Below are 70,913 nucleotides of genomic sequence, written 5' to 3'. Positions count from 1 at the left end.
CAGTGGGGAAGGGCTATTCTTAGAGACGTCTATTTTGGGTTGGAATGCTGGAATTAAGATCCTTCCTTCCTTTAAAGAAAATATGCCTGATGATATTTAGAAAGCTTCACCCCAGTTTGAAGGCTCAGTTCTGGCTGCTGAGCAAAGCAGATTTATTTGTTGGTTTAACATTTACCAGAGGCTGTGATGATCCCAGCTCCACTGCCCAGCACCAGGACCACCCAAACACCCTCTGGAGCCTCTGGAAAGTTGGGTGATATTCCCTTTAATGTGCCGAGCAGTAGCTTCACAGGGTTTACTCATTCCCTCTTTCTTGGCAAGGCTCTGTATCAGCTTCGAATAGATTTAGTAAAATATTTTCCATCAAAACCTTTTTGACAGAAAATGGCTTTTGGACACAATGGAAACTTTTGTGGAGAAGAAAAAATGAAAATAAAACCTGCTCAGCTTATGTTGGAGGCCTTTATTAGAAACAGAAAGTTGTTTTCCTCCTTGAAAGGTTTGGGGGAAGGTAGTGTTGGGGCTGTTTTTTCAAGGTGAATACAAGTTTGTTGTGGAATTATCAGACAAGTTCTCATGCCATTATCACCCTTGGAGCAGGAGTCACTCGTGGTGGGTTAATCTGACAGCAGTAGCTGCAGGAAGAGTTGGGAGCAAACCCTGGGGACATCTCTTGGCTTTATGTTTGTGTTTGCTGTACCAACACGGGTCCCCTGCCCCTGCAGAGACCAGGCAGGAGGCTGGAGGGAAGAGTCCCTCTGACTGCTGTTCCCTCCAGGCTGGGCCACGCTGTCCCAGGCTCAGGCACTGCAGCCTCTGTGTTTTCCTACCCCATCCCGGGGCAATAAAGCACCTCTGTTCCTCTGTATGACAACACTCACAGCTTAAACTGAGGATGGAACACACATTTGCTTTGCCAGGGCCACAGGTAGCCACAGGGCTGCACAGTGGAGGTTTAAAGGTGTCTCCAATGCCAAAATAAATGTGGCTTTTCTGGAAACTGTATAAAATAATACACCTTTCAAGCCTCTTATCCTGAGGACCTGGAAAGGTCGCTGGTTTTATGCAGCAACTGAGATGCTGACGTAGCCACAGGACTCCAAGATCCGGCGGCTTGAAAGGAACAAACCCAAACACCTCAGTGCTCGCCATAAAAATCAAATTAGCTGGTAGTGAAGCCTTCCTCAGAAATGCTGGATCCAATTACATGGCAGAAACTTAGAGGCAACACGTTTTGTCTGATGGAAGCAGCTCTGTGTGCATCCCACTGCTGTATTCCCTTGTCCTGGCAAAGCTGGCTCAGCACCGGCCCCAAACGTGGCAGTCAGGGCTTGCCTGGCCCTGGGCTCTCCTCACTCCTACCCTCTTCCATGTTTTCCCTTTGCAACAGCACTGCCAATGCAGCAATTCTTCTGGAAAGCTTGGAAATTCTTCACAGAGAGTTCTTTACGGAGAGTTCTTTACAAAGAGAGGGATCAGACAGTGGAATGGGCTGCCCAGGGAGGGGGTGGAGTCACCGTCCCTGCAGGTGGCATCAGTGCCATGGTCTGGGTGACAAGGTGGTGTTGGGTCAAAGGTTGGACTTGTTGACCTCAGAGGTCTTTTCCAACCTGGTGGATTCTGTGATTCTGTGCAATAAATTCTTGCCACTGCCTCTTTCTCACGGGGTGCTGGGGAGACCCCGAGCCAAGGCTGGGGGTGCCTCCTGTGACTCCCCATCCCCAGAACACATCCAACCATGGTGGGCAACCACCATGCAGGTGTTCCCTGGGCCTCCCCTGCCCAAATCAGCATGGATTGCTGCCTGCTCACTTGTATGGACACAAGGATTTTGCAATCTGGGGCCAATGAAGCCGGGTCTGGGCTCTGGCAGCCGCGGCCCCGTTGTTGCTTTAGGAGCTGCAGCTCAACCTGTGCAAGGCACAGCCCCGAGCTGGGGGGCTGCACATAGGCTGGGGAGGCTCTGGAGCCCACAGCAGGAGTTGTAACATCCCAGCTGGGTCTCTGTGGGCACACAAGGAGCAACAGCCCAGGTTGGATGGGGCTCTGAGTAACCTGGTCTAGTGGAAGGTGTCCCTGCCCATGGCAGGGGAGCTGGAACTGGAGGATCTTTAAGGTCCCTTCTGCCCCTCCACCATCAGACCACAACCATCCATCCCCGGGCACTGCAAGCTGAGCATCCCCTCTGCTCCATGTCCCCAGCCAGCCAGGGATGTGACAGGGCTTCAGAGCTGTAATCCCAGGTTTCCTCTGAGTTATCTCCGATTCTATCTGGCTCCGATGAATAATTAACAGAGATTACATCCTGAGCAGAGCTGGCTGGGAGCTGCAATTTCCATTACTTGGGAAATCCTGACATGAAGGGAGAGATTGATTCTGATTCTGCACAAAAAAGCTGGAATTCTTGTGTTTGCCAAGAAACATTTCCTCCCAGCGAGCAGTTTAGGGCCATTACAGTGTTTCACTCCAGCAACTCTTCTCATTATTCCTGTCGGTCCTGTGCATTTCTTAAATCATGCACTACATGATACAATCTGTAAAGACAATATAGTATTAAAATTTACACTCCACATTACATGAAATTAATTTAAGTGATGGAACAGAAACATTCTGCTTCTGCTGGAGTTTCAACACAGTCCAAACAAAATATTTCCGTTTTTTTTTTGTTTTGGTTTTTATTTTTTTTTTTTTTACTGCTGGAAAATCTTGTTGGAATCAGCACATTTCTACTGCATGGCTCAAGTTCAATTAACCTGCTGTTGGATATGGAAAGTTGTCCTGAGAATAATTTTTCAGTGGCTTTAATATCTGAGATACTCCCATCCAACTCGTCCCCAGAACACTCTCACCCATCTTTTATTTGCTGGGGTTAAAGTGCTGTGCCAACAGATAAGCAACGAAGACAAAAATTGAGGCCATGTTTTTCCAACCTTATAATCCAGAAAGTTGGCACAGAAGAGGCTACTGAGGGGCTCAGAGGAATCCCATCCCCATTCACTTCTGCATGGGCTACTCAGGATTAAATAACCAACTTTTGCTGGGCTTGAGGGGCAAAATCTCTACTTCTCTAAAGCAACAAAATATGCATTTGGCCTTTTGTGGGACTTGACTGAGCTGGATACAACATGATGAGAAACGTGTATATGGAGATCTGTAGATTTAGACACTTCAGGGTCTTTCAAATACCTTGATTTTGCCAGGAGATGTGGAAAAAACAGGGAGTGCAGAAAGTACAGGCAGTGAGGGGGATTTGCTGCACGTTGGGATCCTGAGGATGCCAAAAAAGATGAAAAGCCACCCTAGATCAGAGCAGGACTGCAGAGTGTGAGGGGCAGTGACAGAAAATGCCACTTCTGTTTGCTCTGCAGCCCTGGGGCTCGGTGCTCTCACTGCCCTCACAGGGTTTCCAGTAGAAAATGTTGCTTTGTTGGAAACACCCCATGGACAAGAGGGAAGGACAAATCTTTTGAGTGCACCAGGAGGAATCTTGGTGTCTCCTTTGGGGCCCTTGGGCTCGTTTCTGTAGGGCAGCACAGGCCATCCTGCCCCTGCCCTGTTCCATGAGGGCTCTGACCCCCTGCCTGACCTGTGGGTCACAGGCCATTTTCCAACAACAAAAATGCTCTTTTTCTTCCAGCAGCTTTTATTATTTGGCACTCAGAGCACGTTTTTCACTCCAAAACCAGTTGTCTTCAAGTGCCTTTCACCCCTGGCAGCCCATTGCCCGTGACCACAACATGGGGCTCGTGTGCAACCAGACCAGCTTCCCCTAAAACCCACAGAAAACATTTCCAAAAGCAGCTGTACAGGGTGGGCAGAGCAGCTCCACACTCTCCCCTGGGCTCTGCCAGGACAAACCAGAGGATGCTGGAGGATGCCAGATCCTGGAGCTGAGCAAGGAACCATCCAGGGCACCAAGGGTGCAGAGCTCAGCAGGATGTGCCATCAGCACCCTCTCACCAGCTCTGTGGTCTCCCTGAGCTTTGTAGGCTCTGGAGGGATGTGTGTGTCTGTCTGTCAGCTTGCAAAGCTCTCCAACAGTGAGATCCAGACACTGCACTTAAAAGAAAATCCCATCAGGCTGCATTTGTCAGGCGCAGGGTGAGGGAAGCCAGGCCAGGCTGGTGCCTTCCAGGAACAGCCCTGCTGCACAACCCATCCATCCACCCCAGTGATGTGTCAGCCCTGCACCAGCCATGGGAGATCTTCCTTCTCAGGCAGCAGCTAAATCTTTATCTTGTGAAGGAACTAAGTATGGGTTTGGTTTTCTGCAGCTGCTGACAGACATCCCTGCATTAATCCCAGAGAAAGGAGAACTGAGGTTGGGTTGATATGTGGGCAGCCCAAATTTAGCAAGGCTATCATAAAAACATAGAGTGGTTTGGGTTGGAAAGGACCTTAAAGACCATCTCATTCCAAACCCCTGCCATGGGCAGGGACACCTTCCACTAGCCCAGGTTGCTCTAACCTGGCCTTGGACACTTCCAGGGATGGGGCAGCCACAGTTTCTCTGGGCAACCTGTGCCAGGGCCTCACCACCTTCACAGGGAACAATTCCTTCCCAATATCCCATCTAACCCTGCCCTCTGGCAGTGGGAAGCCATTCCCCCTTATCCCATCACTCCAGACCATTGTCCAAAGTCCCTCTCCAGCTCTCCTGGAGCCCCTTTAGGCCCTGGAAGGGGCTCTCAGCTCTCCCTGGAGCCTTCTCTTCTCCAGGTGAACCCCCCCATCTCTCCCAGCCTGGCTCCAGAGCAGAGGGGCTCCAACCCCCTCATTATCTTGGTGCCTCCTCTGGACTTGCTCCAACAGCTCCATGTTTTTCTTATGCTGAGGACCCCAGGGCTGGAGCAGCTCTGCAGGTGGGGTCTAACATGAGTGGGGCAGAGGGGCAGAATCCCCCCCTCACCTGCTGCCCACACTGTGGGGTCAGCCTAGGGCACGGAAAGTTCCTGGGCTGCTGGCTCTGCCAGCTCACAGGGACACCTCACCCACAGACATGAGCTTGGTGAACAGCCAGCCTGAAATCCAGGAGAGGGATGGAGCATGAGGAAGGGCCCAATCCTGCACTGCCTCTGGGAAAAACACATTTTGCAGCAAAGGCAGGATAAAAGCAGCCTCTGCATTCCTTAAACAACCAACAGCACAGCTCCAGGAGGCTGCACTGCCAACTCAGGGGGGGAGCACCACGTCCGAGGGATTTTATAAGCAGCTGATGAAAATACAAATACTGGCCCAAAAGCTCCCTGGGACCCAGTGCCAGGGAGCTTTGCTGTGAGGCGACGTGGTCAGATGTACGAGGGGCAGTGCCCCAGCCCTGCCCTTCCCAACAGCTAAACCCTGCCCTGGAAACCTTCCAAGGAGAGAAAAGGGAGCTGACACACAGCATGAAAAATGTCGAGGCTGATGGCCACGCTCTGGCAAGATTAGAATCAAATAAAAGCACGATGGGCACTGTTAGGCAAACACAGAGGAGAGGTTGCTACGAGCCCCACCTGCAATAAAGCCGGATCTTGGAATGGAGACAGCGGGTTTTGAGGGCTCATAAAGTACCAGCACATGTACAGAAATCACTGTGAGGGTTTGGGAGCAGTGCCAGAGCCAGTGCCACTTGTGCCTCTCAAGCCCAGCCGGGCTCCACTCGCTCTCCAGGAATCCCAGGGAGGTGTTTCCAGTGGAGCACTCCCCACACCACAGCTGCCTGGCCCCCACCTTGGCTCCATGGATTCTTGAACATAGAAATAAAAGAGTGGATCACCATGTCCCTCCCTCCTCCCTGCCGTGAGGATGCACGTCTTGGCAAAGGGACAGCAGTGATGGAGTCCTGCAGGACACTCACATTCCTTGGAAGTGTCCAAGGCCAGGTTGAACAGGACTTGGAGCAACCTGGTCTAGTGGAAGGTGTCCCTGCCCATGGCAGGGGGTGGAATCAGATGATCTTTAAGGTCCCTTCCAATCCAAAGCATTCCATGATTCCATGATTCCACGATCCCATGATCCAAACCTCAGCAGCCCATTCCTGTGTAGGGGTGGATTTTAATAACTGAAACAGCATCTGGGGGACTCTGAGAGCCCTGGCACGGTGGGTCTGGCACAGAGAGGGCTCATCCATATTGAGCAGTTTCCTCCTGTTGCCTAAGCCCAGATACCACCCCCCAGACCTCTCTGCCTCCCCTTTCCCATCCCCTCACAGCAGCCCTGCCAGGGTGGCTGCTCCAGCCCAGCCACCAACCCACCTACCCAAGGGCCAGGTCTCTGCTTCCTGACACACTTTATTTACGTCTGTGTGGCTTTCTGCAACCAGCACCTGCTACTTTTGAACCACAGCAAATAAAATCTGAGTGTTGGGATCTGAGTGTTTGCTCAACATGGGATGAGAAAGTTGGGCTGTTCAGCCTGGAGAAGAGAGGGTTGTGTGGAGACCTCACAGCACCTTCCAGTACCTCAAGAGGCCAGCCAGGAAACTGGAGAGGGACTGTTCATCAGGAACTGTAGTGACAGGACAAGGACAAATGGGTCCAAACTGAAAGGGGGAAATTTAGGTTGGAAATACAGAAGAAACTCTCCACTGTGAGGGTGGTGAGGCCCTGGCACAGGTTGCCCAGAGGAGCTGTGGCTGCCCCATCCCTGGAAGTGTCCAAGGCCAGGTTGGACAGAGGGCTTGGAGCAACCTGGGCTAGTGGAAGGTGTCCCTGCCCGTGGCAGGAGGTTGGAAGCAGGTGATCTGTAAGATCCATTCCAACCCAAACCATTCTGTGATTCTCTTACAAACTTCCCAGGTTCACTTAAACTGCCCTTGCCAGAACCTGCACACGATTTTGCTCCTTTTTTTTTCCTGGGAAAAGCCCCTGCAATGGGCAACATTTCTTTGCATCCTCTAATTTCCAGAAAGCTGCCACTAAATTGCTCCCTGCTGCCCCGGGCAGGGGTGCTGGGGGATTCTAGCAGGCTGCTGAAGTGCCCTGTGGGGAAAGCACAACACCTGGCTGTCGGGAGCCTGTGCTATCCCTCAGGGCACCCACAGCCATTCCCTCCGTGTCTGACCCCCACGGCGCCACGAGACACGGAGGAGAGACGCAGGGACCTGCCCAAATGTGCTGGCACGGAGATAAGGGGAAAAACGCTGCCTCAGCAAAAATCCCGGATTGAAATAAAAAAAAAAATAAATCAAAGAGCAGGAATGCTGCTGACTCACCAGCCAGGGAGCCTGGCAAACACCACAGCAGCAAATAGCTGGGGAGCGTGGGGTGCTTTTGCTTGGGAAAACCTCCCGGAATTTCAGGTGCCATCATTCAAGGTAGATGTGAGCCAGCAGCTCCGTGCTCGGACAGAGGGGGAGGAGGAAATGCTTTTTCCAGGCGAGCTCTTGGCAGGCCTCGAATACGCCTTTTAAGTAGAACAGCACGAGGGGAGATAAATCTGAGCCCTTTGTACATCTGCGGGAGCGTGTGCGGAGCGCACGGCGGGACCTCCCGGAGCATCCCCGGGGGCTGGGGAGGATCGGCCCTGCGTGCTCAGCACCGCCGGGGAGCAGCTTTTGTTCCAGCAGCAATTAGCGCATTCCTGGCGAGCCCCAGGCACAGGGAAGAGTCCCAGGCTCCAGCCAAGACACCCAGGCCAGTGGGGGGATGATGGATGGCATCCCAAAACCAGGCTGGGGGTGCTGCCTCTGCCAGCCAAGCAGCCGTGGAATGCGAGCAGGACACGGCAGAAAAACACAGGGGGGGCGTCCAGAGCCGTGCCAGGGAGGGAGGGGTGGCACAGGGCTCCCCAGAGCTCTGCCCCTGGGGTGGGGATGGGATCCTGCCTAGCCCACCCTTGGTGGGAGAGTGGGGCTCCTGTCTTAGTCGAGCTGCAGTGAAGCCTCGTGTCTGGTAGTGGCCCAGTCCCCAACCTGTCCCCCCCAGTAACATCCACCAGGAGACTGCTGGAAGGTGTCTAAGAAATGGAGAGAGGTCCCAGTCTCCTTGGAGTCACTAAAAGTCACCGTGGATGAGACATCCAGCTCTGAGGTGGCTAAAGCAGAAATAATTCTTCCCTCTGGGCATTTAATGTCACCCTATAAGGCAGCCTCTTCCCAGAAGCACGGTGTGTGGCTTTATCCCATGGGTGTGGGAGGTCCTGATCCTGCCCCCAGCACTTCTGTCTGATGACAAACACAGCAGGATTCCCACTGTGCCCAGCAGAACCAGCCTGGGGTGAGCACAGAGAAGACCAGGGGAAGGGTCAGGGGGCTCTGAGCTGCTAATGCTTTGTGCAGCCTTAAGGATGGACAGAGAGTCTGCAGGGAATTTGGGAATCCCCAGTGGAAAGCTGGGAGAAATGCCCTTCAGAGTGGAAAATATTATAAAGCCCAAACTCCTGACATAAAGAGCATTTGGCTTCTGCTTATCTGCAGCATTAGAGAAAAAGGGGGGATTTCATGCCCTGTGAGGTGCAAACCCGGTGCCTCTCTCCCCTCTGATGCGGGAGAGTGTCAGAGGGGAGAGGGGCACAGACACAAACCAACCCAAAACCCACCCAAAAACACAGACACTGGTGAACTCTGTGTCACTCTTTGCCTGTGCCCCCCAGCAGCAGAGCTGCAGCAGATCAGGGGCACAAGTCCCACTTCGAATGGGAAGGGATCTCTGTCCCCAGGGCAAAACCAGACCCAGTTTGCATTGGAACAGCTCCTGTGAGGTGCTGGGGGTGTGATGGAGCAGGGGCAGGGCACAGGGCTCACAGCTCCACCCCAGCAGTCCCACAGGGCGCCAGAGGGTGTCAGCAAGGGCAGGGCCCTCAGCGAGGCTCGTGGAGACACACCCGGGCTGTCCCGCCGTGATTCACCTGCCCTCGGTGCCACAGGTCTCTGCCAACCCAGGGTGGCACAGGGGCATGCAAGGGCATCACCTGGGCTGTGCCAAGTTGTCCCCAACACTGTGTTTCGTAGGAACAATGAAAGCAACCCCTGCACATCTGGCACAGGGACACCCGAAACATCACCCGTCAGTCCTCGACCAGCTCCACGGGAGCATCACTTGAACACCCCCGGCTCTGACCTGCCTTTAAAGCCTTTGCTGCCCCAAGGTTAACCACCACCATCACCAGCAGGAGGCTGAAGGTTATTTCAAAGGGGGTTGGACCTTTCCAGGATCTTGACAGGTCCTGGGCAGCCACTGCTGTCTGGGGTCGTGGGCACCCCTCGTGGCTGAATCCCATGTGTGGTGTGAGCAACACATTGACCTTAAAGTGGTTGGCAAGGAGAGAAGTTTGACTATTGTTTGGGATGTTTGGGAAGCAGAATCACAGAACCATAGCATCTCCTGAGCTGGAAGGGACCCACAAGGATCATCCAGTCCAACTCCTGGCCCTGCACAGACACCCCAACAATCTCCCCTGTCTCTGAGAACATTGTCCAAACATTCCTGGAGCTCTGGCAGCCTTGGGGCTGTGCCCACTGCCCTGGGGAGCCTGTTCAGTGCCCAACCACCCTCTGGGGGAAAAACAACAACACTGTCCCTCATGGGCATGTCTCAAGTGTTGGCACAGTGGGTGACACCTAAAGATAAAGTTGGGCATCCACACATGGAGAGATTCAATCATGGAACAACAGGATTTCCCAATTTAGGGGAAAAAATCAAACTGCCCTCCTAGAGCAGTGGTCTGTGCTGGTCACACACAGCCCTTTTTGCACCCTCTTTTTTAGGTAGGTTCACAAAAAGGGGCTCAGCACCCAAAGCACAGCCATGGGATGCAGACTGGCACCCAGAGCTAATCAGATCTAATTGTACCATCAATTCTATTTAATCATGCTCTTGCATTCCCTAATTCACTTACACTCCACTGTGCCAGCCATCCCAGGGCTGGGATTGCAGGAGGCTGCCTGTGATTAGGATCTGAATGATGCCATTCAGAGCTGCCTGAGGGTGTGGGTTTGTGTGCAAGCCCTTTCCCGCTGACTGAAATGCAAACGGGGTAGAGATGAGTCCAGAAGCAACAGGAACCCCAAAACCAATGGGGTTTATCACCACTGTGTTTAGCTCCAAGGCTGGATCAGTCTGGGTCTCGTGGAGAGGAAAAGATTTTAACAGGAACTGGCAGAGCAGCCTTGCACCACCAGAGTCTGTACTCGGGTTTTTCAGCTACACTGTGAAAATACCTTCAAAAAACCTCCACACATAAATAAATAAATAAACAGGAAAAAGAAAAAAAAGCCACCAAAAACCTACAGAGAAAGAATAAAAAAATTGTGAGCTTTCTTCTGACCTGACTTTACATCTCTCCACTCCCCTCCAAATAATTTTTCATTAAAACATTTTCTAATGGAATAATATTCCCGTTTAACTGGCTCTGCATTTTCTGCCGTTAATAATGTTATTTTGAATGGCTGGATCACACTATAACAATCTCACACTGACAGCACACGTGCCCCAAAGCCAACAGGAACCTCCCAGATAGAATGGGGGCAATAACTGCAGTCTTATCAGCCCTGCACAGTGATTTATTGGGATAATCCCAGACAGAGCCTCGGCATTCCTGGTGTGTCACCAGGACAGGGACGCTCCCAGCACACGCCAAGGGCAGGGCAGGGGTGGCACTGAAGGCACTGGCACTGCCCAGCAGAGCTGGCAAGGAAGAAAGGTCATTGCCTGATGTCTGCTAAGAGCACTTACACATCTGGAGAGGTCCAAACATGTCCTTTTGATTTACACTGATTCTACACAAGGTGCTGCAAAACAGTCAGCGTTCCCAGGGGTCAGGAATTAAAGGCACAGCAACAAATGGTCATCTTGCCCTGTGACAGTGGGTTTGTAGGACTTGGATCTGGAGTCTCAGAGTAGAACTTAATGATACCCAATATCCATTGATGAAGAGAAAGCAGTGAAATTAATGGATAGGTTTTTCTCAGTATTTTCCTAGATTCGAAAGCTTGAGTTAATCTGTCATCAGGTTATTCACTCTTGATTTTAGTATGGATAAAAAGTATCTTGGTTGGAATTATTTATTCATTACAGCTCATTGCAAGGGAATTTTGCAGATACAGAGGGGACAGATTCAGGAGACAGATGGTGAGTGACTCGATCCCAGCCACTCCCACTGGGGACCAGGCCCTGCAGTCACCCTTCACCAGGGCAGGGCACGGCCTTGGCTGGTCCCTCCGGGCATCCTGACTGGGAGGGAAGAGTCTAAATATTTTATCTTCAGTTCATCAGCCCAAAAACACTGTCTTGAGGTGTTGGCAGCATTACATGAGTCATCTTGGGGAGACTCCCAGCTCATCCTGACAGACCTCTGCTTCTTGAAACCAGTGTGAGTTGTCCCTGTTATCCCCATCCCTGGTGCTGCAAGGGCAGGAACATGGGAGATCATGGAATCACAGATTCACATAGAATCATAGATCATAGAACCCCAGAGAATCAAGGATTCTGTGATCTGGGTTGAAAATTCTCAGTTAGAAAGGACCTTAAAGATCATCTGGGTTAGAAAAGACCTTAAAGCTCATCTCGTTCCACCCCCTGCCATGGGCAGGGACACCTTCCACCAGCCCAGGTTGCTCCAAGCCCCATCCAACCTGGCCTTGGACACTTCCAGGGATGGGGCAGCCACAGTTTCTCTGGGCAACCTGTGCCAGGGCCTCCCCACCCTCACAGGGAAGGATTTCTCCCTAATATCCCATCTAACCTTGACCTCTGTCAGATGCCTCATCTACCCCACAAAGGGCTGCCAGAAGATCGGGGATGGGAACTCTGTCTTTATTAAGGTATAATTGCCTTATTTCTGCACTGTGCAGGGCAGGGGAAGCTGAGACAGCTGGGATTCCTCCAGAGCAGATTTCTGTCCTCACAGGGCTGGGTAGATGAAAAACTTTCCTCTTGCAGCTCATTGTGCTCGGGGATCCCAAACTCACCGGGCAGCCTCACACAGGGACCAGGGTTGAGGAGAGGATCCTGTGTGGGCTCATGCTGTGTGATAGCAGAGCAGGGTGAGCTGCTCCCTTTGCTTGTTGTTATTTTGACCAGCTTTTTATTAAGGTTACAGATCAAGGCCCTGCTGCCCCTTTGGGCTGAGCAGCTCACATGTGAGAGCACATTCAGGAAGGCTGGAGGGCCGGCACCCGCAGGCAGCTGCCAAAACAAATGGCTGTATTATCCAACAGCTTCCTCCCCAGAGACCTGATTCATGAAAGAGAAAACCCAAGCCAAGCAGCCTTAGGTGTGGAGCAGCAGCCCTACACAAACACAGGGCCCGTGAACGGGGCTGGGACAGGCAGCACCTCTGGTTTCCTTCAGCACGTGCGTGTGATTAAAACCACATGGACGGGGAAAGGCAGGTTCTGGGGGAAAATGAGTTTTACCAGGGAAAAGAGGAAACTACAGCAAAAATATACTGAGGTGGGGGAATCATAGAATCTCCTGAGCTGGAAGGGACCCACAAGGATCATCCAGTCCAACTCCTGGCCCTGCCCAGGACACCCCAACAATCCCACCCTGTCCCTGAGAGTGTTGTCCAAACCCTCCTGGAGCTCTGGCAGCCTTGGGGCTGTGCCCACTGCCCTGGGGAGCCTGGGCAGTGCCCAACCAGCCTCTGGGGGAAGAACCTTTGGCTGAGATCCAACCTGAGCCTGCCCTGACACAGCTCCAGCCATTCCCTGGGTGCTGCCCCTGGTCACACAGAGCAGAGATTGGTGCTGCCCCTCCACAGGAAGCTGTAGCTGCTGTGAGGTCTCTCCTCTCTCCTTGGAGAGTCCCAAGGTGACTGGAGATGGAGCCCTGGTCTTCAGGGCTTCCCTCCCCACTCAGCCAAGTGGGCTGTGGTCACTTCCCTGCTCAGAGCCCAACTCCTGCCACTGCATCCCACCCCCACACAGCCCCCACAGGAGCTCAGGGGCCAATTCCCACCACCTGCACACTTGAGTGACCTCCTCACATCTCTGTGCTTGCAAAGAAACCCCCACACATCAAAACCAGATGTCTGTAAGGTGGTGACAGTGGCTGGGGTTCAAATGTTGTGACAGCAATACAGCACCAGTTGGGAGACACCAACACCTGTTGGGAGACACCAACACCAGTTGGGAGATGGTAACACCATCTTGGAAATGGTAACACCAGTTGGGAGACACTCACACCAGTTGGGAAATGCTAACACCAGCTGGGAGATGCTTTCATTTAAACAGAGGGACTATGGGACTAATATATCAAGTGTTGGTTCCTCTGTAGTTCACAGTGACGCCTTCTCAATCCTGATGGTTTTAATCTCTTGTTCTCCTGCAGAGGCAAAAATGAAACTGCACCGAGGCAAAAGCAAAAGATTTTGCATTTCTAGAGGGAATCCCACACCTGAAGCATATTTTGGGCCAAGAAAATTTTCTCACTTCTGCATTTGCTTGCCCTTACCTGCTCAGAGGGCCACGACAGGATCAGGAGGAGTTGCCAACAGGTAGCACTGGCCACCACAGTGTGCCTTCCCTGCCTTCCAGTCAGGCCAGGCATGGACCACAATGCCAGGCATGGTGTCTCCATCCTGCACCAGTGTGGGAGTTCCCACCCAAAATGGATTTTTTCCAAATTTCTTTGCTCTCACACCAACTTTTCACTTGACCTAAGGAAGCCAGAGCAGGAACTGGAGCATCACATGTGGCCAATGCAAAGGGATGAATCACTTGCTCCTGTCCATGAAAATTCCCCACCACTGTCACTTACATAATTAATGCCTCTCATCCCACAAGTTCCTGAATTGATTGAAAGACAAGGAATATTGGGTGTCTCCTGCAACAGCCACACAATCCTAAAGAAAGCACAGATGTCCCTGGGAAGAAGCAGCAGATGTTCTAATGCTACAGAACCAAAATGACAAGGAAGGTGTACAAGCATCTGGCCCTAAAAATGGCCTTAATATCTCCAGTCTTGCAAAAAGCATCTTAGAACTTTTAAGGGTCACAAGGACTTTGATTTTATCTCATCTGAAAGACGGTACCTCCCCCTAGCTCCATGCTGAGGAACTGGTTCAGCAATGGCTCTCAAAACATCTGTCCCTTGGAGCATCTGGGGATTTCTCCAGATCCCCCAGACCAAGTTGGGATATTCCCAGAGGACCCTCTCAAAATGTTTTATAGGAAAAAGGAAAGAGAAACCAGATGAAAAGCACAGCAGGATGACAAGCCCTTGGATGTCACAAGTGAAAAGGCACAAATAAGAAGGTGGGTCTCAACTCCCGAGGCTCTGTCCCTGTCCTGCAGCTCCTCTCTGCCCAGCTGCACACTCCTTCCCCAGATCATCTGGGGATTAAGCAAAAATAAAGCCCAAAAGTGATGGGATGGAAAGAGAGAGCAGAGTTCAGGGAAGGTGGATTTCTCCAGCACTGAGAATGGTCCCTGCCCGCTGGAAACCCCACAACACTGGAGACAGCAATGTCCTCACCTTCAGGGTACTGAAAAGAGACCCTTTCCAAAATTAAGCTTGAAATTAAAAAGCATTGATCTCTTCTCTCTGGTGACCAAGGACAGGACCCGAGGCTGGAGCTGTGTCAGGGCAGGGTCAGGTTGGATCTCAGCCAAAGGTTCTTCCCCCAGAGGCTGGTTGGGCACTGCCCAGGCTCCCCAGGGCAGTGGGCACAGCCCCAAGGCTGCCAGAGCTCCAGGAGGGTTTGGACAATGCTCCCAGGGACAGGGTGGGATTGTTGGGGTGTCCTGGGCAGGGCCAGGAGTTGGACTGGATGATCCTTGAAGGTCCCTTCCAGCTCAGAGTATTCCATGACTCCATCTGCAGTCTGATGAGGCACAGCCTGCACCGAGTCAGCTCTCAAGGAGGAAAGGAGTAAAAGAGTGGAGCACATCCACCTTGTTCCCGGGGTACATCTGGAATAACCAGTATTTGTTGTCTCAATTATTGTATCCTGTGTATTACCAAGTTTTAGAATCACAGAAACACAGAATGGTTTGGGTTGGAAGGGACCTTAAAGACCATCCAGTCCCACCCCCTGCCATGGGCAGGGACACCTTCCACCAGCCCAGGTTGCTCCAAGCCCCGTCCAACCTGGCCTTGGACACTTCCAGGGATGGAGCAGCCACAGCTTCTCTGGGTAACCTGTGCCAGGGCCTCCCCACCCTCACAGGGAACAATTTCTTCTGTATATCTAACCTAAATTTCCCCTGGAAAAGTACGTCCAGGGGACTTTTTCAGTTTGAACCCATTACTCCCTGTCCTGTCACTGCAGTTCCTGGTGAGCACATCCAGGTTCCTGAGATGGTCCATTTTCCAGCTGGAAGCCCAGTCAGCCCTGCACAGCACCTTGCTGTGCGACCCACCTGTGCCAAGTGACACCCATATTTCTTGAACATTTACTTGCCCTCTTTTCCTTTTGATTACCACCTGCATTTCCCACTCTGGTTTGGGGACAGATTTTAAGCCTCCAGCCCATGGTGTCATTCACTCACAGAGGAGACAGGTGTGAAGGCAGGTTCACATGGGAAGAAGTGATGGCACAACATGGTGTGGCAGGATGGCCCACCCCAAGAAGGCCTGGAATCCCATCAGAGAATGCAAACAATGCAGGCCAGTGTGCAAGTTCTGCTGCTTGGCACCAGGGTGCTGCTTTGGTGTTGAACTGTGAACCAGCCTGGTTCCCCAGACTTCAAACACACCCCCTGCTTTTTGAAGCAGGAGTTGACAGATAAGCTGCTCACCGGCCTGGAAATCTGTGCCTGCCAGTCCATCACTTTATAACTATAAAAGCCCAGTCCAACTTTCATATGGCAGATGCTTCCACAGACTTCCTTAAGTGTGGAGCTTCTCCCACGAAGCAGGGACACCTCTTCATGGTCACTCCCTAGGGGTTAAGAGAAAGAGAGAGATCTGCCCACTATCTCATGTGGTGAGTTGTATCAGTCTCTACTTAATGACTGGGTTTTTTTGGCTTTGATACAATTGCTTTAATATAATTGCTTTGATACAGTGCACTTTACTAATTTATGCTATATTATACTCTATTAGTAGATTTTTAGCTTTTACACTCGGTAGTAAATAATTCTAAGATCATTAGTCTCTTCACTTGTCTGTTCTTTTGTCATAATAAATAATTCATTTCAAAGGAATATATCTGATTTGCCATCACTAAAACCTGCGGGACAAAGTGATTTCATCACACCTCTATAATTCCTTAAATTTTAACTGTTGACACAATCTAAGGCTAAGAGAGGACTCAGCTGTGCTTAAACCCTTCTCTGAGAAGGAGTTTAGAAAGCAAGGGAGTCCTTTCTGCACCTCTTGACTCCAGAGCAGGGCTTTTTTTAATAACTTTGCCTAAGCTTTCCACTCTCCTGTGATGGTTTGATGACGCTGGTGGGGCTGGAGGCAAATCACCATCTCAAGATCTCTGTTGCAGACTCCTGGCTTCCTCTGGGAAACAGCCCTGTGGCTTGGCAAGGCTGGGAATTATTTTTGGGTAAAAAAACCTGTGCAGAAATGCACAGAACACACAGGGTTTTGCATCTCTCAGCGACAACTCGCAGCGTGATCTCTCACCCCCCTGGCCCTGGCCCCATGCAGGATGCACAGATAAATCACTGCCAGCCATGGGGTTTCCCTCTGCTGCTGTTGCAGGAATGGGAATGGAGAGGCCAGGAGCAGCAAGGGCTCCTGGAGGTGTCCAGGGGCTTGAAGCCAGAAGGTCCAGCCTGGCAGCAGGGCACCACATTCCCTGCAGGGCACCAGAGACCCATCCCAAAGGTCACCTCTCCCTGCGATGGTTAAATTCATTCCAAGCAAAGTGGTGAGTCAGGAAGCTGTGCCTTGGGCTGTGCTGGCAGGACACAGCTGGAACAGCATCTGGAAGCAAAGTACAGCGTGCTCTGGGAGCAGAGGAGCACAGGGATACACCACCCCCAAGAGGTTCCAGCTGGGCCAAGGAAGCGGCAAAGGAGAAGGGAGGAAAATCTGCCACCAGAGCACCTCCCTGTCCTTCAGGCTGGGAAGAAACAAAAGCTGAGAGGAGGAGATGATGCTGGAGCATCCCTTCTGTCAGGGAATCACCCATGAAGCAGCCAGGCTGCTCCAGGAGACTCCCCTCCTTGGGCAATCCCTGCCTTTTCCCAGCAGGGCGATTGGAGCCTGGTCATGTCGTGGTGCTGCAGCTCGAGAAACAGCAACGAGAAACAGCAATTTGTGGGAACAAAATGAGGTTTCCAGGCTTGGTTTTGTTCCAGGGCTTTTTTGGTGCAATCTGGGACATCGTTCACCCTTTCCAGACCTTCTCACCATCCCTCCCACGAGCAGCTCAGGGCGCTGTGGACACCTCAGGAGGGTGGGCATGGCAGAGCTCAGCTCAAAGGACACAGAGCTGGGGGCACCTGGGTGCAGCCCCATCCCAAGGCCAGTCTGACCAGTGGGTGTCCATCCCTCCCCCTCTGACAGTCCACTCTAAAACTCAGAAACCTTCTGGACAAATACTTTTCCAGGTGGGAGAGATTTCCAGAAACGGACATTTTCCAAAGGGGTAAAAAAAAAAATCCCAGTAAACTTTTTCAGTTATTCGACTTCAGTTTTTTGGCTTATTGCCCAGAGACACCACTAATTTAAATCCATGGGAATTTATAGTACCCAGCAAGGCATCCCACCACTCTTTGGAAGACATGACACATATTCCTATATTCTCCATTGCTATTTCCACCAACAGACCTCACTCCACATCCTCCCTCTTCCTTACATGCTATTTCTTATTGTCAGTGTGCCCACTGTCCCCACCCTGGCTCACCAAGGTCACCTTGAGATGGCAGGGGGGTAGTCCTGAGGGCTCTCCATCACATTCCTGGAGCTGACCCTCAACACATGGACAGAGAAGCATCAGCAGAAAGGAAGGGAAAGGAGGAGGCACCAGAAGCTGCTTACAAATTGTGACAAATGCTCCCACATAGGCAGGGGGCACCTTCTGCCCCCAAACATCCTGCAGATCCAGTCAGATCTGGACCACCTTCATGCCCAGGGAAGCACAGATGGAGAATATCACAGAATCCCAGAATGGTTTGGGTTGAAGGGACCATAAAGATCATGTAGATCCAACCCCCTGCCATGGGCAGGGACACCTTCCACTAGACCAGGTTGCTCCTCCCAGGAGCACCTCTGAGGTTCTTTGATGATGTCATAATTGAAGTTTGGTCTTAAATGACTCATTGGACCTCGTCTGTCTTGCCTAACTTTAGGTACTTTGCTAAATAAGGAGATGTGGCTCCCTGGGGAGTTGGTGGGAGTGGAACGTGGACAGACACAGCCCTGCCACTGTTCCCCCGATGCAAACACACACTCCTTGCACTGCCACACACATCCCTCCTCCTCATCCTCTGCTCCATTTAGAGAGGAAAAGAAACATCCTGCCAGCAGAGGCAGGAGCTCCGTTGTGGTTTTAATTTCACTACAGGCTTTTTATAGCTCCCAGGGACAAAAAGCTCTGTAACCTGAGAAGGTCGAGGTAATGCAACCAGCCCGTGTTCAGCGCTGCCAGGGCCACAGGCAAGGGCTGCCGAGAGCAGCCAAGCACAGAAACACAACCCTGCCACCAGCAAACCAGGGGGACACGGTCCCAAACAGCCCCTGAGGCGACGCAGAGCCCACCACCCCGGGAAGGGTGCTTGTCCCTGCTTATTCCTCGTGCTCTACTCCCTGAGCTGAGTTACACAAGGAGCCCCGCTCTGACGCTGGGCTGGTGTTCAGGAGCAGCAGGATCAGGCACTTGAGTAGCTGCTCACGAGTGCTGGGGCAGGACACGGGGTCTGGTCCTTCATTTCAGCACCACAAAGCACTTGGAAGGAGTTGTTGGCTCCACAGCTCTTTACATTGGACTGCAGAGAGCATATTTGTGCTTGAGTCAATATGATACTAATTGTTTGGGGGAGTGAAGAATTCAGACCCCAGATTCTGTTTCCCTTTAGCCCGAGGAAACTTCGGGGGGGGGGGGGAAGCTTGGAAAAAAAAGATGTTATCCAAGCTGGGTTGGAATCTGCAAGAAAGATGTGGAGGCACAAGGGCAAAGCCCAAAGCGAGGAACAAACTGGTTGGACTTCCCTGTGCATCAGAAGAATTGTTTGGGAGCATTGAGGGGTCCGGAGTCTCCTGCCCACACCAGCTCTCCCGCCCTCCAACCCTTTCCAAAGTGCTCATTCACAAACTCCAGCCCGAAGTGCACCGGGCACTCCAGGAAGCCTTAAAGGGAAACAGGAAAAGCAGGGAAGGCAGAGCGGAGCCGCGCTCCGACAGCACCTCCCACCAGCTTCCCCTCTGGGATGTTTCCAGAGCCCCACGAAATCCTGAATAACCCAGCGGGGCTTCGCTTGCTCTCTGAAGCGTCCGTGTCGTAACAGAGCCTCATTCATCACACACACGCTGCTAATGAGTTTTCCACTGAGCAAAGCCGGGGATGCTCCCAGGGATTGGGATAAAATTTTATGCAGCCACTGGATAAAACTGGGTCCCTTGTTTCACGTCGGATTTTTTTTAAAACCCCCCAAAATAATAAAAGACAATATCCAAGTGGGGCATTCAGCCCCTGCTTCAACTCCTTCCAAAGATGAGGCATTTTTCCCTGTCTCACAGTGAAGGCACCCACTCTCCCTCTCTGCAAAGTCACCTGAGACTTGCAGACAACCCAGGGAAAGGAAGAGAAGTCGCCCCAGCAGTGACAGAACAATGCCAGGCCTGCCTTCAGAAGGGGTTTAGGCACCAAGAGCCGGGTTTTGAGATTTTTGACACCCATTTTTCTTTTAAGTCAATACAAAGCGAGAGTCCAGAGTGTTTGGTGCAGGAATCTCTTCAGCAGAGCAGGACCTCAGCCTGGGCAAGGACAGGGGAGGCATTTGGTGACTCCGTGCCGTTTGTCCCTTTTCCTCCTCTGCCCAGAGCTCACTCCCAGATCAAACCCTGCCATTTGGCAGCTCCCAGCAGGAAAACCAATCCCCCACGTTTCACGGGGAGATTGCATTTCACAGAGAGAAAACCTCGGGCATTTGGCCCCGTGACCCTACAGTGGAGGAAGGGTTGGGCTCTCCCAGAGCCCCATCCAGCCCGTGGAGAGGGATGTATCCACACACACAGCCCAGTGTCCTCACCACTGCTCCCCAGGGGAAGGCAGCTCAGCAGGACTTGCAAATATTTTGTGTTCTAGGAGAGTGAGCCCTTGCCAGGAGCTCTCATGAAGGCTCTGGCACGCTGGGATCTGTTCCCAGCTCTCAGTCCAAAATATCCCTTCACATTAATGCTCAAGGCATGCCACAAAAAAACAATTATCTGCTGGGACTTGTGGCAGGGACTGACTCCCTGGGAGTGTTTTCCAGCCCATTTTTAGCCTCCATATGATTAGAGCTATATTGCTTTACACATATTCTGCCTTATCCTGCAATGTCCATCACGTCTTTAAGGGGAAGCTGCACGTAGATGTGTCATGACTGCTTTTCCTAAAGGCCTGGATTACATCCTTGCAAGCTTTCCCCAGCTGGGAGTCACCCTTTTGGAGCTCAGATACAAAAGCTATGTTAAAAAAAAAAAAAAAAGAGGCATAATGAAAAAGAAGGCAGAAAGGGCAGAGCTGGAGCCCCAAAGGCCCAGGAAACACCAACAACCTGACAAACCAAGCAGCCCCAGCAAAGTTTCTGGACAACAGAAGGGTGGGATGCTGCAAAAGAGAGGCAAAGGAAATGCACCTTAATGGCCAGAGGTTGCACATGGAGGAGATATTCCATTATCCTGGAGGGTCAGGGAAAGCACTGGGCAGGAGATGCTGGTCCTGATGCTGTTGGGATACCCACAGTCTCACCAACACCCATGGAAGCCCCGGGTTTGCTCCAAAGGAGCAGGAGACACAACCCCATGTAAGGTGACCTCAGACAAATTACAAAAGAAGCTGCACTCGGTGACCCCAGTTTGTCACCAGCCACAGGACCAGAGGGGCAACCCCACCAAGAGACAGGTTGGGAAACATGCAGTGGCTTTGCTTTGGAGCTGGCAAAGTGTCCCATAGCCCCTGGGAGACCCACATCCCCCCAGAAAGCAGTGCCAGCCCTCAGAGGGGTGAGGAGGGGAGGGGAGGTGGCTCTCCTGGAATTCAGGCAATGTGGCCATTAGTCTTGGAGGACTGTGCTGCTACAGGGAGGGGGAGGAAAGAGTTTTTCCAGGGCAAAAGTGCTTATTCATCACCAGAACTCATCTGGAAATTGTCCAAAAGACGGCTGCTTGAAGAAGTGAAACTTCTCAGCACGTCCCTCCTGTGACATAATTCTGAAGGAAGGTTTGTCCTCCCTGCAGGATGTGGGATCAGGGCAGAGGTTCACCCTGGGACTGTCCCTCCCAGGCACAGCTCTTGGCTCTGCTTTTGGATCAGAAAACTTGTATCAGTCTCAGCCTGTCCTGCTGCAAGAAAAGAAACTGAGTTGTTGGGAAATACATTAGTTGGGAAAAATCTCTTCCTGTGTAACCCACGTCCCTGTCCCAGGGTGCAGAGAACATGGGGCAGCTCAGCACTCAAAACTGCCACCAAGCTGCTCCCCAGCACTGCAGGAGCACGAGCACAGACTTGGGCAAGGCTCAGGATGGTGGGATGGAGGGATCTGCATGAAAACAAGCAGCAGGATGCCTTTTATCCCAGGGGGAGTCCGTGCGTGGAGAACATCAGCTGGAATGTTTTCCAGCAAACCAAGAGGCGGGAACAAAGCCAGGGGAGCTGTAATTTCCACTTTCTGTTTCAGAATAATTGATCTGCCTCATTTGCAGTGCTGGAAGCGAAGGGTCTGGCCAAAATTTGGAGTGAAGTTCACTTCTGTGTGAAATCTCACTCTCTACCTACCTCGAAATCCTGCCTCTCAATCCCTGGCTGGAGAAACAGCTGGAACCTCTGCTCTGCCCACTCAGTCCTGGGCCAGTTGCCTGCAGGCAGCAAAGTAGGGGCTGGATTGGACCCTGTTGGGTCCTCAGCAGCTTGGAAAATGCAGCAGTTTCAGGTTAAAGTCAGCACAAGGCAAGTGAGACCTTAGTGCTGTTCTGCATGGCCAAGCTGAGTGTGACCACAGCGGGAATGTGCCCACGGGAGCCATGGCTATGTGTGGGGAAGTGTGTCCTACTGAGCTCTGGTTTTAATTAAACTGATTTATTTCTTCCCCCAAAAAACAGTTATTTAGGTAAACAGAGGCATCCTGTTGGATGTTATGCTCTTGTACCAATTCTACTCCAAATCTCTCAGAAATGAGGAGTTGGAAGCCGCACCCAGGCTGGGACTGAGGCTTTGGGATACCTTGTGGTTTCACAGGGAGCCCCAGACTGAGTCCCCTTCCCTCAGTTTGGGCCTGACCAGCTTCCCAGGAGCACCAAACCACTGTGTCTGTCTGTTCCAGCCCCAGCAAAGACTCTGCACCAGGGACAGGCCCAATGCCACCAACCTCCCCAAAGCTGGAGCTCATCCCAGCCCAGCTGCACTGACACCACAGAAGGAACCGGCTCTGCTGCAGGGCAGGAACAGACTCAGGTTCCTAAACCATCTGACTTCACCCCAAAGCATCTTTCACAGGTGAAAGGCATTTTTAAGAGTCAGGTGAAGGCATGAATCTCCCCCTGCCCTATTGCACTGCTATAGGGGCAGTGGGGTTTGCATGGCAAAGCACCAAACTCACCCCAAAATCCCACTGTCCCACTGACAGGGAGCTCTCAGGGATCCACTCGGACCAGCTTGTCCAAGCAGGATGCGTTTTTCCATGCTAAGCTACAGACAAATCCCTATGCAAAACAGCATCCTATAGTGGATTCTCCAAGCCTTTTCCAGCAGGAACTTCCCTTCCTGGGAGCGAGGTGACCCCTGCTCGCTCCCGCCTGCCTTTCCATTCCTGCCATGGTGCAAACAGGCAGAACACCCTGGGTGTTACAGAGTCACAGAATCACAGAATCAACCAGGTTGGAAAAGACCTCTGAGATCATCCAGTCCAACCCATGACCCAACCCCACCTTGTCACCCAGACCATGGCACTGATGCCACATCCAGGCTCTGCTTAAACACCTCCAGGGACGGGGACTCCACCCCCTCCCTGGGCAGCCCATTCCAAGGGCTGATCCCTCTCTCTGGGAAGAACTTCTTCCCAAGGTCCAACCTAAACCTGCCCTGGGGCAGCTCAAGGCTGTGCCCTCTTGTCCTACTGCTGGTTCCTGGGAGCAGAGCCCGACCCCCCCCGGCTCCCCCCTCCTGTCAGGGAGTTGCAGAGAGTGAGAAGGTCTCCCCTGAGCCTCCTCCTGTCCAGGCTGAGCCCCCCCAGCTCCCTCAGCTGCTCCTCACAGCACTTGTGCTCCAGACCCTTCCCCAGCCTCGTTGCCCTTCTCTGAACACGCTCCAGCACCTCAGTATCCTGACCTGCCTTCAAGGTCACTGTTACAACCAGTCTCCTCTAACTCCTGCCTCGCCCAGTTTTACAGCCTCACCCTGTCATTCCCACACCGTTTCCCTATCGGATCCTCCAGGGAGGAGAGTTTCTGGTGGAAGTGCTGACACGAGTCTACGGAGCCCCAAACGACCTGGCTGTTCACAGAGCACCTTTCCCTGCCCACCCTGCTCCGTCTAGACATGGAGCACGGGCAGAGCATCCCTGTTTATCCATTAGGGAGTGAATCAGCAAGTCTGGAGCCCTGGATTAGCTCTGCTCTGAAAGGGATCTCTCTCGTTATCAGCGCTGTACTTTGCCGTTAATGCTCCCGAAGGAGCCTGGCCAGCGGCCCAGAGCGGCTGGGGCGGCCACAGAGAGGTTCTGTTCCCCAACAGGTTTTCATCTCCGCCCCTCAGAGCTCTCCAAGGCCCTGCTAACAGCTTGGGCTCCCAGCTTCCAGCTCGGGGGGATCGATGCTAATTTAATTGCTGGAGCATCTTCCAGGAAATGTGCTGCAGGATCCCTGTGTGGTTAGAAAGAAAACAGAGGAGTGACATGGTGAGGATCAGAGCAGAGCTTGCCTTGGCTGGCAGGCTGCTGTAAAGCACCCCAAACTCAGGTACAACTTCTTTGAGAAGAAAGAAGTGTGGCCAGCAGGGGATTCTGCCCCTCTGCCCCTCAGGTGAGACCCTCCTGCAGAGCTGCTCCAGCCCTGGGGAACAGCACAGGGAGCACATGGAGCTGCTGGAGAGAGTCCAGAGGAGGCCCCAAGATGATCAGAGGGATGGAGCAGCTCTGCTGGGAGGAAAGGGGAGAGAATTGAGATTGTTCAGCCTGGAGAGTAGAAACTTTGGGATGACCTAATTGTGGCCTTCCAGGACCTAAAGAAGTGACAGGAAAGATGAAGAGAGACTGTTTACAAGGACCTGGAGTGAGAGGACAAGGGGGGGAATGGCTTCCCACTGCCAAAGAGTAGGTTTAGATGGGATATTGGGAAGAAATTGTTCCCTGTGAGGGTGGTGAGGCCCTGGCACAGGTTGCCCAGAGAAGCTGTGGCTGCCCCATCCCTGGAAGTGTCCAAGGCCAGGTTGGACGGGGCTTGGAGCAACCTGGGCTAGTGGAAGATGTCCCTGCCCATGTCAGGGGGTGGGACTGGATGATCTTTAAGGTCCCTTCCCACCCAAAGCAGTCTGTGGTTCTGTGACCTTGCACAGACAGAACACGACGAGTCCTTTCCAGCAGCTCCAAGTGCAGGGTGTGGTGGCAGACGGGCACATGACTGACTGGAACTGCCCAGTCTTCTGGCTCCTTTAGCTGACATGACCTCTGTGGGTGGCTGGAATGCCATCCACCTCCCGAGGCTGCTGAAAGGGAGCCCAGGATGCCAGCACCAGCAGGGAAATCCTTTAATCACAGAGGAGCTGCCACAGAGTGGCTTCCAGGCACCCCACCAGGAGGCTGACAGGTCCTCGTGTGAGGTCTGGGCACAGCCACCAACACAGGAGTGCAGCAAAGATTGCTGACTGCAAATCCAAAGACTTTTCCCAGCTGCTGCCTTTTGTGCCATCCTCCACCACGGCCTTGGCGTCTCTCTGGCATTTAGGGAGTGAAGTTTGGAGAGCAGCAGGTCTGACCTGCTGGTTCCTGATGACTGTAAAAAATAATCTGTCCTATAAGAGAGGGCCATGGGCTAAAATGGAACTGCCACCACTCTGCTTCCTTGGCATACAGTCAAGCCAAGAGCCTGGAGGTGGATGGGAAGAGGTGGAACACCAGCCCCCACGAGGGCAGCTGATCCCACCTCTGTAGACAAGGACTGAGTGCTCCACTGCCTCCTCCCTCTGGCTGCTCATGTTTTAAGCTCCAAATCCCAGTTTTAAGCTCCAGCAGCTCCCCAGTTCTGTGTGGACAGCGACTGGTACCTCCTGAGCCCACAGCAGACCCACCAGCACACCCATCCCAGAGGATGCCTCTTCACCTTTGCCACCACAGTAGAACCCACCTTCCTTGATCCCAGCAGAGTAAATATTCCAGTTGCTGGTAAAGGAAAGGACAGGAGATAAGGGAGGCAGATCCTTCTGCAGCTCTGCCCTGGACAGACACACGTGCACTCCTCCAAACAAGGCTTTGCCAGGGACCTTCAGCTGCCCCTGCTCACACATCACCCTGATGTGAGAGGCTGGGAGAGCTGGGGCTGTTCAGTCTGGAGAAGAGAAGGCTCTGGGGAGACCTGAGAGCCCCTTCCAGGGCCTAAAGGGACTCCAGGAGAGCTGGAGAGGGAGTTGGGACACGGGCCTGGAGGGACAGGACAGGGGGGAATGGCTTCCCACTGCCAGAGGGCAGGGACAGATGGGATATTGGGAAGAAATTCCTCCCTGTGAGGGTGGGGAGGCCCTGGCACAGGTTGCCCAGAGAAGCTGTGGCTGCCCCTGGATCCCTGGAAGTGTCCAAGGCCAGGTTGGACAGGGCTTGGAGCAACCTGGGCAAGTGGAAGGTGTCCCTGCCCATGGCAGGGGGTGGAACTGGATGATCTTTAAGGTCCCTTCCCACCCAAACCATTCTGGGATTCTGTGACTCTATGATCTGCATTTTTTAGAGGAGACACTACATATTTTCAGTGCTGTTCTTCCTGAACAGGTGACACAGAGTCTCACACCATCACAGCCAAAGGTGTAGGAGAAAGTCCCTCTCCTTGCCCAGGCTCAACGAGATCTTTTATCTGTTTAGAAACTGAAAATCTGTGGTCAAAACCCAACCAAAATCAGTTTGTGGTTTTCAGATTTTTAACAAGAAACTGTAACACCTTTAAAAAAGCATCTACTGTGCATTAAGAAAAATTTTAGAAAGCATCTAAGTTTCATTTAACTACTGAGAAGTTTCCATTACAAGAAAAGTGTAAAAATCCCATATCCAACACAAACTGCAAACTCAGAATTCCCACTGCAGGATTAAGGTTGGACTCAAAGCAGATGCCACCCACCAAAGACTGATAAAGGTGACTACACTTGAAGTTTTGTGAGAGTGAGGTGTGGGGATTCACCCTGACATTTGAGCCAGGGAAATCTCATCCAGCCTTTCAGCTTTGTTCCTGTCCTGCTGTGCTAACAACCAGCTCAGCTGAGAGATGGAGACAGGGAGGAGAGGGAGAGAGAAGAAAGAAAAGGAACAGAATGATCAGTAGGGAAAGACTGAAATTACAGGGATTAGTTTCTCCTTCCCACGATCCACACCCATGGTGGGATATCCGAACAAGCCTTGAACCCAAACAAAACCAAGAACACAGCAAAATTCCTCTGGAAGTGTTGGTTTCATTGGAGCAGATGGGTTTTGGGGGTGGAACTGCATTTCCAAGCTACCTCTTGGTACCCAGGGACTCAAACAATGCCCATGACCCCATCAGAGGATTTTCCTGCACCCAGAGCTCCGGAAATCCCATCAGGGCTGGGATACTCAAACTTGCTGGACTTTGCCTCTGCAGGGGAGGAATCAAAAGGCCATTGCTGATGCAGCAGAGGCTCTGGCTGTTGGAGCAGGGCAGGGATGCAGGAGCCAGGAAGGCAGTGCCAACCTCAGAGCCTGCAGCGAGCGTGGGGAGCCTGATGAGCTGGCACATAGCTGGGCACTGTGAGGCAAGCCAGAGGAATGGAGCTGATTGTCCTGCTCCAGCAGCTGGGAGAACACACCAGAGATTAGACAGAAAGCAGTTGGAGGTGAGATGGAGATCTCTGGCAAGGTTTTGAAGGGTCCCCCTCGGAGCTGCACAGTGAGCACAGCACAGCAGGCCAGGCTTTAAACCCACTGCTATCAGGATTATTTGTCCTGCATTTAAAGCTTTAAGTGCAAAAGTTAAGTCCCCCTGGATCCTAGAAGAGTGATCCTGCAAGACACTGAATCCCCTCCACCTTCAGAGACTCTCAGGCATCACCAGCCCCACCTTCCTGCCCACTAAGCTCTTCCTTATCACAAAGATCTGGGAGTTTTACTCCCACACAAGCCAGTGTTAACCCTCCACCAAGCTGCTCTTCAAAGGGTCACAACTGATCCAAAAACACAAACATATAAACCAGCCACTCTGGTGAGCAGCATCACACAACAAAGCCCTTCAGGCACCATCCCTGTGCAGTTCAGTTGCAGAGTATTGCCAAAACCAACCAGCACTCCTGGCTGAGAGGCAGCAGCAAAACTTCTTGGGAAATACAGTTCACACAGGTTTTGAAGAGCCAGTGCTGGCCTTTGAAAACCTCTTCACCTGCCACCCACATCCAACCTCCCATTCCTGCTGAAACATTGGAGACAACAGTAGCTAAAGAACATTAACACACAAGAACAGACCCAAAACTCCTTGCAAGCAAGGTCAGAACTTGAGAGGTGGTTCAGCTGTGAAACAACACCCTGAAAAAGTCTCAAAGCACTTCAAAACTCTGTGGTAAAGGCCATTATCCAAATCCCACGGATGGAAAAGCACATGTAAATGGAAATGTAGTGATTTAGACCTTCTGCACCCAGCAAAGAGTGACCTGATAACAACCCCCCTGATCACCATCCTCATTATGCTTCAGAGTTAATCCCAAAATGGAGGCTCAGACCCCAGTGTGCTGCAGCCCCACAGGACAGCTTTGTTGCCAGGGATGCAGCCCCTGGGCACCCTGAGATCTTGGTGGGTGCTTCATGCCTGGGCTGGAAACACTTCCAGCACTGTGCTGGGATACAGGGAGACAGAGGCTCCCACTGCCAGGAAGTCAAAGCTGCCTGGACCCATCCTGAGGCTGAGGGGCTGAGGGGGTGATGTGCTGTGTGTTGCATTTGGTAGCACAAAGAGAGCTTGTGTTTATGCACCGAGCTATAAATATTCCTTTTTGAAAAGGCAAAACTGGAAAAATGTCTAAATGTCTATTTTTGCCTCCTCTGCTTCACCCACTCGAAACATTGACATCATACCAAGCTCCTACTGAGGCAGAGCCACTCTGAGAGCTGGAGTGGCACAACTGCACCCAGAGCAAAGGCTAGGACAGAAAAAAAAAGCATCTTTGTGGCCTGGGAGGACAGAGCAGTGCTTGGGGGAGGGGAAATTCTCGCATGAAAATGGCTGGTTTTCCACTGTTCTTTAAGTCCAATAAAAATGACTCAGCAAAGCCCAGGTCCAGACTGTCCCAGCTTTGCCCTGGACTCAAAGAATCACAGAATGTGCTGAGTTGGGAGGGACCCACAAGGATCATCCAGTCCAACCCTCAGCCCTGCACAGGCCCATCCCCAAGAGTCACCCCCTGTGCCCCAGAGGATCAGCCAAACCCTCCTGGAGCTCTGGCAGCCTTGGGGCTGTGCCCACTGCCCTGGGGAGCCTGGGCAGTGCCCAGCCAGCCTCTGGGGGAAGAACCTTTGGCTGAGATCCAACCTGAGCCTGCCCTGACACAGCTCCAGCCATTCCCTGGCTGCTGTCCCTGGTCCCCCCAGAGCAGAGCTCAGTCCCTGCCCCTCCTCTGCCCCTGCCCAGGAAGGTGGAACTGCACTGAGGTCTCCCCTCACCTGTGGTCTGGTGCTATTCCAAGAGGCTCCCAGCTACCCAAGTTCAGCCTTAGCAGCCAAACAGCGAGTGGTTCTCTCCAACAGAATCACAGAATAATTTGGGTTCAAGTGACCTTTAAAGCTCATCCAGTCCAGCCCCCCTGCAATGAGGAGGGACAACCCCCCACCCTCCCCCAGTTTCACATAATCCCCCAGAACTCACTCCAGGCTACCTCTAAGGAAAGAAATCCACATCTCTGTGAGGATCAGACAGTTTGCAGCAGGCTGTGACCCCTGTGGCACTCACCACAGGCTTTGTGAAGGATCAGAGAGCAGCAGGACCGGCAGCTCCATCACCTCAGTGTCTGCAGCACCTCTCCTCCACCTCATGGGGTGGTGAGGACAAGTCTGAACACTGCTGTGGTATTTGGCATGAGCCAAACTACTAGTAGTAGTAGGAACTACTCACTGTAGCTTCTGGCAGCAGCTCAGTTCCACCAGGGCTCAAACACAAGCTCGAGGTGAGGGTAAGGCATGGAGCACTTCCCTCCTGGAGCTGCTGCTGGCACAGGTGGCCACGTGGTGACAGATGAGTCAAGTGGAGATTGCAGAAAAAACAAACCAAAAAACAAAACAGAAGTGTTGAAAAATGCTGTTTTGGAACCACCTCAGTGTTACCTGGGCAACTCTTGGCTCTGGTCACAACCAACTCTAGTCTTCACCCGCTGTGCTCAGGATGGTTGTAAAGCACTTGGAGATGAGGGTTCTCAGTGACAAACCCTCCAACAAAACTCTCTGCTTCTGAAAGCAAAACAGACCTGATCTAGGGACTGGGCCCCAGCAGCTCCTGGGATCAGCCCCACATGCTGCTGAGGGTCCTTCCAGCAGGGCAGGTGTCCCACCCAGAGACATTTTCCTAAACACACATCAGCACTCTGGTGACCTGCTCAGGGAACACAGCACTGCTCTGGAGCACAGTAACTACCCCAAAACCCTCAGCAGCTCTGCATCCACTCCATCCCTCAGCCACATCCCAAAGTGATACTAAACCCCTCATCTGGGGTCCCCAGGCCACAATGGCCACATTGTCCCCAGCCTTCTCCTCCCATCCTTGGGTGCTGGCATATATATGACCACACTCAGTCCTGCAGGAAATCAGCTCCTATTTTACTTAAACAAGGCAGTCAGCACCTGGCTTGTGTCTGTTTAATAACCTGAGCATCTGGTTTCCATACAGCAGGCAGGGAGCAGCCACAGCATAATAACCCTCATTTAGAGCTGCAATTAGCTCTGGGCCCCCACTTGGACATTATCATGACTGAGTAGGTGCTGGTACATCTGTTGACAGACAGAGGGGGGGCAATTCCACCCTACCCCCAAGAGACTCCCCACATCTCCTCCTGTCCTCAGATCCCCGGTGTTCCCTTGTGCCACATCCAACGTTCCATGGATGCTCTGCCATAGCAGGGATTCCTGCACCATCCGGCAAATGTTTGCCTGCCCAGCCCTCCAGTGCCAGGCTACAGTGCCCAGGGCACCTTTATGGGTTGCTTTAGGGGTTTCAGCCTTGCCAAGAGCTGGCATCACCCACATGATGAGCCCTCGTGGTACCCACAGTGCCCCTGCACCCCCTCCAGCACAGCCCTGGGCTCACCAACACCAGGCATTGCTGGACCTCGGGGCTCCAAAATAGCAGGGAATGGTTTCAGCTGGAGCTCAACAGAGCTCCGAGTATTTTATTACTGCTAATGGAAAGTACAGGCTGAAACAGAATCACCATTCTGTGATTTGCAGCCCTGGAAAAGTCCTTTTTGTCCTCAGTGACAACAGAAAAATCAACATTTCCCATAAAAGTTACTAAAAGCTTAATTTAAGAATTACTAAAGCCAGCAAGTACAGGTTTTGTTGGTGGTTTGTTTTTTTTTTTCTCTTTTGCTTTCTTCACTGTTTTCCCCCCTTTTTTCCTAAAGTGCTTTTCACAACACTTGGTTTTGCCTGCTTCCATTTTACTCTAATTTGTCATGGAGAAGCAACACTCCAACCTTCACTGAAGACATAATGCATTTTCGACTATTTTTTAATGACAGAATCATTCAATTCCATGAAACTTTTATACCTCTGGCCATGTTGCTGCAGGAATCTGTACTGTCAGGAATCTGTAATGCCAAAATGTTCTCAAGACAGCTCCAACACACCTGAACTCCAGTGCACAGGCACGATCCAACCACATACCCCTGACCCTGCTGCAGGGAAACTGAGACAGAAAACCACCTCGTGTGAGGAAAAGGAGAGCAAAGAAGAGCCCTCAACACCTCCACCAGTCCCCTGGCCATGAGACAGGATTCCCAACTGGAAAAACGCTGTTGTGCCCTGGGACACCTTCCCTCAGCGAGCTCTAAGGGGTTCCAGCACATGTGGAAACACTTGCATGTGCAAAAGGAAAACAAGAATGTTTTCTCAGTCACCTCAGCTACTGTTTCTGGCTCTCTAGGGATGATTTCAGCCTTTTTCTCTACCATTTCCCACCACAGAAGTGGCTGTAAATAACCTGAGGAAGGAGAAGGCCATTCCCCGAGGAGGAGGAGGTGGAACAGTGAGAATGGTTTCACACAGGGGTACAAACAAGACCCTGGCAAAGCCTCCCTGCACCAGCAGGAGGAGGGGGATGATTTCCTTCTCCCCACCCCTGAGCCCTGCAAGTGCAAACAACTCACACACGTGCTGCAGCATCCTCTGCATGGGCAGGGGTGGCTGACAGCAAACCTGAAGGGAAATCAGGGCCTTATCCACCTTCCCTGGGAATATGGGATTGCAGAGCAAACCCTGAGAGGCTTGGACAGGGGTTCACATCACATCCCACACCTCCTGCACTGGTTCAGCGCTGCCATGGGACACCATCCTCGTGCCATTAAATAGATGCCACCCCTTACAGATGTGCCCCCCACACTGGAGCTCTGTGCCAAGGGGGTGCAGGGGGACAGTGCCCACAACCCCCCCAGTCCCGAGCAGGACAGACACAGCCCCAGCTGGGTCTCTCTCCCAGCTATTTCTGCCACCACCCTGTAAGTGAGGGGGGAGCACACGGCACCTCTGCCTCCCTTCTCCAGGATCCCTCCCAGGAAACAAAGTCAGAAAATTGTTTATTTATTCCCATTTTCATGGCTCGTGACCAAAGCTGAGGGTTGGCAGGAGGGACAGGCCCCTAAACACGGGGCTCGTGACGTGCTGTGGGCACGAGGGTGCCCGGGCTCAAAACAGGGCAGAGAACAATGTTATTTTTACATCCACGGAAAGAGGTAATTTCTCTTTCTATTTTCTTTTTTTTTTGGTCGCATTTTCTAGTTCTTCACATTTTTTTCCCTGCAGAAACCCAACGCTGTTTCCCAAAGAGCTGATGAGTGGCACCGGTCCCACAGCAGCCAAAAATCCCCCCATCTGAGAGTGCAGCTTTGGGAAGACCATTAGATGCAGCAGCAAATACTGCTGATTAAAAGCTGTTTGTAACTTCAGTGAAGTTTTCCAGGGCAAACATCTTCCTCAAGCAAATTTCATTTTGACAGGAAGAAAAAAAACCTATCAATTCTTTTTTTACACCCTCACCAGGAAAGTAAAAGTACTTTGTTTCAAGTGCTTTAAATGCTGAAATGATCCAGCACCAGCTCAGTCCCTGCAGAAGTTAGAATCTGAAAAAAGAAGGGATCACTGCTGTGGGAAGGGGTGTCTTTTGGTGTCTTCATGACAAGAATTCCCATATTTGCCAGTTAGAAACTCCAGGGAAATGTGAGGTCCCATCCCCAGCAGAGCCCTATGGGGATACAGGTACATGTGGCACCTCCCTCCCACCTCTGCAGAGCCTCCTGCTCCCTCTCAGGTGCCTCCTTAGCACTGCTCTTGCAGGAGGAGATGCCACCCCTCAGGAGTGCAGGCTGGTGTAGTTGGTCACTGAGCAGCCACTCAGCATTTTTGCCCAATTTGGACCCCCCTTCACTCGATGCACGGCCTGGACCCATTGTAGCAGAGCTGGACACACTGTCAGAGGGGCCTGCAGGCTCTGCTCTGCCAGCTGGAACATCCTAAAGGAGGAAGGTGTCCACAGAGATGGTACCAGAACACTGGGTTCTACCTCTGACAGCCAAAAAATGATGAGGTGATGCCTTTGCAAATGGTTTTTAAAAGCCTGGCAATATTCCTCAACACCGAGGGCTGAGCTGGCACACACCAGCAGCTGGACACCCTAAGGATGGGCTCTGCAGTGTCACACTGGGGGAAGGACTTGCAAAAATTCATCCCCCAGGCTGCTTTAACCTCAGCTCATCTGTAAAGTGAGAAAGGAGCAGCAGCTCATCTGCCAGCTGATTAATCAGCTTTGCTGCTGCATCACTCTGCTTTTAATTGACCTGTGTCCCATGCATGGATATCATAGAATGGCCTGAGTTGGAAAGGACCTTAAAGCTCATCTCATTCCACCCCCTGCCATGGGCAGGGACACCTTCCATAGCCCAGGTTGCTCCAAGCCCCATCCAACCTGGCCTGGGACACTTCCAAGGATGGGGCAGCCACAGTTTCTCTGGGCAACCTGTGCCAGGGCCTCACCACCCTCACAGGCAGAATTTCTTCCCAATATCCCATCTAACCCTGCCCTCTGGCAGTTTGAAGCCATTGCCCCTTGTCCTGTCACTTCAGGCCCTTGGAAATAGTCCCTTTTCCATCTTTCTTGTAGCCCCTTCAGGCACTGGAAGGCCACAATCAGGTCACCCCAAAGCTTCTCTTCTCCAGGCTGAACAGCATCAGTTCTCTCAGCCTTTCCTCATAACTGAAGTGGTAAATGCAGCTTGGTCAGACCTCACACCATGAGGACAGGCAGGCAAGGAAAAAAGGGACAGAAGCACAAGGAAATGCCCGCTGTAAACTCCTCTCCCTTCCAGTCCACGCTCCTTCAGCAGGACACAGCAGCTCCAAGGAGCAGGGACACCAATTCCCAGTGCACTTCCCCAGTCATCCAACACCCCCAGCGGGTGCTGATGCACAGAGAGCCCCCAGAGGCTGTTCCCCTCAGCCAACCCCCCCATGGGTGCTGGCACTCTGTGCTGATGCCAGCAGGGTCACAGGAGCAGAGAAGGAGCCCTGTGTGTGTGGCTGTGTGGGCGTTCAGGCATCTCATCTCCATCCCTGGCCCTCGGGGGCAGTTCTGAGCAGCAGAGCTGCAAACAGCTCCTGCCATGTGAGGCCAGAGCAGCAGCAGAGGTTCTGGTCTCCTCCAGACCTGAGAGCAGAGAGCACAGAACGCATCACCACCACCTCCTGTGCTCGTCTGCTTTCATTCACACGAGGCTTTTAGGAAAAGACTCAAAAAGTGAAATGCTGCTTGCATGGGTAGTTTAATGGACTCTGGAAAACACTCAAGAGCATCTTCTTTCTTTGCTTTGCTTCCAGCTGCAGGCAGATCAATCCTTCCTGCTGGCACACACCAGGTTGCTCCATGGTAGCACACGTGAGGGAGGCCTCCTTGCAAAAATAACCCTGTGGTAAAGACACTCTGATGGCAAAGTGCTCTGAGCCAGGGGCATTCCCACGGAGTCCTTCCCACTCCCAGGGCTGCTGCCTCTGCTCAGCACCTGGGGCTCCTCCTCAGGACCATCTCCTGGAGGCTCCATGTTTGGCTCTGTCTCTGCAGGGGGGCTGGATGGAGCCTTTCTCTGCTGGTCCTGCTCAAGGAGCCTCCTGACCAGGGGCCCTGTGTGGGTGACGTAGGCAGGCCCGGGGCGCTGGATCTGGATGAGGTGTCCCGGCAGACCCACGTTGGCTGAGGGCAGCACAACCTCTGGAACCCAAGAAACAGACACCATGAGATCCCAGCCTGGCTTCTTCCCTCTCTGGGAAGGGTTACAAAGAAGGGTGACACCAAGGATGCTCTTTGGAGCCAAAGACCACGCTGGGATCAGCGATGGCCATGGAGGGCCAGGCAGCACTAAGGGACAGCAGTGCTCCACCCAGAGCTACTTTGCATCAAGATCCAAATAAGCCATGCAAGAAACAGAGATAATGTCCGTAATTTCTAGCCTTTGAGCCTTTATTTCTATCTTTGAGCACAGGGTGTGATTGCACTGACCAAGGAGGAGCTGCAGGAGGTCAGTGTTACACCAAGAAACAACGGGAAAGAAAAGGGGGTGGGGTGGAAATCAGCAGTTCTTGTTTCTGCAGCATCGACCAGTGGCCAAGGCAAGCCTGCACTGAAGACCTTCCCAGTCTCATCTTTCTGTCCTAAACCCCTTCATCACTCAAGTCTTGCACCTCCCACACAAAGCCACAAGGCTGGCAGAAATGGCTGGAGAAATGAGACTGAGCCTACTTGGGAAGATGTCTGTCCAAGGGAGACTTCAAAGCAGAAAATCCAGGAAAAAAGTCATGCAGGAAAGGAAGATGCATTCAGACAGATCTTGGAAAATGAGGTCGTTGGTATCAGTATTTTTAGAGACAGACTTTTCACCTGACACAAGGCTTGTCCTTACCTGTCATTGTGCACTATTTTGTTTTTTCAACTGGGCATAATTCTGCCCTTCTCTCCTGCAGAGGGCCAGTCCTTTGTGACCCAGCTGAGCATATCAGGGAAACACCCAAAACAGCAGCACCCTGGGGTTTGTCAGGGCTCTGACATTCAGCTGCAATACCCAGGGTCCCCTCAAAAGTGCCATAAAGCTTTGGGTGCTCGGAGGGGGGACAGCAGTGACAGAGCTGGGAGTGAGGTTTTTCCCAAGGTCCCACCACGAATTAACACCAAAAGGCTCAGAGCTCCAAGATAGGGTTTTAGAGAAATGAGAGCATTTAAAGACTTTAGTCAAAGATAATCTGAAGCCTTTAAAGTTGTAGGGACAGAAGGAAGGAGAGAAATTGTATTTTCAGCGGTGTCTGCACCGCGCCACATCCATCAGGAAGAAATTTTTTACAGAGAGAGGGATCAGCCATTGGAATGGGCTGCCCAGGGAGGGGTGGAGTCACCATCCCTGGAGGTGTTTAAGGTGAGACTGGATGTGGCATCAGTGCCATGGTCTGGGAAGCACGGCGGGGTTGGATCAAGGGTTGGACTTGATGGTCTCAGAGGTCTTTTCCAACCCGGTTGATTCTATGATTCCATGATTCAGGCTTCCAAGTCTGAGCCCGTGCACCACACTGCTCCTGCACCTCTGTCCGTGCCAGGGCTGGCTCCAGGTGGGCTCTGGATGTGCGAAACGTCAGGAATGTGCTTTTCCATCAGCCGTGCTCCCACCTGCGCTGCGGGAACGGGGCCGTGCTGCCCCGCGCTCCCCCCGCCCGGTCCCTCCGCGCTCCCGGACACAGCCCAGCGCTCCCGCCGGCAACTGCTCCCATCGCATCCCGAGGACTCGGGGTCTGCCCTCCTTCCTTGTGCTCTCTAGAAACAGCGATCCATCCTCCCCGCCGGGAAAGGTCCGCACATCCAGCCAGGACACCCCTGGAAGCATCACCCGGCAGCGGCGTTACCGGGACGGTCAGGGCAGCCCGGGCTCTTCCCCGAGCTATAAATAGAAACAGCCTGACGTGTTTGCAGGAGGGGGGAAACAAAAAAAAAAGTTTCCATACCAAAAAAGTTTCAGTGCAGGGAAACTCTGTACCTACGCTGTGCACCGAGCCGAGGGAAAAGCCCAACCAAAAATAGTCTTGGTTTAAATGATGAGATTTCAGACAGTGGCACACTCTGTGCTCGAACAAAATTTATTTTGACAGGCTGAGATAGTCCATGTCTCCTGGAATGCCTGTTCTGACTCACTGTTTGGAGTTTTTAGCCCTTGTTACAGCACTGTTTTACTGTTGAGTTCATCAGGCTGATGGGGAGTTAAACCACTACAGGAGGGTTAAAAAAAAAATCTTGTTAAAGGACAGTTTGACAACTTTCAAAGTGTTTCTGATGACTGGGGAGTTCTGGCTCAGCCCATTCTCCAGAGAGCTGGGAAGGACAGCAGGTCACCCCCAGAAGAAGGAATTGGGATACCAGGAGCTGCTCTGAACCGGGACCCATCGGCTTGATGATGAGTGTCCACATGTGTGAGGTAAAGCTCTGCAACCTGGTAATAAACCAGCAGGATCAGACACAAAACGCTTAGTGAGGCACAAAAAGCTGATCTGGAGCCTTTTCCCCACTTTTATAGGCTGTTGTTCATGTCTTTGCAAAACGAATAAACACACAGATGCCACCCAGGGCTGAGCTGTGGGGATAATAGCAGAAGCAAAGCCCATGGAAGGAGTTCCATACACCCCAGAGATGCAGCAAATCCCCCCCACCTGCTCCCAGCAGGACCCAGAGCCAGTGAGACGGGTGCCAGGAGGGACAGGGAGTGTGACAGTGAGGGCCAGAGCCAGAACAGCACCCCCAGCTCCTCACCATGCAAACACAAGCCTAACGTGGGGGAGAAGTTCCTGTTCCTCACCACCAAACAAAGCTCTCCCCATGTTTTGCAGAGCAAACAAAGATCCAGCTCTGTCCCTCACCCTAAACCACCAGCTGTGCACTGGAAAGACAAGGAATGAGCACAACGAGGTGGTGGAGCAGGGAAGGACAAGGGTTCTGGTGCTGGGCTGTGGCTCCAGCTCCTCTCACTTCATGCCTGGTGTTATCCTGGGAGCCTTCCCTGCACCGAGCCAGATGTTCCCAGCTCAAAGGGCTCCTGAGGTGAAGGCACTGGCTGAGCTCATGTGTCCAGGACAGAAGGACATGTGCATGCACCAGGCATGTCTCCTGTGCTTGTTTAATCCTGGATAAATCCTGCTACTCCAGCGATATTCATGTAGGCTGGGGTTTCAAAAGAGCCTTGGGCTCAGTTGTGGTGCTACAGCATCATCTCACAGGGCAATAAACCTGATGGACAGCACCCCCAGTTTGGATATTTGATGATGTGGAAACATTGGTGACAGGATGAAGTCTGGATACCCACCAGGTGAATTTACCTGTGCAGTTGTGGGTGCAAAGAACCTCAGACAAGTCCACAAGGTCTGCCACGTTGCCCATGTTGGAGTGATGAGACAGAGGCTCGTGCAAACCCCAGATATTTCTCCTCTGACCTTATCTCTAACCTTTCCCAAACCAGCAATAACTAAAGAAGCTGCAGGGAAAGGACACACAGAGCCTGGATTCATCAGCTTTCCTTGGATTACATCCCTGATGTGAGGCAGGCCCCAGAAGGGACTCCTTCACACCAAGAGCATGACAGGAGACAGCCAGATGCCACAGCAGCACTGGAGCTGAAGATGGGAATGCAAAGATGCCAAGGGAAAGCCCAGAGCTGACAACACCTCGGAGCAGAACAAGAGGGGATCATCAGGCACCGTTTGTTATTTACAGCCTGTGCTTGGCTACTGGCCTGGAAGAGAAATGGCTCCACAACACCCCTGGGAATCTTCTCAGCATAACTGAGCGTGAGCTCCTCTGCCTCAGAAGCACCTGCCAGGGAGTCCTGTCTCCAGGACTGTCCTGGGAGAGGCTTCCCAGAGCAGAATTGGGTTGGCTTCCATCCCACTGGAGGCACAGGATTGTTGCCTGCCGTTACCTCCCCCTGCCTGGGGTTTGTCTGAAGCTGTTCACACCGAGGGATCAGCTCATGACCTGCTCCAATGGGAAGTGCTCCAGGCTGGACATGGCTTGGAGCAACCTGGGATAGTGGAAGGTATCCCCGTCCTGGGCAGGAATGAGATGATCTTAAAGGTCCCTTCCAACCCAAACTTTTCTGGGATTCTATGATTCAGTCCAAAAATCAAATCAAAAAGCCTCCTTTGTCCACCACAAGCTGCCACCCCCACCCAGCTCTGCAGGATCAGCAGCAGCCAGACCAGAGCCATGGACCCACCTGAGACCCTTCCCACTGGTTTGGCAGCACAAGCCTCCAGCCTGCTCTGTCCAGCCAGGCTATAAATCAGACTCAGGTTGTTTGGACACCAGAGGAGCCCACTCTGGAGAGCAGAGTTTAAAAGACCCAAACAATGATCCTTTTGTGACACTGAAAATGGGCAATACCAGAACTTTACAGTTAATTACAGAATTACAACTCCTGTGAGAATGGGGACGCACGTGGACAACTTTAAATCCACATCAAAGGCTTCTGAGCTTCTAGTCATTGACAGTGAAAGGTCCAAATTTCTCTGACTACATCCAAAACAGCACCACCAAAGCCAGGCACTTCCAAAGTGACACAGAAGTATTGTCACACAGAGAACACAGCTTCTCTTTATTAACCAGAACATTAAGCACATGCTAAGTCCTGTGCAGGCTGTCCCCAAATTTCAGATGTAATTATTAATTCATGGCTGTGTTATATACCTGCCATTGCATTAGGCCTCATTTTATTCATTTCCTTTACCTCTCCATGATGAGGAGGAAACTCAAGACAAAGCCCTGTTGCTAAAAGCCTTGGTCAATAAACATCTCCCTCCTGATCTACAACTCTCCACTGATAGCACACTGGGGAGGCAGTAGCAGGGCAATAGCAAGGTAACAACCACTGCTTATTTTGTTTTTATTTTCTCCAACTGCAGGTTGAGATATTCCCTGTAATAAAAGGAAAAAAATCTCCCCAGAGGAAGAAGGGAGGGTTGCTTTTTATGAGAGACATAAAGCACCCAGCACTTTGCTTCATGCTACAACTCATGTGAGTTTGAATTCGCAGAGAGTTGCTGGCACTGGGACAGTTTTCACACTCTTATATTTAGAGAGACTCGCCTGAAAAACAGCCAAAGCTGTCGCTTATAAATCAAGTTGTTCTGACAGTGCCCAGAGCAAGCAGTAAAAGCAAATGGAGGGAAATGAAATTACATGTTGCAGAGGGGACTCTGTGAAATAATAAGCTTTTATTTTCTGGTTTTTAAAGTTCACGATAATTAGAACTCTTTCCCCCCCCTCCTCTGTTCTCTAACTTGTTTCTAAGCCAGTCCCTGCTGTCAGGCTCTGGGCCCCCAGCCTCTGCTTCCAGTCCATAGGCTTTGGACATGTGGTTCCCATATTCTTGGCTGGGGTACACAGGCCTGCAAGAACTGACATCTCCACAGGCTGGGGTGGAGAGGATCCCACACGGGGTTCACTCTGGACATGGGAACCAAGGAACACATCTCTCCCTCCCCAGCAGCTCGTGGGCACCCAGATTCCTGCAGCACAGTCAGTCCACAGGACACCCAATCCAGTGGAAAGAGTCTTGAGATGGAGACTCTGTCACCTGGGGACATGGCTTAGGTGGTGAACAAGGGGGTGCTGGTTCATGGTTGGACCTGATGATCTTTGAGGTTTTTCCCAACCCAAATGATTCTGTGATCTTCCACTGACATGGGCTTTCTCACTGGAACTGAAGCATCTGTTTCTCCTACAGCCAACCAGAAGTATGGCACAGAAAACTCCTGAACTCCCTTGGGAAGACAGCAGCAGCTTTGGTCCTTCTTCCCCATGCCCTCGGGAGCCAAGAAGCCTGACAGGCACTATTGGACACATCTTAACCCTCTGTTTTACCTTAGTTTAGCCTGCATTTCTGGGGGATCCTCAGGAGAGGAATTTCCTGCCTCCAAGGCTCCTGTCCAAGGGCTTTGCAACCTCTGAGCTTAAGCAACACGAAGAGAACCAAGTGCTACTCTGCCACAAGTAAAATTCAGACCTTCCTTGTCCTATAGAGCTCAACAGCAGTTTGCTCTCAGCTTCAGCAAGATTTTAATTTGACACTCAGCAAGAAGCCAGAGAGAACAGCAATTGCAAGTTCAACTGCTGGGAATGAAATAAAGCTGATGAAAGGATAAGAGCAACAAAAATCCCCTTTATTCATTCATCTGAATTTAATGTTTGAAGTTCTCCATGAGCTGCTTCCAACCCAAACTCCTCCCCATCCATGTGAATTGGAGGCTGTGATAAAGATGGAAAGAGATGATCACAGGCTGTGAAAAGGGCAGGAGAAGGAACGGATCAACAGAAGAGGCAGCAGGACAGATTTAGGAAGTCAGGATCCCATGACAGATTCCAGGAAAGGTGAAAAACCTTGTCTAGGTGCTGAGGCCACAGTGAAAAGCCAGTAGGAGAAACAAATGACTTGACAAGTGGTTTATTTCTGCTTATTCTAGGGTGGACTTGATCCAACATCAGGTGGAGTTGACAAGTGCCCATCCATTACCTTCCAGGGGCTTTGGATCCACTGGACATTGAACCATGGGGTGAACTACGATGGTTCATTAGCCAAGATCCTGTCCCAGGCCAAATACTTCTAAATGGGTGCTGAAGTGAGGAATGAATCCATGTGGATCCCCACCACTACCTCAACCACCCCAGGATCCACTTTCCAACCCTGAGTTTTGAAAACTGCCTGAGGAACATGAGAAAAAACCACGAGGGCTTCCCCAGCAGGAGCAGTTTGCAGGCACTGCACCCCCCAGGTTTTTGGGGGGTTGATTTTCTTTTTTTTCTCCATGGGACATGTTTGACAATGCTCCTGGTGACAGCTCAGGTTTCATGGCACAGAACAGGACAGGGAGCAGCCCAGCTCAGGGAACAATACCCACAGGAACACTGTGGCATTTTTAGTCCAGCTGTGTTCTTTGCAGACACAACATTAGTCCTTCTTTCACTTCTAGTTTTTCTTCTCATAAAGGGGAAGAGAACATGGTAAAATGAAAAAAAACCCAGAAGGTGGAGTCCAGGATAGAAACCTCTGGTGCTACACCCGAGACGCTCCAATGTGCACATGCAAACAGCAACCAAAATAGAAGGGGTGGTTTCTCAGCTGCTGCTGTTAATTTGACAGTCACTTAAAACCAGGGGAACATCTGACCCCAGGGTGGGATGGGTGATGCCCCAGCAAGAGATACTGGGCCAGGCTGGTGTAAACAGGGATGAGACACCAGATCTGTAAGCACAAGCTTGCCCCTGCTATCAGAAAAGCAGCACTGCCTTCAATTAAAAGCAGCTCAAGCTGCTGATTTCTCTCCCAGCCTGGCTTTAGTCACCTTTCCTGCTGATGGTATCCCCCAGATATCCCAGCATCTCTGCTGGGAGGGGGTTGACAGGCACAGCTTGTCCATCCCATGGGTGCTGTGGAGCAGGGGGAACACCCAGCTGGGGGAGCAGCCAGAGCACAGAAATTCAGCAAAAAGTGCTTGTTTATGTGAAAACACAAGGAGGCAAATAGTTGACATTAAGCTTTCGGGAAGGCTGTGGGACTGGGCAGTTCCTTTCAGCCCTCACACAAAGGCACCCTTTTTGTCTCACTGTAAAACAGAAACGAGATTGAAGAGTCTGTGGAATTCCTGGGCATTTTTTCCCCTGGGAGACGCAGTGGCCCCGCAGTCCAATTCCAGTAGGATGGAAAGGACGAGATGTTCACGTGTGGCTCCACATCCAACTCCTGCCCCGCTGCTGCCACAGCCCCCCAAACCCTTTACAGCCCCAGAATCCCCTCCCTGCTTGCAGCAGATGGAAGGGCAGAGCCTGGAGGTGCCTCCCCTCAGGACCAGGACTCACAGCTACACCCACACCTGGAGGTGGTGGAGGGAGTCATTGCTGAATCCGTCCCCTTTTGGAGAGGGGACAGCAGCTCCACATCCAAGCTGCTGAGCATCTCCAGTCCAGCTGACACACCAGGTTTCAGGTGTGTCCTGGGAGCCAGGACAGGTTCCCTTGGACTCATCAGTCCACACAAACCTCCAGACCCTCCCCAATGAGGGGCATCAAGCCCACACCACCTTCCAGGCCTGCCCAGCTCCCCATCCACGCCCATGCTCCTGTCCCAGCAAGGACCAGGATATGTTTGCTTCTCCATCAGTGCTGTTTCCAACAGGGCCAAGGATTCCTCTCTGTTTTCTTCATGGAAGTGTTACATGACAGTTTTGCCCCAAAAAGTTTTGTGCCCCAGAGGGCTTCAACCAACCCAAACCCAACATCTGGCTGTGGACAGGGCACCTGTGGAACACAGCAGCGCTCTTACTCCACCTCATCTTGCCAAAAGCACAAGGATTTGTCCAAGTTCATAAAGGCACATGGATTTGCCTCCTACCTGACCCTCTGTGAACATCTGCCACCTCAAAGACTAAGAATTTGGCACAGACCCCACCAACCTGCTCATCCTGAAGCTCCTCATCCCCAGGGCACTTTCTGCCCATGTTTGATGTCCCTGGCAGGCTCTGCCATGGGTGCTGAGGGAACAGGGATGAGAGCTGAGATCCATCACCAGCAGGACAGCAACACCTCCATGCAAGTGAAATACCAGATAAACCCAACCCTGACACAGCAGCCACAGTTTCATGGAATCACACACTGGTTTGGGTTGAAAGGGACGATAAAGATCATCTCATCCCACCCCCTGCCATGGGCAGGGACACCTTCCACTAGCCCAGGTTGCTCCAAGCCTCATCCAACCTGGCCTTGGACACTTCCAGGGATGGGGCAGCCACAGCTTCACACCACCCTCACAGGGAACAATTTCTTCCTAAAGAAGTTTATGGGATGAAAGTCCCATTAACACCAGGACTCAGTGCAACTCCTGCTGTTTGCAGCCATTTCCCCACCCTACCCACTGAGCAGCAAGGGGAGAAACAGAGTCTTCCAAGTTCATTTGGAAATCCAGCACATTTTCCCCTTCCTGCCCATGCACAGCTCACAGCCAAGGGCAATAAGGTCATTTCAGGACAGCCCCGGTTCAAAGGCTGGTGACACAGAAAATAAAACCCCCATTCTCCTGCAGCATGACCCCCCCAGTGCCAGCAGAAGTGTGTCATCCCACCAAGCACAGGGAGGGAACAGCAGGGCATTGTGCCCACAGAACAGCCCAGCACGTGCTGGTTGGGGGGAGCACCAGGACCTCTCGTCAGGGAGGGCAGAGGAGTTGGCAGAAGAACATTTTCCCAGTTAACTGTGAGACTCCAAGTGAGGAGAGAAAAAATACAGATGCACAGCCACATCTGATGGAGGCATTTTGGAGAATAACCAGTCCCAGCCACGCTGGGGCTGAGCATCAGCTCCCATTTCCCCAAGGAACTGGGAACAGCCTCTCCCAGCCCTCCCTTTCCCCACTCACCCACTGCACAGCACATGCTTTACTTGAAATCATAGAATATCCTGAGTTGGAAGGACCCACAGGGATCATCCAGTCCAACTCCTGGCCCTGCACAGACACCCCAACAATCCCACCCTGTCCCTGAGAGCATTGTCCAAACCCTCCTGGAGCTCTGGCAGCCTTGGGGCTGTGCCCACTGCCCTGGGGAGCCTGGGCAGTGCCCAACCAGCCTCTGGGGGAAGAACCTTTGCCTGAGATCCAACCCAAACTTCCCCTGACACAGCTCCAGCCGTTTCCTTGTGTCCTGTCCCTGCTCTCAGAGAGCAGAGATCAGTGCTGCCCCTCCTGAGGGAGTTACACACAGCTGTGAGGTCTCCTCTCAGTTCCTCTTGTCCAGGCTCCTGGAGCTTCCCCGTTCACTTTTAACTCCTGATCTCCTCTGGAAAGGATCCCAGGGGTGAAGAACAGCCACCTCCTCTGAGAAGCCAGAGGAGCCCTTTCTGCTCCCCAGCATCTGGCCAGGGGCCACGTCCCCAGCTGCTTTTACACCTCTGATCCCTCTGGAGCACTGTCCATCCCCAGGGAGAACTTAACCTCCTTGTTGTCCACCAGAAACAAGATCAGGGTTGGGGTGTGGAGGAGGAAGCAGTGCCGGGGTGGACAATGGGCTCTTTGTCTGCCTGGGAAGGGAGACACAACAGCACCAGCAGTTCCATGCTGGGCTGGTGGGACAGAGCAGATCCGCCTGTTCCTCCTTCGCTTCCCGGAGGCCCCTGCAAGAAATCCTGGCACTGCCACTGCAGAGCTGGGCTTTGCTTGAAGAAAACTTGTTTCAAAGCTTCAAGAAAGCTTTCTGCTGGTTGGAGCATTCTTAACTCCCAGTTTGAGTTTCCCTAATAAATCCCAGATTGCTCAACTTCCACAGCACTGGGCTATGAGCTCAGGCAGCAGTTAACCCTTTGCAGCCCCAAACAGGGAGGGAATAACCTCCTGTTTTATTTGCCTTCACTGACTTTTTTGGGACAAGCTGCTCACTAGGGAAGGGGACAAATAGTCACAGTATCCATCCCCAACCCAAAATCCAGCACCCCTGCAACACAGCACACACAGATTTCCTGCAACCTCTACAAAGGGCTAAAGGGGCTCCAAGGGAGCTGGAGGAGGACTTTGGACAAGGGCCTGGAGGGACAGGACAAGGGAGAATGTCTTCAAACTGACAGAGGGCAGGGTTAGATGGGATAGTGGGAAGAAATTCTTCCCTGTGAGGGTGCTGAGGCCCTGGCACAGGTTGCCCAGAGAAACTGTGGCTGCCCCATCCCTGGAAGTGTCCAAGGCCAGGTTGGACGGGGCTTGGAGCAACCTGGGCTAGTGGAAGGTGTCCCTGCCCATGGCAGGGAGTGGGATGAGATGATCTTTCATGCCCCTTCCCACCCAAACCATTCTGGGGTTCCATGATTAAGGCACAACTGTTTGTGGCAGGGAAGGGATGTATCCAGCATCGTGTCCTCACATCTCTGACCTTCTCCTACATCTTCCAGAGGTGCTGCCTGGAATGGAGAGACTTAACTGACCACAGCAAAGCAGGAAAAGCAGTGAGTGCTCCCCAGAGCTTTCAAAGCACTGATGGCCATAAAAGCCTTCAAAACCTCTACAAAAACAGTCTCCTCAGCATTTTCCTCTCCATCCAGGCTTCCCTCCAGTCTCTTCCCACTGCTCCTTAGCCCAGTGCAGCAGGCTCAGCTCAGGAGGAGACACCAGCTCAGCAGAGGTTCCTCACCCTCCTGCAGCACCCAGCTCCACCAGGGAAGAGCCACCACCATCACAGCCCAGCTCAGACAGGCATGTCCTGAGGTCAAGGGGACAAATCTGGCCCCACACAAGCCTCCTCCCCAGCTGCATTCCCAACCTGCCTCCCCTCATCTCTCCCCTGACTGACTCCAACCCCAGCAGTCCGGGGGCTCAGGCTGTGTTAAAATCACCCCACTGCTAATCCTGTTATCCACTGGGGTCTCTCATACCCCCACTTCAATTCTGATGTTTGTAAACACCCTGCTAATAAAAATTAACCCAGTGCAGCAGAGTCATGTACCTGGAATCCCAGCCAGAGCATCCCCCTTGGAAGCCCTATGGATGCTCCACTCCACAGAGTGAGGAGGAGCCAGGATACCTCATGTGTTTATGAATAAGCACGTGTAGTTTGAGCTACACTTGGTGACTCAGCAGGATTTTCCCTGGAAATGAGCTGGCCTGGGGAGTTATTTTAGTGCAGCTTCTGTTTTTAGTGACTCTTGCAAGACTCCCGCTGACTAAGCAAGGCAGCAAACCTTGCTGTGAGCTGGATCTTCCTGAAAGCTTACTCACCCATGGAATTTCACCCATGGAAGCCTTCCCAGAGGAGTCAGGGATGTTGCTCCCCATGTGCAGATCCACATGCAGAGTTGGAGCTTTCATAGTTCCCCTGCACTTGTGTCCTCTACTAACACAGGCACGGGACACCCCTGTGGTGGGTTTGCAGGAAAACACACCATAAATCCCGGTGTTTGTGCCTTTCCAGTCATGTGGGGCTCTGCTTTGTCATGTTGTCTCCAAATCAATCCCCCAGGAATGCCATGGCACTTCCCCAAGTGCTCTGGCTGGTAACCCAGTGGTGCCAGGGCAGGTGGTGACAAGGTACACACTGGAGACCAAGGCTACCCTGTGACCACTCCCAAGGGGTGCCTGATTTCTGACATCCAAAGGCCATGCCTTGGAAAGCTTTCCAGGGAAAGGTGTTCATCTCCTCGCTCCCCAGCCCCAAATTTCACCCTAATTCTCCTTAATCAGCAACAAGCTGATGGAAGTCATTACAAGCCTTCTTGGTTCAGCATCACCCTGTTCTACTTCAGCTGTCTGATGGTGGGGAAAATCAGAGCTAAATAGACTCTTGGTGCTACTGAAGAACAAGCATTGACCATTTTCCCCAGGAATCATTTTCCTAAGATATCATCCAGTATGTCTGTGAAAGAACAGCCAGTCTTCACTTCAAAGTGACCAGTTCAATGGAGCATTTTCCATCCTTATTTCTCCAGCAGACACACTGTCCCTTGCACAGGCCTTACAAGCACCTCAGTGGTGATGCTCCAAGTCTTGTGGTTGGAGCAGAGCACAGACAAGGGTCCTGTCCCACCAAGGGGTCTGCCCCAAGCACAGCTTGTGTGCAAGACCCCAGCAGCTCTAAACCAGCAGCACAGGCTCTTTTCAACCTTTCCCAAGTAGAATCATGGAATCCCAGAATGGTTTGGGTTGGTAAGGACCTTAAAGACCACCCAGTTCCACCTCCTACCATGGGCAAGGACACCTTTCAGCATCCCAGGTTGCTCCAAGCCCCATCCAACCTGGCCTGGGACACTTCCAGGGATGGGGCAGCCACAGCTCCTCTGGGCAACCTGTGCCAGGGCCTCACAGCCCTCACAGGGAGGAGTTTCTTCTATAAAGCAGAAGTAACCAGATCAATATTTAGGCAGCAAACACTGAGTTTCCTGCTGCTACAGCCACATTCCCAGGCTCCTCTTGCACAGGGATCACAAGCACACGGAGTTGGCTTCAGGGAGGCTGTAACATGCAGTCACCTGCAGTGTTCTCCCAGGCACTGACACAGCTCCAACACCTCCAGTACTCGTACAAGCAGTAAAAAACACAGTGCTGACAGTTAAAACACACCCTGCAGAGAGGAGGGACTGGATTTGGGATCAGATGAAATCGCAGGCCTGAAGGGAGCAAGAGCAGGCTGGCAGCACGGGCAGGGACAGCAGCTCTGAGGATTAGTCAGAGAGTCAAAAGTTCATATTATTCCCACAGAAGGAAAGTGCTGTGAGGGCACTGCACTCAGGTTAAGGACTTAAACACGAGGGAAAGGAGATATTCTCAGCCAGGGCTTCCCCCTCACAACACATCACTTGCTTTTTCTCCATGGGCATGAAGCCTCAAGGAAAACTTGACACAAGGTCAAACCCAAAATCCAGGGAGAGATCAGCACCTCTCAGGCTGGGATCTCAGTCACCATGGCCAGAACACTGGGCAGCAGCCCAACTGAGTCCCATCATCCAACAGCACATGGATGGGGCCATGCACCCAACCCATGTGGAACCAACCCACCCGCTGCCTCCACACCACGAGTTCCACACGGAGCAGAGCCATGGGGATGGGACAACCTCAGGGGTAATGCTCCAAATCTAGGGGCTGATCACAAAGCTGGGATGGGGTTGAAGACTGGGAGGTTCCCCTGAAGTCCATCCTCACCCAGAGAAACAGCTCAGCCCCCAGTTCAGAGGGATGTTTGCAAACCTCCAGCTTGCCCGTGGCCCTGCACAGCCTGGCCCTGAAGGGGCTGCCAGGAAGAGAACAGGCTGAACAAGGGGGGTCTGGGGCAGAACTAGAGCTGACATCAGCCTGTGGTTCTCAGGCAGCAAATGGGAGTGATGAAGTTGCTGGGGTGGAGAGCAACAAGCCTGGGACACCCAGTGCTGCTCCCAGAGGGCCTTCCTGCCTCCTTCCCTGGGAACTGCCCACCCAGAGCATCCCTGTGTAAAAATTCAGCACATTTTGGATACGAAGACAGGCACCTTCTCCCACATTTGATACAAATTCATGTACAGAGAGATGCTGAAGCACAACAAAAACCTCAAATCCAGGCACAAATCTGACTCATTTACAGTCAGGTCTATCTATAGCACAAAAAAAATTAAACCCACGGACCAACAGGAAGTAAAAGAGTGTTTTCTCCTTCCTCACATCCTCCTTACTGTTGGGTTGTCCTCAAACACCCCAGCAAATGCCTGAACAATGCAGGTTACAGCAACACAACAAGGAGACTTGGCCCAGATCCTCACCCAGCATAAATCAGCACCGTGTTAGCAGAGCCAGAGCTTTATGACAGCAGCAGATCTGGCTCAGGCTCAGCCCACAAAACCAGCTGCCACCAGGCTAATGCAACACAAATTAAGCATAAGGTTTTCCAATCAAGCCTCACATCAAAAGTAGAGCTATCTGATTTAAGTTACAGGCACGGCTTCCAGCTAATATTTGGTTTACCTTAATTACTGGGCTATTGGCCTCTGCAGCAAACTGAGCTTGATAGGCAAGATCCTGCTGGCAGCCCACATGAACTGCTGAAGAGTCATTTCCACTGATGCTCCCCCAGTCACCCAGTGCCACAACCACAGTTGGCTCCATCTGCCCCGTGGAATTCAGATCACTTTTCCTGTGAAAAAGCTCTTGGCTGGGATCACATGTACCCACACATCTGTGGAGCCCAGCCCAGAAGGACCCAGGGCTGCCAAGGGGTCCATCCAGCTGTCAGGTGGTGCCTGTTTGACTTGTAAAACAGACACAGTGTTAATTTGAGCATTGCTGGGCTTCTGGCTGCTCCTGCACCACACAGGAACAAGAAGGAAGCTCTGGGTTCCCACTTTTCCTCCCTCCCTATTTTGGTGTCTTTGATCCCCACAGAGTATCACAGGGAGGAAGTAGATGAGTCAGGGAAGCCACATATTTCTCCTTTACCAAGACATACTACAACATGACTCAATAAACACAAGAGACAGAACACGTGCAGCAATCCAGAAAGAATGGGGGAGACTCCCAGGGTGGCTCAGACCCAGACTCCAAACTCAGCCTGATAACCCCGGGGGGGTTCAGCTGGCTGGAGCACTCAGAGTGTGCTGAGGAGAGTCCAAAGCGTTCCCACTGTGTGGTTCATCAGCAACTCATACACTGCTCTGGCAAGTCCCCACTCACAGCTTGTGAGCAGCTGCTGGAGAAACCCTCTCCAACATCCATTTGAATGGACATCCCCATTTCTGTCTGGGAATGGCTTCTCACTTGCAAGCTGGACAGAGACCACATCAAAAGTCTGCACAGAAAACACGTCCCTCCTCACCCAGCAGCCTGGTCTGAGAGGCAGGGAGACACCTGCTCCTTCCTAGAGGGGCCACCTCAAGGGGACACTTCCATCCTGTCAGTCACTCACAGCCCCTCACCAGTGCTGGCTGCTGTTGTCACATCAGGACACGGCACTGAAGGGGTCTGTGGTCCCACCACAGCCTGGTACCCCCCCAGGGCTGAGCTGCAGCAAGTGACCTGCCTGCTGGGCAAGGCACTGGGATAGAAATCCACCTCAGAGAGGAAGGAATCTCATGTAGCTGGGCAGGTTCGAGCAAGTGACAACTAAGGGATGAAGCTGCTCTTCCACGGATTTCCTGGAAGACTGAGACAGCCATGAAAATCAGCTTCTCCACACCTCTGTGATGGGGAGCAGGAGGCAAAGCTTTCAGCCAGGCTGTCTCCTCACTTCCCTGCCTACCCAGCCTGGAAGGAATTTGGACAAGGACTTGCACTGAGCTAACAGACCCCAACTCTGCAGCACAACACTCCACTTTTCCCAGACTGTTTTGGAAGCTCCAGGAAGGAGCTGTGCTTGCAAACCACTATCTCCTGCAGCGGCCAGAAGGAATTTCACTGAGCAAGAGGTCAAGAAGTGTGGCTTCCAACACTTCCCTTCCACAGGGCAGCCCCTAATCATAAAGCTCACTGCTTTATGTGCAGTGGTTCACAGAACTGCTGAGGCTGGAGGTGCCTCTGGAGATCCTCTACTCCAACCTGCCTCCTCCCAGCAGGGCCAGCAGCAGGTACCTCAGGACTGTCTGGGCAGATTTTTAATAAATGAGGATGGAGACTCTTCTGCTTTATGCTTTTTCTGCTTTAACTAAAATCCCAGTCTCTGATCATGGAAAAAAGGTTTTTGTGTGAAGGCATTCAGATCAGGAGGCATCCAACCTCAACAGCAATAATGAGTTGAGCTGTCTGAAAGAGAGTTGGGAGGAAAAAAGCTTCAGCCTGAAACTATTTTGCTGGAATAAATCTGCTTTTCAGAGCTCTTGACTTTTTGACAAGATGAAAAACTCCAACTGGAAAATATCCACTTTGCATCAAAAACCTGATCAGGCAAGAGAAGAGAAGATTTTGCCTTTCAGTGAAAAGGATCTCTCCAAGTGGAAAATTTGTACTGTTTGTTTTCATTTTGTCATTAAATCCTCCTTAGCACAGGAAAACATTCCCAGACAGCTCCACTGATTAGCAACTGGGCTGCTCTGCCATCCTGAGAAGTGACACCGTGCCCCAAGCACGGCGTTCCTGCCGCCGGGCACTGCTGGCCCCACGTGCCTCTGCTCCTGGCTGAGGTACCTCTGCTCCTGGCTGGGGTTTCTCATGGCCCCAGACTGCCTCCTGCTGAGCTGGAGGCCCACAGGACATGTCATTGCCCAAATATCTCCAGGGCTTCAAGCCAAGCTCCACGCTCAAAAAAATCCCTGCTCCAGTCAGCTCCAAGCCCTGCTTTTGGCTTTGCTGGACCCTTTGAAACCACACAATCACAGAATCAACCAGGTTGGAAAAGACCTCTGAGATCATCCAGTCCAACCCAGGACCCAACCCCACCTTGTCACCCAGACCATGGCACTGATGCCACATCCAGGCTCTGCTTAAACACCTCCAGGGACGGGGACTCCACCCCCTCCCTGGGCAGCCCATTCCAAGGGCTGATCCCTCTCTCTGGGAAGAACTTCTTCCCAATGTCCAACCTAAACCTGCCCTGGTGCAGCTCAAGGCTGTGCCCTCTTGTCCTACTGCTGGTTCCTGGGAGCAGAACCCAACCCCCCCCGGCTCCCCCCTCCTGTCAGGGAGTTGCAGAGAGTGAGAAGGTCTCCCCTGAGCCTCCTCCTGTCCAGGCTGAGCCCCCCCAGCTCCCTCATGGATTCATTTAGGTTGGAGAAGCCTTCTAAGATCACAGACTCCAACCATTCCCCCAGCACTGCCAAGGCCTCCACAAAGCCATGTCCCAAAGTGACACTCTTACACAGCTTTTAAACCCCGAGGGATTGTGACTCCCCCACTGCTCTGGGCAGCCTCTTCATGGAGCAGGAGTGGATGGACAAGGTCATCTCGCCCCCCAGCTGCCGTGAACGTGCATGTTGTGAGAGCCCAGCACACATCCAGGACCCGCCCCGCATTCCCTGGAGATGCCTGGCCGGGAGGAGCGGGGTGTGTGCCTCTCTGACACGAGCTGTTCTGGACACAGCCTGCAACGTGAGCCAGGGGCTGGAACAGCAGCTGTTTTTAGCAGGAAGATGCTGCAGGGCTGTGACAGTCCTAAAAATGCGAGGTGGGAATGTTCAGTGTGCGGCCAAATCAGCCTCGGGAACTGCAACACCACTTCGGACAATTAATCTTCCATGGGAAGGGAACATCCCCCAGCCCACCCTCCTGAACCCAGGATGACCCAAATGGGGCTCCCCAATCCCTCGCTCCTGAACAACAAACAAGAGAGAACAAAGGCACAAAAGGAAACCCCACACAGACCCCCCACCAAATATAACCCAGGAAGGGACTGGAGCGTACGAGCAGCAGGACCTCTCCTGCTTAGTTCATCCACGTGGATTGGCACATTTATCTGCTCCAATGACTTTCTGAAGTGGTTTAGCTACAGCAGATCCTCACTTGTGTTTTGTTTCCCCCCTACCCCAAGGTCTCCAGTGCTCCTGCTGGAGCAGCAGTGACTGCACACGATGATAAAGGTTTTACAGGTCCAGGAACAAAATTCCCTCAAGTAGTTGTGGTTGCTGAGTTATGGTGGGGTTTGTGTGTTTTTGGGAGCCTCCTGGAATGACCTGAGTGATTGAAGCACCTCCTTGATGATTCATTTTCCTGCAAGTCCCTGATGGATGCTGCACGCCACAGAACAATTTATCTTCCAAAGGAAAATGCAGGCCTGTGTTCCATCAGGAATGTCACAGGAGCACAGCAGAAGGACCCTCCCAAGTGAACTGGGTTTTGTGCCTGAGCAGCCCTTCCCAAACCAAACCTTTCCCCTACGATCCAGAGCTGGGAAGTCAGTTTTAACAAGTGAAGCTGCGAACAGCTCTGTCAACAAGGAAATAGTCAGAGCACTCGTGTCACCGCTCGTGTGACCCTTTCTGTATCTGCCATCTGCAGCAACCTTCTGTCAACCACCAGTTTCACTCAGCACAGGAAATTCTCCCCATTTTCAGACCACAGCTCATCAGAAGGGAAAGCAGCTCTCCCAGAGCCCTGCAGCCCTCCCAGAGTCCTGCAAACAGGTCACAAAAAGCCAAAACAAATGCTTTCTCAGGACACAGGGTGCTCGTGCTTTTTGCCTGTAACTGCACACAAAGCTCCAGAAATCTGATTAATTCCCACAAACAGACATTCCTGTTACCAATGGATGCCCTGCTCTCCTACAGGGACCAGTTCTGGCTTTCACCAAGACTCGCTTGAGCACTATCTGATCCCTATGAACAAACCCAAAGCACACTTAAAACCTTTTTTAAAGCTAAAAGAGGGTCAATTTAGATTAGATATAAGGAAGAAGTGTTTTACAGTCAGGGTGGGGAGGCCCTGGCACAGATTGCCCAGAGAAGCTGTGGCTGCCCCTGGATCCCTGGAAGTGTCCAAGGCCAGGTTGGACAGGGCTTGGAGCAACCTGGGCTAGTGGAAGGTGTCCCTGCCCATGGCAGGGGGTGGAACTGGATGATCTCTAATGTCCCTTCCAACTCCAACCAGGTTGTGATTTTAAGATAGCACAGCCACATTTAGACTGCCCCCAAATCAGCACAACTCCAGGCTCCTTTCCCTAGGATTAATGCTGGAATGTGAACAGGGACACACTGACCCAAGTGCTCACCACCTCCACAGTTCTGCAGCTTCAGAGGATCCTTTCAGCGCCCTTTAGATGGCAGCAACTTTCTGAAAGCTGTGGGAACACTTGGATAAGGGAAAAGAGATTTAAGTCTGGAAGATGAATCTGGGTGAGCAGGAGGTCAGGGACAGAGCTGAGTGTGCTCACACTGCCCAGACATACACACAGGCTTGATGGATGCACTGCTGGAGCTGGCCAGCAGCGCCGAATAAATGCAAGGAACACATCCAAAATGGTCCAAAGAGCTTTGTGGTGATTTCTAGAGGAACTGTTAATCCTTTTCTACACAAGTTGCTGTGTACAAGCTGCTCCATCAGCAGGACTAAGCCCTGGACCCACCTGGGCTGAAAGGGACCACCAGGCAGCAGCTCAGTGGGGACAGAGGTGCCAGCAGGACACATGTGATCTCACATTGAAACCTTCAGATCAGCCACTCCCAGTTAAAAATGTGCACTGCTTTTCCACCAGGATCCCCAAGGGATTTGCTTGCAAGTTTCCTGCATCTCTCACACATTCCTGCAGGGAAGCTTTTGATATCATTTCCAAGAGAAGCAAACACCAACTCAATCTGGACACCAGCAACACAAGATTCCTAAGAAACACAAGTGTCCACCACTGAATTCATCACTTCCTGCATTCTCCTTCCTGAGCTGTGCTCAAGACAACATTCCTTTGAATTTCTGCTGAGCTGTCCCTGGAGAACAGCTCAGCCCTCCAGAGTTCAGCCTTCCACCACCCTCTGCTTGCTCCTGCCCTTATCTGCATTGCAGAAAACATGAAAGTGAAAATCAGAACACAATCTTCCCAGGGCTGCAGAGACAGAGGGCAAAAGCCAAAACCAGTAGAACAAGTGGCCCCCACAAACCTGCCTTTTCCCTGAGCTGGTAAGAAAGGGATGTCTCGGATTAACACTTCATAAAGCTGGTTGATTCAAAAAAAATGAGGCACCCTCAAATGAAAGAACAGGCCACTATGTCCAAAAGCATCCAGAGGTTTTTGTCGCCAGCTGTGACACACCCTTGGCTGGAGCTCCCTCAGCAAAAGGTTCAGCCCCTCTGAGGTGCTGGGCTTCCAGAGACAAGTCCCTTCCAAACCATCAGCCACATCCAGCCCATCACCTGTGGGACTCAGCCCTGCACAACAGACATTTGACACCCCAAACCACTCATTGGATCTCAGATCCTCCTTATCCAGAGGAGCCAAATCAGGGCATTTGGATCCAATTAGTTTTCCTAATCTGCCCTGAAAGTCAGCCAGGGCTGAAGCTGCTCCAGCTGCACATATGGCTTAGAGCAGGAAAGGCACAAGTCCCTCAAAACATCCTCTTCAGAATATATTTCCCAATAGTGCTACTCCTCACTCCAAAAGCAAAATCACTCCATTGAAGTTTTCCTTCTCAGCAAAACTGATCATGTAGCAACCTTTGTTTTCCATCTCCAGCCACAAATTAACAAACCCCTTGGTAGGTTTGTAAGCAGAGCCTATGGCTGAGACAGAATAAAATTCCTTAATTGTTTGTTGGGGTTTTGGTGGGGGGTTTTTTTGTTAGGAGCAAAGAAACTCCATGCTGCAGAAAGCCATCCAGCTCACACAGACACCTCCCTGTGCTGAGCAGTGTTCCTTTGGCACATCCAGGCTGCAGCCAGGAGCCAGGAGGAATGTCACACCCCAGGGGCAGACACAGGCAGCAGTGTTTGGAGCCAGCCTGGGACCATTGGTGCTCCACAGCAGCACCAACCCAGCTGGGCTGGGCACATGCCCAAAGCCCCTGAACATTTGGAATCACGAGATCTCACATTTTGGGGAGGAAATATTTCTTTGCCCAGCTTTCCCTGCTGCTCCTCCATGCCCTGAGGTCAGCAATGAAGGCAGCCCAGACCCAACAGCCCAAGGCAGACCTGCTGCTCTCCCATCTTGGCACATCACTGCTCACCTGACCTGGCACAGGGCACCAGCAAGAGCTGGCACTGCTGTCCTGTGGGCAGAGCAGCTCCTGCACACCACAGCAGCACTGCCAGCACACCCCAGGGGCTGCATGGCCCCAGGGAGATTTTAATTGGGACCCTCTTTCATGGTCCAGACACATCCCTTCCTGTCAGTCCTCATGGTACAGGGAACAAGCCTCAGGTGGCACAGCAGAGGACAAGTGAGATAATTCCTGCTCCTTGGCTTGTGGAAGTGAGGAAAGTTTGTGGAGCCCAGCTGAGGATCTCACCCATTTGGGTCTTTCTTTGGGCTGGAGTTCAAGGAGATCTGGAGGTTAAACCCTCAGCTTTTGTCCAGCTCTGGGGCAGATGGAGAAGAACCCAGATAACCAATGCTGGCCTCAAGTGGTGTCTGAGGAATGGGTGGGGATGGGTCTGGCTGGGCAGGACAGACTCTCAGAGGAGCACCCAACACACCCAACTGTCTCCAGCTGGTCCGTGGGTACCTTAGAGCAGCCTCCAGGCTTCCTTAAGAATAGGGAAAAGCAGTCAGAGCATCTCAATTTCCTGATCATGCTTCAATTCCTATTTAACCTGCCTTCTGGATCCGTTTTTCCACTATCCAAACTCCAAAATGAACAGACATTCCTTTCAGCAGAAGCAGCCAGGGCTGCACTGATCTGCCTGAGCCCCTGCAGAGTTACTGACTCCAGCTCTGGCCAACCCAGAGCACAGAGGCACGGGAGGAAGTGAGGGCCCATGGCTTATCCAGCAGGTCCCAATCCAACATCTGCTTCCTATGTTCCCCTGGGCAGGGCTCCAAGTGCACGGAACACATACATCTGCCTGTCTGTCTGTCTGCATGCAGCACATGCCATTTGTCTCCTCCAACACTCCTGACCACTGATCCCAGCAAACCTTGGTGGAGCAGAGGAAAAAGCAGCTCCCCAAGAAACACACCTCATCCCTTGGGACAAAGTCAGGCTACCAAATCAGAGCTGCAAGTGGAACAAGCAGTGATCCCTGCCCAAGAAACAGGGCTGGAGAGCAGCTCAACCTCAGCAGGATGAAACCAGAGGCACACAGGGCATCCTTGCCCACAGCAGGCAGGGCTGGCAACAGAAACCTCTGCAGCTGGTGTATGGACAGGGCTGGAGGATCCAGGGGAAGCAAGGAGCCCACAGGGAGCCAGTCCCACCCACCTTGAGGTGTCTGGAGCAGGACTGCACCTCAGCACGTTGTTTGGCTGCAGGACAGCCTGACCCGTCATCCAGCCCCAGGCTGGGGGAGCCCGTGGGGTTGGGGAGTCCCACACTAGTCCTGATGAAAAACAACTGATCCCCTTCAGGATGGCAAGTGTCTCACAGCCCAAGGCCAGCTGATCCACACACCCAGTCAGATGTGGTGGCCTCAGCTCAGAGCAGCCTCAAGGCTCCCTGCACTGTCACTGCAAGGGGCACAGGGGGATGTGAGGACCAGGGCAGTGTCCCAAGAGGGGACAGGCCTTGCCAGCTGGCAGGGGATCTCTGCACAGCACCCAGGGACACATCACCTGAAGCCCACAGGCCACCAACAGGCAATCCAAGAGCTGGTTAGAGCTCCTTGAGCTATTTTATTCCACAGCACACAGGTTGAAATACCCTGTTAGAGGTGGCAGAGGAGCTTGTCTGTGTGCCTTCAACAGAACAGCATCAAACCAGCTCCCAGTCCTATGACAAAATTACAACCATGGCCCATCCCAGCACCATTTTCCAGCTATTTCATACTCTTTGTTTGTATAATCTTCAAACTTTATTTGAGCAACTCATGGAAAAAAATATACCCTGGTGATGTGTGAGTTAATGAGTGAGCACAGCTACACAGAACAACTACATACCCACTTCTCTGGGGGCAGAGAGAGCAGCACCCAGCTTTTTAAACCAAAACAGCAACCTCTCCAGATGGAAACGTCCTTGTGCTGCAAATTCTGCTTGGAAAACAAGGAGGACAGCCCAGGATCGTGGTCCTGCTTTTGCACTTGGAGACCACATGTAGCCATGGGATTCACTGGCCAGAGATGGCAGGAAATGTTACAGGAAGGTCCTGAGAGTGGAAGAGAGACAAGGATCTGTCAGAGGTCCCACTACAAGGCTGTGGCACAACGAGAGTCACCTGCAGCATCAGGGACCCTCTTAGGTGGAAGAGCATCTCTGCCTGCACCGACAGCCCCACGTGCAGCCACAGAGGCTGAGCCAAAACATTCCCACCCCCAGGCAGAGGTCTCAAGAGCCTGCAGAGATGTAGCAGGTACAAGCCAGAACATGACTGCAAGAAGGTAGAAAACATCCAGGAAAATGCAAAACACCAAGAATTAAACTACAGATTCCATCATCACTTAATTACACCGTAGACTCCATCATCACTTCCTACCCAGAGGTGTAGGAATTACACCCTGTACACCCAGGGGCAGGCTCTGATGGCTCTGCAGAGCCTGGTGAACACACAGAGTTTGATGTTCATACTACACGTACCCCACCAAGCCACACAGAAAGTGATTTTTGTGTTACCTGCTGCAAAAACAAGTTCCCTGCCCATTTCCATTGCACGGGCAGCGAAGCCTTAAACGAGCCACTAATGGGTCCAATTAGCCACTAATGAACCTCAATTACTGGGCATCACTGAGCGGGGAAGTTACACCTCGGGAAGCACCTGCCACAAGAACTTAAATGAGCCTCACTGTTTTCTGCTGAGCTGCCCGTAACAAAATCCGAGTATTTTCAGCTATTTCAGGACACGCATCCCACATTTCCTAAGGAGGTAACTCCTGACTCCATTGGAGCTGCAGGACACGCACAGCGAGGGCTGGCCCGGCACAACCAACCAAGGTCAAACAGAACATTAAACCTTATTTAGCACAGCAGAGCCCCAAGTTCCAAGCACAAAACCATCTCCATGTGGGCAGCCACAGACACCAAAGGTGCAGCTTCATCAGTGCAGTTGAGTTTTAAGTTTCAGCTCAGTAGGTATTTAAGATTATAAGAAATCCCAGAGTTTTGCAGGAGACCAGCGTGGGTGAAGTGCCCTCGCTGGAGGGGCACACCGTGGGCATCCTCCAGCTTCCTCTGCTTTATCCCTGCCCTGGGCAACAACCGGCAGGATCCTGCCCATCACCCCGGCACGGGGCAGCCCGTACCTGTGCACAGGCTACTTACTGAAGGTGTCAGGAGGAGGTTGTTCCATCCGTGTCAAGTGGCCAAATTCATCCTGCTCTGACAGCTCCAGGATTTCCTTTAAAAAGCTGCCCTTTGGCTCACTGAATCTATAGTGGGGCACAAAGCAAGCAAATCAGCCTTTGGCGAAGTGGCCAAAGCTTTTCTTTCCCTTTTTCCCCCCTCGGGGACACGGGTGAGGAGCAGAGTGCAGGGAGGTGCCCTGCTGCCAACAGAGTTACTGCAGAGATGTTATGGTGCTCTCCCTGCCCGGCCTGGGAGTGCAGCTCCTGACTGAAAGGCTTGGAATCGGGCTTTGGGTGCTGGGCAGTGCACACAGAGCTCACGGTGTTGGAATAGCACTGGGCAGGTGGCAAAGTCATACATTTTAAAGAAAAAAAACTAGCACAATGAGAGAAATTTCAGCCTCACCCTCCAGTGCTGTGTGTTCCTTAACACACTCCACGCTCAGACTGGCAGTGCTGGGACTGAAGTCCCTCCAGAGCAGGCGGCTCCAGTGACCCCATGGGTGTCCCCCTTGACTCCCTGCTCACCCCACACTCACAAGGTTCCCTCACCAACCTGGCCCCAGGTTTCCCACAGCATAGTCACAGAATCCCAGAATGGTTTGGATTGGAAGGGACATTAAAGATCATCCCATTCCACCCCTGCCATGGGCAGGGACACCTTCCATTAGCCCAGGTGGCTCCAAGCCCTGTCCAACCTGGCCTTGGACACTTCCAGGGATGGGGCAGCCACAGCTTCTCTAGGCAACCTGAGGCCCAGACTTCTGGTTTCTTTAAGTCCCTTCATTGTGGTGCAGTGATGCAATAACAGCTCGAGCTGGTGCCTCCAGGGAGGGACCCCAACCAACAGGATCCCTTGGCTTTTGTTCCCTGACAATCAACATACCCATTCCAGGGGTTATTTTTGTGTCTGGGGTCTTATCGTTGTTCCCTGGCTCCTGCAGAGTCCCAGGGTGACTGACCAGCCCTCAGCTGGCACCACAGGGCCTTGGTCAGGCCAAGGGTTGATGCCAGTTCTCAGCTCCTTGCCGGGGTTCCAGCCATTCCCCCACCCTGGGCACAACCTGCAGCACACACTGAGCTGCCTGCACTGGGGATGCTCCTCATCTCTAGGTACCCCATTGCACAGACTTTTCCACCTCTCCTTACCCAGGGCACTTGGCTTTGCACCACAAAAAACCAAGCATGTAAAGCGTGGGGCTGCTCTGCAAATCCCACTCTCACCCACTGCGAGCTGGGAGCTGGGCAGTGGGCACAGGTTGCAGACACTCCTTTGCTTTCCTTTTCAACACCCTCCCTCTGGGCTGCTGATCCCCCAGACCCAGCTCACCACTCCCTTCTCTAAGTCACCTTTCCTTGCTTTTTCCTTCCACTCCCAACCTCACCCATCCCCATTTTCATACCCTCAGCCCCCAGTACCTGTGGGTGCAGCAGCCAAGCCTGGAGCAGGGCAAGTTCTGCTGGAATCAGGCCCCAGGACACACCCAGGAACCCAACCATTGTTGGGTGCCTATGACAGCACAGAACTACTTTAACAGCAGCACCTGATGGAGTGAGAGGGGGAACTCAGCCTAGCTGCTGGAGGTGCTTTTATCCCCCAAAGCCACCTCAGACAGAGCCATCAGCTGAGCCCTGCTCCAGCCCCCACTGCACACCTTTAAAAGGGCATTTGAAATGTCTGGGGGAATTTCTCAGCTGGGTTTCAGCTGGATCAGCCAGCTGGCTTAAAGGCTACCAGGGCAGAGGCACTCAGTGCACTGCTACAGAGCTCATTTCCTTAGGAAGTAACCCTAAAATCAGCCTGGATGTCTCCAGTTGTTCCTGTTGGCCTGTGCATGGCCCTTGCACAGCCTCATCTGTCTCTCCAAACGTTTCTTTCTCCCCTGGTTACCTCCCCACAAGGACATGCATTTTTCTGGGCAGCTGATCCAGATCCTGTGTGCACTCCTGTGGCAGGGGCTGTATCACCATCCTCCTCCCACACCAGCTCTCCAGAAACTACAAATCTTGAATAGAAAAAGTCCTTCTGGTCACTTTGGTGCTGCTCCCTCTGTGACTCTGCTCCTGAAGCCTGTGCTGCACATACAGCTCAACTGATACTGAAAGAGGGCAGGGTTATATGGAATATTAGGAAGAAATTCCTCCCTGTGAGAGTGATGAGGCCCTGGCACAGGTTGCCCAGAGAAGCTGTGGCTGCCCCATCCCTGGAAGTGTCCAAGGCCAGGCTGGACGAGGCTTGGATCAACCTGGGCTAATGGAAGGTGTCCCTGCCCATGGAAGGAGATTGGAACTGGATGATTTTTAAGGTCTCTTCCAACCCAAACCATTCTGAGATTCCATGATATGATGCTATGATATCATCCTTCCTGCATCCTGTGTGAACAAAATACCCACATCCAGCCCTCTCAAAGCAACACCAATTAAATGCCTGAAACAACACTGGCCCATGCACACCCTGGAGCGGGTCACCAATCCATGGATATTGTCCCCCAGATAACTCAGATGAGTCTATCCAGTGGTTATCACACCTGCCTGAGTGTCCAAAAAGCTGGAATTAATCTGTGGCTCCATCCAGCAAACAGATTTGCTGACAGATTGGAAGTTTAATTAATAGCAGGAATGTATGTTAAGCTGCTCTGCACAAACAGGCTTGGTGATACATCCAGAAATGCCTCTGAGATTTGAGGCAAGAAAAGAAACCTTAAAAAGCCCCAAATGTTCTCATGTTATGAGCCCATGCCCAGGGACTGCTCATGCCAGGTGCTGCTCATCAGCTCATTCCTTTGGCTCCCAGAAATTCGGGATTTTAAACCCAAATTAAACCCACTGTTAACCAGAACCTGCTCATTCAACACTACAGGGAGGTGGAGGGAATCCCATGCAGAAATTCCTGCAGCCTCAGGAGACCAGCTGGCCCAGTTGTCCCAGCCTCCAGCAGCATTTTATACCCTTTTGCAGGCCAGTGTGCACCAAAGTCAATCCCAAACATCTCAGCTTCCCCTTTTTGGATGCATTAATTGCATGAGCATCCAGACAGCTCCTCCCACAGTGCCCACTGGCTGTTCTAGTCTTGGGAGAAACCACGTTTCCCATCAGAGACTGTGGAAAGGGAGACTTTGGGGGTGGAGGTGGGAAGGACACACATGAACACCTGACTATCTTACATCTCCATCACACACTGGTGTAGGAAAACCACTATAACAAGGAGAACATCCACACAGAAGCAAAGCTGATCCACGCTTTGGAATAGGACTTCTGTAGGCAGAGGGAGCTCATCCTGGGTCCTTTAAAGGCTGGCTACTGGTCTAAACCATGAAATAACAGCCCAGCTGCTGCCTTTAGCATGTCTTTGCATCCCCACACGCTGGGCATGGGTGTGTGTGTCCATGCAGAGGGTGCAGAGCAGCACCAAACCCCAGCACAGCCACGGAGCATCGCCGTGGATCAGAGCCTGCCTGGCTCAGTGCTGGTTGTGTATCAACCCACAGACCCTTGGGACTTCTAAATATTCTGCTTTTACCTCCATGTACTTAAAGAATATCCAGCCTGGCCCCAGGAGCTGCAGCCTGCTGGAGCAGGAGATGGATTCAGGGCAGATTCTGTCTTACACTGAAAATCCACAGAGGGGAATGTTTTGCAATAGGAGGAGCAGGAACGGGGTGACCTCATAGATACTCCCTACACAAAGCCTTAGGGAGCTTCTGATTCCTCCCAGAGCTTCCAGTTTGCTTCTTATGACAAACTGGAGCTTGTGATTCTTCCCAGAGCTTCCATTTATCTTCCTGTGACAAACTGCAGGAGAAGTGGAGTCTGTGGGAGGAGGCTGGGCAAGAGCCCGTTCACCAGGGAGTTACAGGGCTTTCATCCTGTCCCTGATCCTCCTTCCCTGCTGCAGTGCAGGGATGTGTGTGCTCTGAACCAGAGCTGCTGTGCTTCCCCTCTCCTGCTCCCTGCGTGGGGGACAGGAGGGGACAGGAGGGGAGAGGAGGGGACAGGAGGGAACCACTTCCCCCTGCAGCCCCTCGCCCTGTCTGTGATGTCCCACCAGGTCAGTCCCCACCACAACTGCCTTTAGGCACAAAAATAGATGTTTTCTGATGTTTTCTGTCTGGAACACGTTGCTCTCATGGAAAGAGTTGATTTGCACCTGCAGCAGGTGGGTGAGGGCTCCCTGCAGGAAGTTGGGTGTGATTCTTACCCGATTGCACATGGGATGGGGATTTGGACGCTCATGCTGTGTCTGGATTGAGTAATGTCTCTGGCAAGAAGCAGCAAGTTTGGGAAGTGTGTAATGGTGCCTCTCGTGCCATGAGAGCCTCGAGGGATTCCTGGCTGTGGAGGGAGGAGAGGACAGACCACCCATGCAGCCACTGCCCGCCCTGGGGCTCTCCCAGTGGGCAGGACTGGTAATGCCAGGACAAATCCTGCACCCAAACCCATGGATATGTCTCCTCCCTGCTGGCCTCCCCTCCCATGGGATCACCCCTGAGTGGCCAGAGGACGCAGCAGTGTGACCTCTCCATGTCCTCAAAGAAAGGGTGAAGGCTGAGCCAGATGGGGAGGAGGGAGAGCAAACCATCTTATTTTTGGGCAGATTTTAATAACCACAATCCTGAGCAGTGCAGTCAGACAGAGGGAGGGGGACGCCCGTGGCAGGGGCAGAGGGAGGGGGCCGGAAGGGACCGAGGTGGGGCAAGATGGGGAGGATGCTCCCAAAAGACAGCAGGCAGAACCCAGCAAATTCAACTGAGCCCAGCAATTCCACCTGAAACAACCCCAGGAGAGGGAGAGGGGCTGGTCATCTGCCCCTCTCTGGGACAGGCAGTGATTGGGGATTACAGGAGCCGTCACCATCCCCGTTACCAGCAGCTGTGCCTGGATACAGTCTGGCAGCTCTATCCCTCTTTCCAGGGAAGCTGGGGGCTTCTGCAGCTGAGCCTCTTTGGTAGTGACAGTAACTGTTTTCATGGAGCATCGTAAATAAAGAGGCATTTGGTGAACACCCAGGGGCAGAGCCCTGCAGCCCAGCCAGGAGTTTCAGCGCTGAGGTCACCGCTGTCCCAGCCCCAGCATGTCCCAGCCCTGTGCTGGGAGGAGCAGGGACGGAGGCAAGGAGGGTTGGTGGGTGCACCCAGCTCCCCCCAGCCCAGGGGAGAAAGGGTGAGGGGAGGAAAAGGGATTAGAGCTTCAGATGATGCTGTTCCACCTGAGAAAGCTGCGGGTCGCCTGCACTGTGGATGTTGTTTGCCCATCCCAGAGATGACAGCAGAGGGGTGGCTGAAAGGAACAGCTCTCCAAGGCAGCTGTGATGGAAGAAAAGCAGGTCTCCATCCTGCAAGGTCATATTAATGAAAGTAGGAGGATGCAGGTTCAGAATAAGCAAAAAGAGGGTTTTTTTCAGTGTGTAGTTAAACTGCAACAGGTCCTGTGGATGCTGAGCTTGTGCTGGTGTAAGAGCAGCAGAGAAGTTCAGGGAAGAGTTTCCATTGGGGTGATTTATCTACACTCCTGGAAATCACCCCTAGCTTGAGCAGTCCCTGCCCTGGGAGAGCCTGTCCCTGTGGAGCTCTGCAGCCACCCACCTCTGGCCACTTTGGGACAGTGCTATTCCAGGGATCAGCCCAGCCTGGAGCTGCCCAGGCAGCCTGGGTGGCACCAGGCAGCGATGCCAAAGGGTTCTCTGGCCCCAAAGGACACAGAAGTCCAGCACTGAGGAAACACATTGACATCAAGCACTAAGGAGGCTTTCAGGAGCTCTCTCTGGTTCACACATTCCTGGAAATGAATAATCTCTTCCTCTGGGATCCCCCAGCCCCGGGAAGAGGCGCTCCAGCCTTGCTCTGGAAAAAGCAGCATGAGGACAATCTGAGCCATCCCGGCTCCAGGCTGGGCTCTGGCAGGGCTGGGAGCCAAAGCCCCTCCTGGTGTGACACGAATCCGGCCCATCCTGGCCAAGCTCGGCCACATCACTTCCACTAAACCCTGTCCCTGCAGAGCCGGATCCACCACGCAGCACTGGCCCACACCATCCTTCTTCCCTGGGCTGTGGCCCTTTCCAGATGCCTTTGCAATGTGCAGGAGAGATGTAACCACTTCCAGGATTTACTGTTCATAGCCAGAGGTGCTCATTGTGTGCACAGCGAGGGGGATCCAACAGGGAAGTGCCTGTAGAGCCAGGCTGGGTCCTGCTCAGGATCACATCCCAGAGGTCCCACTGCCAGGAAGGTGGGTGTGGTGGGATGCTGGTGTGATCCAGACCTACTAAAGAGAGGGAAAGCACGGTGGCATTGTGTCCAGCACAACACTGTCCCTGTGTGTCCTCTGCTCGTGCAAGGTAGGTACAGTGGTAGCTCTGTTTGGGGAAACTGAGGCAGGGAGCCAGGGCAGCCCAGTTCCTCCAACAGGGTCAATACTGGAGCTGTGGTCAAGGCCTGGAGATCTTCTCATGGTCAGAGAAAGTTGCAAGTCAGAGTTGAGCTGAGGACATCCCCAGCCCCAGAAAATCCCTTTCTGTCCTGCATCACCTGCATTCCTCCTCCTCCATCTGGTTAAAACACCCTCAGGGCTGGGCTGACACAAAGAAGGTCTCCAGTCACAGGGAAGGGCTGGAATCCCACATTTGAGGGTGTCCCCAGCAACAGGAAAGTGCACTCACAGTGTCAGAGACACCAAAGCTGCCCCTGGTGGTAATGCTGCCAGGTCAAGATGATATTTTGTGTGTGTTTGGGGTTTTTTTTCCCTAAATTTGTGCATTTTGCTCATTTCTCACACACCTTGAGCTGTCTGGATGGGGGTTGCCTCCAACACAATGGGAGAATTTGGGGCAACATGGAGGATGATGGCCTGATGTCCTTGTGACTGGTGAGAAACCATCCCTCCTCTTTGGGCAGGAGCACAGCAGCCAGAGGACAGGGACACCATGGCAGAGCTCCAGGTGGCAGGGAATGTCAGCAAGGGATTGGAGAGCCCAAATGTCACACTGGTCATGTTATAGGGAGGAAAGAAAAGAACTGGCCACAGATTAAAAAAAAAAAGGAAGCCATGAAGAAGAGTGCAAAATTCTGGCCATGGCCACAGATCCTGACACAAGGTCTCCTGTCAGCCCAGGGTCCTCCCCGTAGTCCTTTGTTAACACAGAGACCAAACCCCACATCTAAGAAAATAAGAAAATATTATTGATGATGATAACAGTGTTGGCTATCTGCTTTGATACCCAGGCCAGGCCCGGCAAGGTCAGGTTGGACGGGGCTTGGAGCAGCCTGGGATAGTGGAAGGTGTTCCTGCCCATGGCAGGGGGTTGGAAGTGGTTGGTCTTTAAAATCCCTTCCAACCCAAACCATTTGGGACTCTATGATTCTGTGACACTGAGTTTCTCATCCTGGCTTTCCCAGAGCTCCAGCAAAGCCCTCAGCATTAATTTCCACAGTGTGATGGAAAAGTGATGCGAGAGGGGTCCCATGTCACGACACACTCTTGGAAGTGTCCCGTAGCTTTCCGAGGGGTTTCCAGGACTGGGCAGAATTATTTGGCCATGCCCAACTAAACATGTAACTCTTTGCAGTTCCAGCTTCTTCAGGAGGGGCAGAGGAGGGGCAGGGACTGAGCTCTGCTCTGGGGGGACCAGGGACAGCAGCCAGGGAATGGCTGGAGCTGTGTCAGGGCAGGGTCAGGTTGGATCTCAGCCAAAGGTTCTTCCCCCAGAGGCTGGTTGGGCACTGCCCAGGCTCCCCAGGGCAGTGGGCACAGCCCCAAGGCTGCCAGAGCTCCAGGAGGGTTTGGCTGATCCTCTGGGGCACAGGGGGTGACTCTTGGGGATGGGCCTGTGCAGGGCTGAGGGTTGGACTGGATGATCCTTGTGGGTCCCTTCCAACTCGGCATATCCTGGGATTCTGTGATTCCCTGCTCGGGGCACTGCCGGCCGGGATGTGCCACATCCCCCCAGCCCTCCCCAGGAGCGGCTCCAGCGGCAGTACCGGGCTTTTCCAGCTCTCGGGATGTGGGAGCCGCAGAGCCAGGAAACCCCATCAGGCTGTGAAAGGGCAGAGGGCAGCCTTTCCAAGGGCCTTTCCAGGGGCTGCTGTTTCGCCCTCGCTGCCGAGCGAGCGCTGGGCAGGACGAGATAAGAGGATCTCCGGGAAATCTGAGTCAGCCCCAGCCGCTCGGCGGGGCGGGAGCGGTGGGAACACGCGTCTCTCCGTGAGTGTTTCAGACAGTTCCAACGCCTCTCCCGACACATCAAAACAACTTCTCGGATTGCCAGGGGATGGGGGAAGTCAAGGACCACTTTTCCTGCCTGTGAGCAGCGTGAGTAGTGGTAAACAAGCGGCCTCTCCAGGGTGATATCCTCCCCTCCTCGTGCTGCCTCATTTATTCCCTGTAGGAAACGTTCCAATGCAAATCAGCCCCACTCTCCTCATTCATGGCTTGGACTTATTCTTGGAGGAGGAAAGTGCCAATTTGGGACTCACCACCTCATCTTGGCAGAGGCATCTCCAGAGGATGGAGATTCAGGAGAAGGTTTGTGAGGCTTGAACAAGGGCCCTGGCACCCACGTGGCCTTACTCTGTCCACCCATGGTCACATTGGCCTCTTGTCTTTCACCTTGTGCACCAAAACAAAGTCTGTCCCTTCACCCACATTTGGGCAGTACCCAAATAAAAACCCAGGATAAAAGCCTTCAGCTCCATGGCTTTGGATTGGTCCAACACAACAAGTCCATGATGACCTTCCTCATCACAGAACTACACAATCAGCCAGTTCTTCCCCCAAAGATCCCATCCCAGGGAGCAGAGGCAGAACCTTTTCTGGAAAGCTGGGATAAATTCAGGTTTATTGGCACATCCCCAGCTTGTGTTTGCGTTGGTGGGAAGAAGAGGTGCAGCCAGGAGATGCACAGCTCTGTCCTGAGTAATTAAATATTGAAAGTAATATTCTATTCTGTTGTAGCTGGGGAGAAACAGGCTCTCTGGGGAGTGGGTTGTCACGTCTGGAGCTGGGCACCTCAAACCCGTCTGGGGCACCACAACTCCTTGGGTGTGGGTGGGTGCTCATGGGTGAGTGCTCATGGGTGGTCCATGGGGTCAAAATTCAGTGAATTTGACTTCACCTGTATGGGATTGGTTTAAACCAAGTGACTGAAATGTAAATCAGTGAATTTTAACCTTCTGCTGTGGTTGCTGATGACTGATATTGTTCAACTACCAGTCATGAACTGCCATAAATTGCACATCTTAGAGTGTCCAGCCAGCACTTCCACATGGATCCATGTCCATGCTTTAATCTCTCCAGACACTGAAATCCTTCCCATTTCCCCTTGCAGCTGCTGAGTCCTGCAGACTTGCAAGGTTTCAGCCTTTCAGTTGTGCTCATTTTTTTTTTATTTGCCCTTTCCTTGAAGGACTGTGACACATCCCACACATCCCACACATCCCCAGCCGTGTGCCTGCAGGACCCCGAGGCTGCTGGCTGCACTTGCTCGGGCGTTGCTAAATCATGTTTTAAAAAAATAGCTCACAGTGTCCCCACACAGGGCTGTGAGCACCAATATTTGGCTTTTTATTCCGAATGACACGGGAAAAACGGAATGTCTCCCCTCCGACCCCGGGAAGGGTCACACAGATGGCTTCCAGGCCCGGCAAAGCTTTAGGACATGGGATAATTCCCAGGCACATGAGCTGTGCTGCTTCCTCTTGTGTAACTACAAGATATTTGCAGCTGCAAGTCAGAGGTCCTGCGTGCTCAAACCACAAGAGCAGAGCCCAAGAGCTTTGCCAGGAGGGGCCTGAGCTGGAATTTCCTTCCAATGCATATTTAGACTAGGAGAGACCTGAGTTCCTGTGGAGTTCACATCTGGGGCTGCTCCCAGCCAGGAGAGGATGCTCAGGAGGCAGAGGAGGGTTGTGTCTGTAGTCATCCACCCAGGGAATTGCAAAGCTCCTGGTGCTTCCACACCTTTGGGTGTCGTTGAGCCTCAGTTAAAGCAGTTGCTGACATTCAAAAAATGGATGAAATCCATACCAAATCCATGCAAGCTGCACAGGGCCATGAAACCCCTCTGCCCAGGGGCTGAGCAGGTGAGGAACAGGGGGAAGGTGATTTCAAGCTGAGAAACAGCTCCTGCTGTGGAGGGACAGTACCCCAGAGCCCTGTTCTGTGGGGTCCCCTCTGCCTGGCTCTCCCAGCTCCAGATGGGCACATAAATCCCATGGATGATGTGTTCCCACCTTCCAAACTTCACAGAGACATGGACCAAAACCTCTTTTCCTGGGAGAAATCCTGGGTGCAAGCACAGGGAGGAGAGTGAAGGGATCCCAGCCCCTCGACACCCTCCTGCAGAAAACGTGCAGAAAGTTGAATTTCTCCTGCTCTCAGCAGCCTCGGGAATTTATTTTATAAGGGATTTTTCAACATGAAAAAAACCCACGGCAGACTTTTTGGTGTTTTTCAGAAGCAAAGGGCACAAAGGGCAATTCCACTGCCTTTCGTGGTCCCCCAGCACGGCACAAACCCCGTGAGCCCCCGCAGGGCTGCACACCCTCCCCTCCCAGCTTGGCAAAGAGCCACCAGAAAACAGGGAAAATTTGTATATTCCTAAGAAATCTGCCTTCACTCAACCAGATTTGCATAGGTCAAGGTGGAGCCAGGCAGCCACAGCCAAACTCCTTGCAGCTCGAGCGTGGATCAGCCCATGGATCAGCCCATGGATCAGCCCTTTCCTGCCCTTTCCCATTAGTCATTCCCTGCCTGGGCTTTATTCTTTTTTTGCAGAAATACTTTGAGGATGACAGCTCTTCCTACAAATGCCTATATTTGCTTGCAAACTTGGATACAGATGTAAAAACCTCCCTTAGTCATTTGGACTCTCGTTTTAATGGACTTTTCGACCTGAGGACATGAATTTGAAGATGTTCTTAATACAAATTATTAAGTGAGGAGGGAGTGATTTATAAGCCAGCTGGGCTTGCCTGAAGGCAGAGGCTTGATTTGTAGTCCAGCTTGGTGAGTTTTATGCTTGAGCCACTTTTAATTTCAAGGGCTCAATGACATGGTGTGTTTGGCTCAGGTGTGGGGCTCTGATTTTCCTGTGTGAAAGGACCTCACTCAGTAGGAGGGTGAAAAGCAGGATAACAGGCCACTGTGCTATTCCCTGCCCAGGGAGTCAGGCTGTGAGCAGAGAATACCTGCTGCTTCTGCTGTTTGGGGGCAGGGGGACAGGTGGGATATCCCTGAGCTCTCTAGTTGCTTGTGGAGAAAAAGCCACCCTGATCTTTGTCAGGCCATGAAATCACCTAATTCCAGGAAGAATCATAGAATTGTTGAGGTTGGAAAAGCCCTCTGAGATCACAGAGTCCAACTTTTCCCCCAGCACCACCATGTCACCACTAAACACATCCCCAGGTGCCACATCCACATGTGTTTTGTACACTCACAGGGATGGTGATTCCACCACTTCCCTGGGCAGTCCCTTCCAGTGCCATGCTTTACTTTCAGTGAAAATATTTTCCCTAAGAGCCAATCTAAACCTCCTCTGCCACAACTTGTGGCTGTTTCCCCTCATCCTGTCACTTGGTAGAAGAGACCAACCCCCACCTGGCTCCACCCTCCAGTCAGGGAGTTGTAGAACAACCCTGGGGAAAAGAGATTCTGAAATTTATTGTGATAGAAACCAATATTGCAAAAAGAAAGTCCTGTGAAATGTAATCCTTGCAGGGCTCTTTCCTCCTGCCCAAGCAATCAGGACTCACTTTCTGCTCTTGCCACAAACCTTCTTTGCTTTGCTTCCAGTGTCTGTGGGGCGCCCACGTGCATCACACAGGGCTGGGCTGGCAGTAAAGCTTACACTGGAAATCTGGACAAAGCCTTCCTCAGCTTTGAGAAGGGAATGGATTTTCTTTCCTCTGCCAGGGTTGTCCTATGGCCCTGCAGGACATGTCCACTAAGCTCCAGGTCTCACCTGCTCTGCAGGTCCCACCTCAGTGCCTGCAGCAGCTGGAGCAGCTGTACTTTAGGGTCTGTCCCTGGTGCTCATCTCCTGGTGGTCACGGGGCTGGTGCAGACACCACAGCAGGGATCCCAGCACAGGCAGGTTTCGGACAGAGAAGGTCCCAGGCTCCTCTCCACCTGTGCCAGCAAGTGC

The 70,913-nt window shown here is 52.4% G+C and overlaps 1 protein-coding gene across 1 annotated transcript; it reads right to left on the bottom strand.

Annotated features, from left to right (window-relative positions):
• Nucleotides 1–34,223: 34,223 nt before the first annotated feature.
• CDRT4 (CMT1A duplicated region transcript 4) lies at nucleotides 34,224–62,406 on the bottom strand. The gene is made up of 3 exons (XM_027691637.1): nucleotides 62,298–62,406; nucleotides 58,755–58,861; nucleotides 34,224–34,685 (listed from the first exon to the last, which is right to left on the bottom strand). Exons 2-3 carry the CDS (start codon nucleotides 58,780–58,782, stop codon nucleotides 34,309–34,311), a joined length of 405 nt encoding a protein of 134 aa, XP_027547438.1. The 5' UTR covers nucleotides 58,783–58,861; nucleotides 62,298–62,406; the 3' UTR covers nucleotides 34,224–34,308.
• Between the last annotated feature and the right edge of the window lie 8,507 nt (nucleotides 62,407–70,913).

Source organism: Neopelma chrysocephalum, unplaced genomic scaffold, assembly GCF_003984885.1.
Source record: "Neopelma chrysocephalum unplaced genomic scaffold, ASM398488v2 Primary Assembly neopelma1_84, whole genome shotgun sequence".
In the NCBI taxonomy this organism is placed as follows: domain Eukaryota; kingdom Metazoa; phylum Chordata; class Aves; order Passeriformes; family Pipridae; genus Neopelma; species Neopelma chrysocephalum.
Note: the sequence above shows the minus strand (reverse complement) of the source record. Positions and strands in the feature narration are given on the sequence as shown.

Coding starts and splice junctions, on each gene's coding strand:
- CDRT4 (XM_027691637.1), bottom strand. CDS start 58,782: ATGGAACAACCTCCTCCTGACACCTTCA. Junction 34,686..58,754: donor ACCTCCTCCTGACACCTTCA/GTAAGTAGCCTG, acceptor CTTGGGTTCCAG/AGGTTGTGCTGCCCTCAGCC.